The sequence below is a fragment of the Ochotona curzoniae genome, unplaced genomic scaffold, assembly GCF_017591425.1.
Source record: "Ochotona curzoniae isolate NIBS_2020 unplaced genomic scaffold, NIBS_Ocur_1.0 scaffold_3835, whole genome shotgun sequence".
Lineage (NCBI taxonomy): Eukaryota > Metazoa > Chordata > Mammalia > Lagomorpha > Ochotonidae > Ochotona > Ochotona curzoniae.
The window spans coordinates 29,240,594-29,311,973 of NW_024467114.1; the positions used below are offsets into that span (position 1 = coordinate 29,240,594).

The following is a 71,380-nucleotide window of genomic DNA, read 5'->3' on the forward strand; positions in this document are numbered from 1 at the left end:
AGGTGATTGTAAGAAAAAAGAGGCAGGGTGCAAACTCACAGCTAAAATGAACTTATTAAAGAGGAAGAAGTCCACAGGGGTGGCTAACTGCCAGTCTACACACAGAGTGAACACATGGCAGAGCACAAGAATGTAAACAGAGGCTGAGTTTGTATACCACAAGCCAGGTAACGGCTGTAATGGGCAGGCAGAGCTGAGCTAGCTTTGCAGGTAGCTGGAAAGTAATGCAGACAGCAGGGTAAGGAACAATACAGGGCATAGGATTGAGCTGCCTTGTTTTGGAAATATAGGTTCACAGGCAGGCAGGGAGCTAGAAATAAAAGGCTTATGTCCTTACTGCATCAATGATGGCTCAAGTACTTGGGTCCCTCCACCCACATGTGAGACCTGGATAGAACATCTGGGCTTCTGGCGTTAGCCTGGCCCAGTCCTGGCTGTGGTGGGTATTTGGGGAGTGAACCAGTGAATAGAAAAAACCTTGCCTCTTTTTTTTTTTTTAAGATTTTATTTTATTTTTATTGGAAAGGCAGATATGCAGAGAGGAGAGACAGAGAGGAAGATCTTCCATCCAATGATTCACTTCCCAGGCAGCCGCAACGGCTGGAGGTGAGCCAATCCGAAGCCAGGAGCCTCTTCCAGGTCTCCCACGCGGGTGCAGGGTCCCAGAGCTTTGGGCTGTCCTCGACTGCTTTCCGGGGCCACAGACAGGGAGCTGGATGGAAGCGGGGCTGCCGGGGATTAGAACCGGCGCCCATATGGGATCCTGGGCGTGCAAGGCAAGGACCTTAACCACTTGCGCCATCGCACCGGGCCCAAAACCTTTCCTCTTCCCCTCTCTCTTTCTTACTCCATCTCTCTCTTTCAGATAAAATGAAAATCAATGGAATTACAATTAAAAAAATTCTCATCCTTCTTTTTTCTTTAGCTTTAATTTTTACAAGTTGGGTTTATTGTTTTTCAGTCTTTTCTCCCCCTCAAATATCTGTAGTTGGTGGATTGGTGGATTTCCTTTTAGGCATCATTGCTTAATATGCCACTTTAATTATCATTCAACTCAGATTATTTTCTAATTTTATTTTTTTCTTTTGATCCTTGAATTAAACAGAATCATGTTGCATCATTTCCAAATATTTCAAGAATTTTCTAATGAGCACCATTTGATTGACTTATGCTTTAATTCCTTGGTAGCTACTTAATATATTCCATATGATTTGAATTCCCTGAGTTTGAGACTTCCTGTAAGACCCACATGAACTATATTTTGGTAATGTCTACTGTTAATATAATGATACCTGCTCTTTTTTTGTTAGTGTCTGTGATAAATCTTTTCTCATTCCTTCATTCTCATTTCTTGTGCCACTATGTATAGCAGTAATTGTTGACAACACAGTAGATTTTTAAAACTTACTCAATGTAATCTTTTTTTTTCATTGTTTGGCTCACTTAAATCCAATAGAATCATCAATGTAGTTTGGGATTAAGTTTATCATCTTGCTGTCTTTTAGGATTTATTCTTCTATTCTTTGTTCACATACTCTTCCATTCTAGAATTCTTTGTGACTTAATGGTTAGTGACAAATTATTGTTTTTGTTTCTTTAGGATGCTTCTGGTGGTTATAATATGCATTCCTTGACTTAACCTAGTCCATCTCAACCTTAGTGGTATTGTTGGCATTTTGCTTATGAATGTTATCATTCCCACAAGACACGTTAATCTGTTACATGAGATGATCAGTAGCATTTTATATAGACCCACACAGTTTCCTTTACCCTTCACTCCTCTTCTGCTTCCATGTTATTATAAGATCATTTTTCTTTTGGCTTTAAAGTTTTCCTCCAATTTTCTGGTAGCAATTTTGTTGGTGGAAAAATGTTCTAGTCTTCATGTTGCCTTCATTTTTAGTGATACTTTAAGTAAGTGTAGAACTCTGGGTCCACATCACGTAGCCCACCACCTGGCGATGTCACGCCATCGTTTCCTGGTTTCAGTGATTAATGTTGAAAAGTTAGTCACTGGTTTTGTTTTGTTGCGCTTTTGCAGCTAATGTCATGCTTCCTCTGGATGCTTTTGAAGGCTTTCTCTTAATCCTTGAATACTAGGAATCTGACAGAAATGGATTTAAGCGCTGTTTTCTTTTTATGTAGAAGTTTCTGAACTTGACTGTGGGAAAATTCTGGGCCATTGTTCCTTGAAGTATTACCTCTGCTCCAACTCATTTATCCTCCCCTTCTGTGATTCCTAATAAATATAGACTTTTGGATGTTGTTCCATGTATTGCTCAGATTCAACTGCAGTTTTAGGCATTCTTTCCATCCGTGTCTGGGTTTGTATATTTTTCTATTGTCCTATCTCATAGCCTGATCATGTTGTCTTCTCAATTCAGTCTACTGCTCTTAACTTTGGATATTGTATTTGTCAGAAAAAAATTTTTGAATATATTTTTTTAAAACAGAGATTTCAAGACTCTTTGATCTTCTCTAGGTTTTCATCTATTTTGTTCCTCTTCTATTTCATGTAATAATATTTTAGTTGCTTATTTTTAAAGATCTTGTCTGTGAGCTTCAAGAATCTGGCTCAACCGTGTACCTGTTTCTATTTTTACTCTTAGCAGGGTCAGACACATCCTCCTGCTTCCCTGCATGCCTGGTGATTTCTTTCTTTCTGTCTGCCAGGTGCTGCAAAGGCTCCTTCCACTGGGAAGGGTTGCCACAGTCTGCTTTGGAAAGGCAGGTGGGATAAGGAGTTCAGAGTCTCAACTGGGCAGGAGTTGCAGCTGACGCACCAGCTTCAGTCAGATTGAGTCCACTTTTTGTCTTTCTCTGTTCCTCAAAAGTAGCTCTTCTGGGGTTTTGACGAGAGCTTGCAGGCATTCTGTCTTCTCAATTCCGAGACTTGGAGCGGGAGAGAGGCAGGAATCTCACACCTTGCTTTGGAGGCTTTGAGTGCAGCACTGTAGCTTCTCCTACAGCCACACTGCAACTTCCCAGTCTGTGTGTGTGAGTGGCAGGACGTCTTTCTCTACTTAGCACCATGGACCTAGAAGAACTGTTGCGACTGTATCCCATCCTGTTCACATAGTCCATGGGCACGGAGCTGTCCCATGGGGAAAACCAGACAGCTCAGCATTTCTCAAGTATCTAGTTTCACTCCTCCTATGCCTGCAAAAACCCTCTCTGTTTCTTTTTCCCCTAGCAAAGTCCTTCACAAGCCAAGTCTAATTCTTAGTCCATGCCCAGAATTGTAAAATGTCCCCAAAGAAGAAAACGACTGGTAATTTATGCAGCCTTTATTGCTTCCTCATTTTCTGAGATCCATAGAAATGTGACTTTTGTGATTTATTTGGCTGCTTTCTAATTCTTACAATGGGAATTCCAGCCTGCTAAAACCTACTCCAATTTGTTAAGGATTTTATCCTGAAACTTGTATTTTAAGGGGTCAGGCCCACCAGCACGATTATGCCTTGAAAGGATTGCCAAGGCCTGGGCCTGCCCCCAGCACTTGTGTTCTAGAAGCAATGAAGTGGTGTTGGTAGTCTAGACGTGGACACTCAACTGCAGAACCCCTGAATAAGTAGCGTGGTCTTGGGAGCTACTTCCAGACTTGATGTAGGGGTAAGAAAGCTGTCCGGATGAATGGGGGCTTTGAAAGAACCACAGAGCCTGCCATCATTTGTGGCAGGTAAAACTGACAAAGTGAACATTTCTCCCTAACCTCTTTTTCCTAGTTATAAATTCCCACATGATCCAAAGTTAGGGGAAAAAATGTTGCCTTTCTATGGGTAGGATTTCAACAAGATTAAATTTGATTCTGAAGGGCTGGCATAGTGACACATCAGCCTAATCTTCTGCTATGTGGTGCCAGCATCCCATAGCTCCTCCACTTCAATCACTTCTTATGGTCTGGGAAGACAGCAGAAGATGGCCCAAGCGCTTGGAACCCTGCACCCCTGTGGAAGACCTGGAAGAAGCTCTTGGCTCCTCGCTTCAAATTGGCTCAGCTCTAGCTGTTGTAGCCATTTGGGGAATAAACTACAGACAAAAATCTCTCTCTCTCTGTAAAATCTGTCTTTCAAATTAAAAAATAATAATAAATTTTAAAAAAATTTGACTCCAAAAATGAAAAAAAAAATTGTACTGAATGTTTTAGAGAGAAACACATTTTTAATTTTTTTTTTCCTAAAAGGTCAAGTTAGAGAGAGGGAGAGAATGAATGAAAATCTTCCATTTGGTGATGAACTCCCCAAGTGTCAACAGTGGTTGGGGGCATTCATTTGCAAAGGCCAGAGCTAAGCTGATCCCAAGCCAGGAGTTTATTTCAGGTCTCCTACGTGGGTGCAGGGTCCCAAGGCTTTGGGCCATTCTCTACTGCTTTCCCAGGCCACAAGCAGGGAGCTGGATGGAAAATGGAGCCACCAGGACAAGAAATGGTATCCATATGCAATCCTGGTGCATGTGAGATGAGGATTTAGCTGCTAAGCCATCAGTGCTGAGCCCAATATTTGCATTTTAAACCAGAACCACACCTTGTGTTCCATGAGTTTACTAGTTTCTAGTTCTTTGTTTGGCTTCATGTTTTGGTCAGTTGAAAAATGTTTTCTTTTTTTTCTTTCTTTCTTTTTTTTTTTTTTGTAGAAGAAATGAGAAATGTTAGTATTTCCTAAATACTTGGATGCCTGACCAAGTTTCTCCTGGTTTCTTTCTTGCCTGAAAAATCACCGTGAAATTGATGGGCTACAAATCTGCCTCCCAAAACTCCAGAGCACTTCTCTGACCACGTACTGAACACTCTTGGGGGAACTTTAGAAACCCACAGATGCCTGGGTCCCACCTCAGTGACTTTGATTAAAGAGGTCTGCATGTGGTCTGGGTATCAGAATTAAAAGGAAAGCCACCAACACCACCAAGAAATCACTGGGCCATGGAGTCTAAATTCCTGGGTGTGAGGCTTGGGTGTCAACACACTGTTCTATGTGAAAAGTTGTGTCAACTTCCTGTAACTATCAATGTGGATTTGTGGATTAAAGTTTTACTTTTACATCTTTAGATTCCTTTTTTTTTTTTTGCCAATCCTTTTTACACTGTCGTCTCCCCTCTTGTCTTATCCTATAGTCTCCTCATGCCAGCTGCTCTTTTCTTAGAGCTTAACCCACTTTGATTTTGGGGTGGGTGGTGAGCCATTTAACATTTTATGAAATCATTTTCTGATTATTTTTTCACTTGTAGTTTGCTAACCACTCCAGGGGTGGTGTTGGGGTGAAGTTTACTTTTCTCTTGCATCTCCAGATCGGCACCCTCTTTTCCTGTTCTCCAAGTCACGTTGACCAGACCCTGGTTTTTGTTACTGCAGTGGTTTGGGTTGCCCGCGCTTTCTTTATCCTCCTCACCTCAAATAGGGCAACGCCGATCTCCTTGACCCCCACCTGCAGACAGCATTGCCAGCTCCTGTCCCCATTCCAGAGGCCTTAGGACACTTTTCTTCTTGTTGTACTTGTCTGGCTCTCCTCAGACCCACTGAGCTTCAAGATTTTTCCAGCAGCCACTCTCAGTATGACATGTTTCTCCATCATCCACATACCCACAGTGCATTTTCTTTCTTTGAAGGGTAGGGGCTCTCTCTTCATGAAAACAACTCACAAAAGGCAGGATACGCCTCTCGCCTTACTCCTGGCCCACTTGCCTTTGTGTCTGCTAGGTGGGGCATGGGCTGTATACAAGAGCCACCCCAGAGAGTGACACCAGTTGGCCAAGCGATGGCTGCGTTATCTCCTTATGGGCACCTGGCTGCTTCTGAGTTAGTTGTCTGCCGGGTGGCAAACGTGAAATGCCATCCTGCCTTTGGTCGGTATGTGAGACAAGTATGAATGACAACTGGATGGGAGCTTCCCTCAGTCCACCTGTGTCTGGCTTCTAATCAGGATAAATCTACAAAGCCCATCCTGATGTCAGAGCATAAATAGGAGGAAACTTCTGCAGCTGCAGAAAGATCTGTGGAGACATCATTTCCAATGGAAACCCAGAGTAGATGTAAGCAGGAAAACCCCACGTGAGATGGGCTCACAGGGGGAAGCCAAGAAAACAAGGGAACAGGTGTCTGACAGTATCCCTGTGCTGCTGCTGTTCCTTGAGGAGGAACAGCAGCACCTTCCCTGGGATGGGAGTAGTGGGGACAGATGCCAGAAGCTCTTCTGAGTCAGCAGTGACAGGACTTGGACCCTGAGTGAATGGAGGAGGACCAAGGGGCAGGGCTGGACCCCACCCTGGTGGGCACTCCCAGGCCGGGTGATGGAGGCATCTGCTAGTCCTTTCAGAATACGCATATTAAGGCTGAAGGACAGCAGGCATCTTCCCATTTTCTAATAAGAACTTACGGAACACCTGCCACATCTCTTTCTCATTCATATTTAGGACAACCCCCCCCCCCAGCTGCCCTCTCCCTAAGCTGGCCCCTCTTGCTTGCCCATCTCACTTCTCTCGCTCTGACTCATCACACCCCAGCTCAGCCTCTCACCTGGCTCTGACCCTTTTTCTTTCTTACACTTTCTCCCTGCCTCCCCACCTCCCCCTTTCACTCTTGCTCTCTCCCTCTCCTTGAGGCTCCCTCTCTCACTCTCTTTCTCACTCCTGTAATTTGTAAAAATGGCCTCCTCACCTTTGAAGGCAGTTTCATCTCACACCTGCCCCCAGGTGTGTTCTCTGTAAGCATGGGGTTCTTTGAGTTGCTAATAACAGAAGCTGGCTCTGATTGCAGACCCTAAGGGGGGGATTTACTGGAAGGCCACAGAGAGACAGCTTGTAGGATCAAACAGATTTGAATGATCACAATGTCTCTGGGGACCTTTGTGTAATGCCAGTTGATCGGAAACACTTTTCAGTGAGAAGCCTGGATCACCTGCTTGGATGGAGGGCTGTGTCAAATAGAGAATGAGCCTCTTGGTGTGCCCATGTCTACTGGGCTGTTGCCAATGTTCAGACACTAGACGGCATCTCAGAAGTGTGTGTTCAGGAGTGCCCAACTGGTTGTGCTTTTCGAGGTGTTCGTATAGTAGATCTATCAGGACAAATCACAGTGATGGCTGTGGCTTCCATCTCCCCCTCCAGCATGCAGCACTCTGAGATGCACATCACCCAAGACCACAAACCCTCTTGTCTGGCCGTCATCACCAATGCCCCGCCATGGTACCGCTCATGGCTTGTCCAACCAACAATCACACACAGCAGGGAGATGAGAAAAAAGGGAATCTGGCCATGAGACAAACCAGAAATCGCGGGATGTGGGAGATAATCCCTTGTAAGTGACAAAGCTTTTCCAAACGCAACTGGGCTTGGATCGCAGTTACTAGAGCAAGTCCCAAAAATGTGAACTGTGTAAGCACTTATGTGGTTCTCCATTTCAAACTCTTTTTGGAGGATTGATTCTATGTCAGTTTCTCCTGGGGGTCGTGGCCACAGGGAGTCACTGATCTTGAATCTTCTGATCTGGGGGTGACCATCAGACCCCAGGTAAGGCTTGTGATGGATGATATGTGACTGATAGATATCTTACGTGCTCCCCAGGGGAGGCGGGAAGGCACTGAGCACATCTGCTGGGAAGTCCAGGGAGTGTCCCTGAGGAACCGATGCCGGCTGACCCTGTGACCAGGAAGGCCTGGAACAGGGCGAGCAGGCAGGGGGACTGGGGAGGAGCCAGCCAGGCAAGGCAGCCGGAGCAGGCTGTATGTGGGGTCTGAGGCTCAAGGGAGCCCCATTATTTGAGGAACTGGGAATCCAGGATGCAATGAGAGGCCAGGGCTGGAGGGTCAGGGTAGGATGGAAGGTGGGGGTTTGGGAAGAGAAGTGACAGCAAGAAAGGCCAGTCCTTGTGAGCTGGGTGCAATTGTGGCTGAGAAGGCCCCAGAGGGGTTTTTAAGCAGTGGTGTCAGAGGCCCCAACTGGGGATTTAAAATACTCCTTCTGGCTGTGGTGTGGAGAAGGAACTGGAAGACATTAAGAGAGGATATGGGCAAAGCGGGGGACCCACAGAGCAGGCTCTGGAAACAACTCTTGCGAAACAACCGAAACGTCCGCTTCTCCCAGGAACTGGCACCGAGTCAAAGTCTTCTGATAATACTTTCATTTTGAACCTGCCAGTCATCACAGCTCAGAGGTCACATGAATAAAACAGAACAACAACGTCAAGACAGAAATGTTACATGACTAGGATTTGCCCCAGATGATGAAAGAATGATGCAAATAGGAATCAAAGATAACTCCTGGGCTTCCAGCTTGAGCAATGGGGTGAATGTTGGTGTGAGATCTTTGTTTCTCTGGGAGCGGGCTCTCCAGGCAGGAGTCTCATCCTTGCAGCTTGGTTGCTGGAGGATGAAAAGGAAAGCTGTGGATGATACAGGAGTTGGGAGGAAACAGCTGTGCATTCACACAGCAACTGCAGAGCTGCATCTGTTAGCGTAGAGTCGCACCTAGCACACAAGTACTTGAGTGGGAAAGATAAGGTTTGGCTATTTCGAACTCAGTCAAATTTCATTTCCGTCTGAGAATTTTGTCACTTTATTTTCCTTCCTTCTCTCCCTGCTCCCTTCTCTTCACTCTCAGAGGACTGAGTTTCTAGTTCCAGCGTCTGTGCTAGGCTTAGAGGATTCTGAATCACAAACTGCCGAGACATGGCTTCACCTGTCACGGAGTGGGAGGACACAGCAACAGCCAGCCGCAGAGGTGCACTTCTAGTGACACAACATGCTGCATTTCTTGAAGGAAATTACAGAGCAAACATGAGTAGGCCTTTTTAGCAAAATGACAATCTAGCTGAGAAGCCGGGAGAAGCACATTTCATTTGGCAACAAAAGCAGGTCCAGCAGACTCCAGGAGGAAAACAGCCTCATGTCCATGAGAGAGAAACTGAAAGCAGGCTGTTTTAAGAGTGCATGTGGGCCCGGCATGGTAGCCTAGTGGCTAAAGTCCTTCCTTTGCATGTGCCAGGATCCTGTATGGGTGCCAATTTATATCCCAGTTGCTCCACTTCCCATCCAACTCCCTGCTTGTGCTTTGGGAAAGCAGTCGAGGATAACTCAAAGCCTTGGGACCCTGCCCCCACTTGGGAGACCTGGAAGAAGCTCCTGGCTCCTGGTTTTGGAATGGCTCACCTCTGGCCATGGCAGCCACTTGGGAAGTGAACCAGAAGATCAAAGATCTGTCTCTCCTTCTCCCTGTAAATCTGCCTTTCCAGTGAAAATAGATACATTTAAAAAATAATAATAAAATAGAATGAGTGCATGTGAGGAAGGGCCTGGGAACAAGGTGGTGCTGGAAAACATGCCACGGCTTGGCTACTACTGGTCCTGTTACTGGTCCTTGAGGTCTGATCTTTGGCAATGTACTTTGTATATATTTGAAAGGCACAGAGTCAGAGAATGAGAGAGGAAGACCTTCCATCAACTGATCCAACTCTGCAAATGCCTGCAAAAACCAGGGCTGGGCCAGACCAAAGCCAAGAATAGCCAGTACCTCTCTCTGGGTCTCCTACAAGAGGGGCAGGGGTGGAACACCCAAGGTGCATGCTAGTGAAAAGCGAGGGTCATAAACAAATCTGAAATTCAAACCTGGGTGCTCAGATATGGGATTCAGGTATCCCGAGCAGCATCCTAATGACTGATCAGAACAAGCATCTCTACTACTACTTTTGGAAGTTAATTCCCAGAGGATTGGTATCTGTTGAAGGGTTTTGCAGCTAGATTTGATTGACATTCTCAGAACATGTGTGGCTCCAAGTAGAAAAGTTTCAATAGGAACAGAAATGAACGTGGCAAGAGCTGCTAGGAAGCATTTCAGAAGTTGAGGTGAGAAGCAGTTGAAACAAGGGGCACGATATTCAAGATGACGAGAAGTTGGATGGATGGAGAGATATCCCACCAGGAGGCAACTGAGAACTTGGTGTTGCATCAGATACAAAAAAAGTCATGGAGCCATAGATGACTCCCAGGTTTCTGACTTCAGAAGTTAGGCCAATGTCAATGCTGTTGACTGGACAGACTGACGAAAGCTCACATGTTCAAGAAAGGATCAGGGATTCCATTTGGGGCATGTTGAGTACCTTAGGCAGCTGTGTGTGGTCAGCTTCCTTGGCAGAAAAGAGAATCTGTAGTGGGCAGAGAAGAGGCCCCAGGGTGAAGGCCTTGAGCTCGGTTGCTAGGAAAGGAGGCTGAGACTGACAGCGCGAGAGATAACCCAGAGAGCGCGGGACTCTGTAGGTCAAGGGAAAGGAGTGACTGCTGCTGAGTGGTAAGGAGATGACGAGGAAGCTAATGCTGAGAAAGGTCCTCTGGACTTGACCATGCAGAAATCGTCAGTGACCTTGAAAAAGAGGCATGTAGGCACTATTGTGGTGGGGGAAGGGAGCAGGTTGGGGAACACAGACAGCTGACAGTCAAATGAATTGTAAATAGGAAGTGAGAACTGAAAGTGGCATATGGACTCCAGTGTCCCATCAAGTGTGGCTGTGCAGGAATATGGGAAGGACATCAGGGGACTGTACTCAGCAGCCCCACCACTGCCTCACTAAGCTCGGAGCTCTCTGTGGGGTCCATTGAGCAACACCTTCTGCCTCCTCCTGCTCTGGGGCTTCTGTGGTTGCAGCCGGGAACTCCTGAGCTTCTTTGCAGTATCCACACCCGGGCAGCCCACAAGCCAGGGGAACTTAACACCAAACAGATGACCCTTTTCCAGGGGGCAGAGGGAGCTGAGAGATCAGTGCTTCTCCCTGGCCTCCTGGGGGTGGACGGTTCTAGGCTACATGTCCTGTGACTACTCAGCAGGTTCGTGGGCTGGAGTGTCAGAGGGTTATAAATGTGGTAAACACATATATGCTAAATACAACCACACATACTATGTACATATGCACATCCATCTGCTGGCTTCACTCCTTCCCTGTCAGGCACCTATTTTCTCTGCCCTGGGACTCACACTGTCCACCTGTGTCCTGCATGGGACTGCAATAGAAAAGGAAAAGGCAATGCCTGAGGAGGAAAAGGGGTGACACACAGAACAAGGTCTTGAGAACAGGTGCCATTTGGGATTCTACAGATGGAAGAGCTCCTGTCTGTGCTAGTTAGGGTTCATCAAAGGAGCAATTGCATATGCATGTCACTCCCTGAGTATCTATATCTACACACAGAGAGGTTTGTTGCAAGGAGTAGGTTTTTATGATTATGAGGGCAGTTGCTGGCCTTGTACTGTCCAGGAGCACACTTTACAGTACATGAAGAGCAAGCAGGAACTTGTGGTCCCAGCTCAGCAGCCCACCCTGCCACAGCAGGTGTGGACACTGCATGGAGAAGGCACAGCTTGTTTCCCTGCCAGGCAGGGGCTCATCCAGCTGGCAAAGGCCTTACCCACACCTGCAGCCCCTGAACTATATCCCAGCCTCTGCTGGGTGGGCCGTGGCTCCTCTCTCATCAGCACTGTGCAAGCATGCGTGGCCAGAGCATTGGCCCTGCTCACGTAGAAACTCAGCAATTCCTTAAGAACAGAGGGCTTGGGAGCAATGTTTTTGAAATGCAACGCAAGAGGACTCCAGCTTAGCCATGACTGAACTCAAACTATCTATGCACTTGGAAATTTAGAAACATCATTTGGGAGCACTCTTGGATTGCAAGAACTGAAGTGAAGATTTACTTAGATAAGCTGAGACTATTGTATATTAATACAGAGATACAACCGAAGACATACTAAAATACTTTGGTAGATTAAAATGCGTCTTTAGAAAACATGAGAAAAATGAACATCACTACATATTCAGTTCTGGAAGGTAGAAGAACATTCACAATAACACAAGGAAGACATGACATAGTAATGCTGTGGTTTGGATATAATCTGAGTGTCCCCCAAGGCTTGATGTGTTGAAATTTAATTTTGATACTGCAGGGATGAACGTTTCCTCCCTCCCTGAGTGAGACTCAGGGAAGTGACTGCTTATATGAGATCATTGTTTAGGCTGGGGCCCCTGGGCTGAATCCTGGGGGCTTTGCTCCACAAAGGCTGGAGACCAGACACACAGAGCCCTGAGTGCTCCCTCTCCCACCTAGTGATGCTCTGGGCTGATTTTTGGCAGGGGAGTGAGGGAGGGGTTAGGCTGCAGGAGCAGAAACCTGAACTTTCAGTTTCCTTTTTTTTTTTTTTTAAAGATGTTTGGTTATTTCTTTTTTTTTTAAGATTTATTTTTATTATTTTTTTATTGGAAAGGCGGATATACAGAGAGGAGAGACAGAGAGGAAGATCTTCCGTCTAATGATTCCCTCCCCAAGTGAGCGCAACGGGCCGATACTATGCCGATCCGAAGCCAGGAGCCTCTTCAGGGTCTCCCACGCGGGTGCAGGGTCCCAAAGCTTTGGGCTGTCCTCGACTGCTTTCCGGGCCACAGGCAGGGAGCTGGAAGGGAAGAGGGGCTGCCGGGATAGAACCGGCGCCTATATGGGATCCCAGGCATGCAAGGCAAGGACCTTAACCACTTGCGCCACTGCGCCGGGCCCGGTTATTTCAAAGGTAGTTTTACAGAGAGAAGAAGAGAGAGAGAGAGAGAGATTTTCCACCCACTGGTTCATTCCCCAAGTGACTACAATGGCCAGAGCTGGGCTGATCTGAAGGCAGGCGCCTAGAGCTTCTTCTAGGTCTCCCAGATGGGTGCTGAAGCCCAGGGACCTGATGCATCCTCTACTGCTTTCCCAGGCCATAAGTAAGAAGCTGGGTCAGAAGTGGAACAGCCGGGACTCAAACCGGTGCTCATTTGGGATGCTGACACAACAAGAGGATTAGTCTGTTTCCCTGTGCCAGCTCTGCTTTTTCCGTTTCAAAACTGTTGTGCTATGATGCAGATTACAAAAGAGGACGGTTCCAGTCTTGCCTGCTTAACTTCTGATCCAGCTCCCTGTTGATGTACCTGGGAAGGCAGCAGAAGATGCCCCAAGTGCGTGGGTCTCTGTCATCCCAATGAGAGACTGGGGAGGGTTCTTGGCTCCTGACTTCCACCTTGCTGAGCCTCACAGACTCTGGCAGGCACTTGAGGAGTGAACAGGTAGATGGCAGAGCCACTGCCAAGTGCCCCAGCCATTCAGCCAGCCTGGACACCCCAGGCCTGTTGGAGGCTGTCACCTAGCTGGGGTCTCTCTTCCTCTGTGATGATTTCAGGTCTGTAGCCATTGTACTCACGATGCTTCCACTCAGATTGTTTAAGGACGTCTCGGTTGTGACTCATGATGCTTCCTGACTGGCAGTGGTGACTTCAGAAGTTTCTAGCAAACTTCCTCCTTGGTTGGAAGTAGGGGGATAATTAACTAGTCACGTGGCAGCATAGTGGGAGTATCTGGTGCTTCAGAAGAGCCATGGAAATGATGTCACTAAACACACTGAGCTCTCGCAGTGATCCTGATCTTGAGGCTTCTGGGCGCAGACCTTCCTCAGCGTTGAAGTTGACAGTCCCCGTGAGTCCGGATGGGCTGGAGGGCTTAGTAAAACACTCATGGAGCTGCTCATGGACCTGGTGATTCTGGGCTAGGCTTCTGGGCTTGCATTTCCTGTTCATTTTCAGACATTTATTTTTAAAGATTTATTTGTTTATTTAAAAGTCAGAGTTACAGAATCAGGAGGAGAGACAAAGAGATATCTTCCATCCACTGGTTCATTCCCTAAATGGCTGCAAGGTCCAGCTGGGCCAGGAGTTTCATCCGGGTCTCCAACGTGGGTCCATCTTCTTCTGCTTTTCTGGGTGCATTAGCAGGGAGCTGAATTGGAAGTGGAACTGCCAGTGCTCATGTGGGATGGCAGCATTGCAGATAGCTGTATAACACATTGTGCCACAGCCCCAGCCTGTTTTTTTTTTCTAATTCATATAACTATGTTCATGTACTCTTTTTCCCCCCCCAGATTCACTTATTTATTTGAAAGGCTGTGTGTCTAAGAAAAAGATAGAGGGATATTTTATCTCGGGTCTGCCAATTTACTCCTCAAATACCCACAGTAAGTAAAGCTGGGCCAGACTAAAGTAATGAACCTCGTAATTCATCCAGGTCTCCCACATGGGTGATAGGGGCCCCAGGATTACAGCCATCATCTACAACCTTTTGGGATGCATCCACTGGAAGCAGAGCAGCCAAGACTTGAACCAGGCATTCCAGAAAGGGATGCAGGCATCCCGAACAGTAGCTTAAGACACTGTGCTACAGTGCTGGCCTCTTAAGTATTTATTTTTGGTGAGCATGTTGTGAGGCACAGCATGTATCCATTGTATACTGATGCAGTGAAACAATGAGAATGTTCTTATTTTTCTGTGCTTGGAGCCTATAGGCTCCTGTCTTGTACTTCTTGTACAGTGTATAGTGCAGTCACCTCACTGTGCTGTACCACATGAAGACCTGTTGCTCCTGAATGACCTTGCCTGGTACCTGGTATCCACTCTGCCTCCTCCCTGCCCTCCCAGGATCTGCCTTTCTAACAAGTGCTCCAAGAACCTCTGCACTTGCACACATCCTGCACAGTGATGACGTCATGGCTTGAGACGCCCCCACCTCATTTGGGAGTGCCCCGGTGAGGTTGGGGCTGCTCTGCTTCCTCCCTGTGCATCCTGGAAGGCAGCAAATGATGGCCAAAGTGCTTGGGCCCCTGTCATCGTGGGAGACCAGGCAGAGTTCCAGGCCTGGCTCAGCCTCAGCTGTTGTGGGCATTTGGGGAATGAACTAGCAGATTCAAGATTCCCTTCCTTTCTCTCTCATACACACACATGCACACACACTTTTTTGGTTTCTCTGCTTCACATCCAGTTTCTTGCCAATGTGCACCCTAGAAAGCAACAGGTGATGGCTCAGGAACTTGGGTTCTTGCTACTCAAATGAGAGACTCAGGCAGAGTTCCAGGCTCCTGGCTTCAGCCTGGTTCACCCCCGGCTGTGAGCATTTGGGGAGTGAAGCAGCAGATGGGAGATCTTTCTCTCTGTTTCCCTCCCACCCTCTCTCTTACTTCTCCAACTCTCCCCCCCCCCCCACTATCTTTTAAGTTAAAAAAAAAAAAAAAGGAAGAAGAAGAAGAATCCTCCTCATGCGAATTCAGGCCAGTTCCCTGGACCCTGGGACTGCTGCTTTTTCGGACGAGCGCTCTGATGGGAAGGCTTGCAGTGGCCATTTTCCTGGTGGTTCCTGGGAGAATTGCAGGCAAGAGAACTTGCCCTTCAGGAGGCAACCCTCATAAAGGCAGGAAGACACCCCAGTTGCTTTGAGATGCTGTCTGCTAAGCGAGAGGTGATGGATTCCTAAGCAAGAGGTGGGTTAGTGTTCAGGGAAGCTTATACATTCAAAGCCAGAGAGAATGTACCCACAGTGTAGATCATCTTTGGAGAGACAGCGGTGCTCCCACTCCATCTGCAGGTCCCAGAAGGCCACATCTACCTGTCCATGCTGACAGGCCCCTGGGGTGGGGCTGCAGTCATGGGCACTGGCCACCGTCTCACAGCTCAGGACTCCTCTCACCATCCAACACTTGTAAAGACTGCCTTGAAGGAAGTAGTTCCAGCCCAGACTTCACACCTGGGGTGAGAGGAGGAAGGCTTGTGTGGGGTAAGATGGAGCAGCACTTTCCAGAGTGTTCTGTTGTGATTCTGGATCATGTCTTGACTGCTTCACAATTTACTTTTGGCTTGCTCTGGGGAATGCAGTCATTAAGGCATTAAAAACCCTGGCATTTGCTTGATCCGGAATTTACCATTTTCTTTCCCTGCTAAGAAATCTAACAGCTCTGGGCTGCTGGCAAACATTCCCTTTCAGTGTCCCAGCTCCTCTGAAACCAAAATAATATCATCAAAACTTTCTAGGCAATTGCATCATCTTTCCAATTTGCATATGATTTGCATAACAAGGGATACAGGGATTTTCTTCTTCAGTGGGAGAAACCCACAGGACCTCCTTTGGTTTCATTTCCTGCCTGAGCCACACAATGAGAACTTTCCCAAGCTTTAATCTGACCTTCCATCCTTCCACCCTCCAGTCTTCCTTAATAGTCGAATTAAATTACTCAAGCGCTCATCCTGTACAATAGCAGGAAATTCATCCACTTCTGGAATATTGCAGGAGACTCTAGAAAGTGATTTCTTGTTACTCACTAACAGCTTCTGAAAGCTTCTACCTATCTTCTGACTTTGCTTCAAGAACAAATACAGTTCTTCCTGTTAGTTATTTTCGCCCCAAACCCAACACCAGGCACCACAAGTCCTTTATTCAGGCCCGGGAGACAGTCGTGGGGCAGAGGGAAAGTGGGAGCAAAGAGAGTCAGACAGAGAGAAGAGCAGGGAGAAAACAAAGGGCAGGGGCATCTTCATAGCCTCGAGGTGGGTGTGGGGAGTGCAGGGTCAGGGATTGGCAGATGGGGCTGCAGGTAGACGCCAGGGGTAAATGCCTCAGGGGATTGGTGGAGCCAAGGCTTTAACCTGAAGGTCACTAAGCTTACTTAGGCAAGTGGATCTTAAGGAGGCCGAGACCTAGGGGGTTTACGGTAGTGCTGGGTAAACGGGTATTGAAGGTGTTCAAGGTGGTGCTGGGTCCAGGGGTCAGTCTTGGGCAGTTCACTGTTGGAGTTGCTCCTTACGTTCCTACCTTTTGTTATATATAAAGGAAAGGGGGCATTGTTCTCTTCCACAGCTGAAAAGGACTCTATACAGTGGTCTCAGGTGACAGGAGGAAGGGTAGGTTACTCAAGATAGACTACAGAGGAGGCTGGTTAAAGGTTTGATTCGATGTTTTCTGCATTTGAGTGTGGACACATTTTTGAAAGAAGGAGATAAAATTATTTGCATAGGTGAAGTTACAAAGGTCTAAGACAAGATTGGGAAGGCAGACTGGTGAAGCTGAATAGTGAAGAGTCTCCTGCAGAAGAATCTGGAGGAATCTGTGGAATTCGGGGATTGTCTGGGGCTTAGAAAAATGGAGGGAGGGGTTACGCATCAGGAACGTGGTGTGAATCCTTCCAGAGGCCCGCAGGAACATGTAGCCCCTGAGAGCTGGTTTGGTGAAGAGCTTCAGTCTCCAGGAGGTCTTCAGCGGTAGTGGGTAGATCAGTGGATGTATCTGTGACTTGTCATTATGGCAGGTGTTGACCTTCTGCACAGGCTCTGCCTTTAAAACATTTCTGGATGGGAGTGTCAGCTTGAATTTGGCAGGATGCTGGAGTTACTTCTGCTCATCCCCAGTACTTCCTATATTCTTTAAGGCCTTACACACACAACCGGGGTGCACCAGTTAGCAGGTGCCTAAGGTTGAGGTTAGGACGGTAAAACCTGGTAACTCTACCAGGGTCTCATCAGCAATTCCGCTCCACTGTGTTTCCATCCTTGTTTCTTGGGTCCCCGTTCACTGCTGGGCTTGCAACAAAGCTAGCATGGCTCTGATTCTCTACATTTCTGACTTCCAAATCCTGCAGAGAAAAATGAAAATTCATCAATTAAGGCAAACTGACAAAGATGAAGTTCATTTCCTCTTCTGACAACTTTCCCCATTTCAGCAAAACCCAGGCTTGGTCTCTGATTATCAGAGCATCTTTCTCAGACTTTCTAAGAGCTAACCAGACACCGTCACTGAACAGCAGATGCAATCTGTTCAGGAACCTGTGCATCTCTGCCACTTTGGGCCTTGCTCACAGTGAATGGTGTGGCGAGAAGCAGAGATGCACTGTTCCTAAAGGGAGAGTCAACAAGGAGAGGTCCCACAGCCATTTACCCTGCCCTGAGGATATTCAAAGTCTCAAATGACATGCAGGAACATGGTATAAGGGAAACCCCACACACTTGAGGTTCAGGCAGATGACACATCTGCTTTCAAGTTTAAGTGTAACCGCTGAGTTTGTGGCCTGGGGCAAGAGATATGGGAATATACACCCCTACCTCATAGGTTGGATCTGGTGTCAGTAAACATTCCGGAGTCTCCCGTTTCGGGTCATAGACTGGTGAGCCGCTAGTTAGCTCCTGTGACCAGTGGGTCAGCCACTGTGGAAGACAACACCCAGTGTATCTCACAACTCTCTTCTTGTTCCTATTAGTTTCTCTCTACCCCTCACCCACCTCTTCCCACCATCACCTACTCCCTGTTGTATTAATAGGAAACCAGTGTTGTAGAGAACCAATATATCATCAGTGTGTGTCCTAACATCTTCTGTTTCTTTCTCTTAATCCAAGTAAAGCTGAAATTGTCTTCTCAAGCAACAAAGAAAGTCAGTGGATGGTTTAAAGCATCTCAGGTGATGGAGTGCTCTTGGTTCTAGGTAAATAAGCCACTTACAGCTCATTTGGACATGTTCTTACTGACTTCGTATCCATGTGTCTGTAGACCTGGCTTCAGGTGCCTAGGTGTCACCTCAGCACTTTCTAGCTCATGGCCGTCCAGCTGCAAGGTCTTTGCTTCCACAGTGTGTCCTGTAACCACCCCTTGCCACTGATTCTAGACTCACCATTCTTATTTACTGAATTCCTCCCCACCCAACACCCCCACCCCTGCACAGCTGCACAACAGGGTTGCTACATTTAGTAAATAAAAACCTGGCATGGGCAGTAGCCTAGAGGCTAAAGAGCCTAGAGGCTAAAGTCCTTGCCTTGCACATACCAGGATCCCGTATGGGCACCGGTTCTAATCCCAGCAGCCCCATTTCCCTTCCAACTCCCTGCTTGTGGCCTGTGAAAGCAGGAAAGAATGGCTCAAGGCCTTCGGACCCTGCACCTGTGTGGGAGACCCAGAAGAAGCTCCTGGCCTTGAATGGGCTCAGCTTCAGCCATTGTGGCCACTTGGGGAGTAAATCATCAGAAAGAAGATCTTTCTCTCTGTCTCTCCTCCTCTCTGCATATCCCAGTAAAGATAAAATTAATAAAATAAATCTTTACCAAAACAAAAAAAGACTGGCACAGTTGAATCTCAGAAATCTCTAACAAGAAATGGTTATTTTTAGCATGCCAAATATTATTAAATTTAATTTTTACTCCTCTCCATTCCCACATTTATTCATGGAGTTAAGTGCATTTTATGGGAGGTCATTGTGTTGGGCTGAGCCATTGCACAAAGTCCCAACAGGTGAGATCAAAGCAGAATGGAGTCCCTCCCACTGGATGGCAGGTGAATCAAACTGAACTTTGCAAAGGGCTAGTTTTCAAGCAAACTGGAAGAATCCCAGCTGCCTGTGGGAAGGGCTCCAGTTTCCCTGAACCAGCACAGGCGGGCAGTTCTAACGCCCTAAAGAAGGTAGTTAAGAGACAGCCAACCCACTTTCTGATCATGTTCCCTGCTTCCCTCAGGCCGTCTCCACCTCTAAAACAAGTGTCCTTTACTCAGCTCATCAGAAGACCTAAGCTACATCATGAGCTGAGTGGCTACCCATGAGTGGATAGGAAAACGTCAATTGGGCTGGCCCATTAAATGTACTTAAGTTTTATCCTGAGCTTTTTTTTTTTTTTAATCTGAAGTCCAAATGTAACTAGACATACTGTGACTTCATGTGACACCTCTGAACTAGAATGCGCTTCAAAATGTCAATCACATCACATCACATCAATATATGCCAGTGGTGGTTCTCTAAGCAGGAGCTGGAGCCATCCTGGGCCCTGCTGTGACCAACCAGAATCAGCCGGTCTTCCTCCTGGGCCTGAGGCTAACCATGTTCTCTTCTCTGAACTCCCTCTGGTGACCCTCTTCCTGCTCCCAGACCCCACCCAGCTCACACAGAGGCCCTTGCGTCTGCCAGAGTTCTGGTGCCCAGGGCTTGAAGCATCCCTAGAGTCCCAGGTCACTCCTCTTCTCCCTGGCAGGCCTTTCTTTCTCCCTCGATGGGTCTTACACAGCTTGTCTCATGACTTCTCAGCATCCATCTCCAGCTGAGAAGTCTTGCCCAAGATCTGTCTCCATCTGCTTTCTTTCTCACGGTGTGGAGTCTGGCCCCCCCAGCAGGTCCTCAGTAGACAATTGCTGACTCGCTGCCTCCGCCTCTCTAGCGGTGGCCCAGCTGCTCTGTAGCAGGCTGTGTCCAGCTGACATCTCCATCTTAACAGTCTGACCCATGAGCCCAGAGTGCACCAGAAGCTGCAGCATTGCTTGCTGAGCTGCAGGGTGTACTGGGTTAGCAGTCTGAAGTGACAGGTTAAGAACAGTTTACCCTGATCCATTATTAAATGAAAAAAAAAAAAGCAAAAAACAAACAAACAAACAAAAAAAAACAGGTTACCAAATGGCATGTGACAATCAGCCTTACAGAGCACAGCAAATGTTTGTTGAATGAAAAGTGTGTGTGTGTGTGTGTGTGTGTGTGTGTGTGTGTGTGTCTGTGTTTTAAGGCATGTCTGTATGCAAATGCCTGGAAAATGAGAAAAATCATTCACCTAAAAGACAGAAGTAGAATTCCCATGGATGAGATTTTTTTTTTTGCATTTATTCTTTTTTTTTATTGTTGTTTACATTGTATTATGTGGTACAGTTTTATAGGCGCTGGGGATTCCCCCCACCCCTCCCATACCCCTCCCCCCATGGTGGATTCCTCCACCTTGTTGCATAACCATAGTTCAAGTTCAGTTGAGATTCATTCCTTGCAAACACATGCCTAGCATAAAGTTCAGCGTCTTATTGTCCAGATAAGTTCAGTGGCCTCTTGGGGAGACCTTCTCTGGTCTGAAGGTAGGGCTAACAGAGTAAAGATCCGGTCAGTTAAAAGCCCCAACAAAACCTCAGTATCAATATACAACATTATGGAATAAATTGACATAGTATTGGGTAAACAATATGTTAAAAATAATGCAAGTTCCATTCTTCGAAACATCTGAGTTGAGACAGTATCAATGACAGGTTCAAAAAATAACAAACAACCAAACAAAAAAATTACAGGTTAAATCAAGGCAAACATGTGGTATCTAACCTTTTGGGATTCGCTCATTTCCCTTAGCATTATAGTTTCCAGTTGGGCCCATTTAGCCACAAAGAACTGCATTTTGTTTTTTTTAATAGCTGAGTAGTATTCCCATGGATGAGATTTTAAGAATAAATCTTCTTTGTAATTTCTTTAAGTTTTGTCACATAGATAATCACGATCATTTTTATAACTGGAAAAAGATGATAAAGCCATTCCTGTCTGTAAAAGAATAAAAAGGATCTAGCACAAAAACCATATTTGAAATGAAATATATACAAAAGGATATATACAAAACTGATGATTGGCAGAAATGGACAAATTGCTTTAGAACACATGACTCGTTCATTCTAGAAATGAGAATTCGAACTGCTGTGAGATAGTGTTTCTATGGATTTCTGTTACAAAACTCAAACACTCTTGATGACAACACAGAGGGAGCAATAGCAACTTGTATTCGACTGCTAGAAGCATGAAGGTACTTAAAGATTAGTCAGCTTGGTCCTACTTAGCAACATCTGTACTGGGCAAGCCAGAGATTGGCAAACTACAGCCATCACTGTACAATCCATGAACTAAAACAGGTTTCTTATGTTTTTAAATGATGGAAACACAAATAGAAAGAGGCATATTGTTTTGTGACATATAAACATAACAAGAACGTCAAATTCAATATTCCATAAAGTTTTATTGTAACACAGCCACGGTCATTCGTGTATGCATTATCTCTGATTGCATTTGCACTATTATGGCAAAGTTGAAAGTTGAGGCACAGACTACCTGGCTCACAAAGCTAAAAACATTTACTGTCTGTATCAATCTATGGCAAGTAGAACTTTTGACCTTTAACTAACCTTTTAAAAACCATCAGTTTATTTGTTTGAGAGTCAGACACAGAGTTCCCACCTACTAGTTTGCTCCTCAGTATCTGTAATAGCCAGGACATGGGTAGGACCGAAGCTGGGAGCCAGACTCACAATGTAGGTATCCCATGTGAGTATCAGGAACCCAACCACATGACCCAAGCCAGGTACTGTGATGTGGGCTGCACGCATCTTGTCTGCAAAGCTAAATGCATTTTGAGGAATTCCCTTTGTGTACCTAAAATTGTGCAAAAATGAAAGCTCCTTATTGTTTATGTAGCATATATGTGGGAACAATCAAAATGTCCTTTGTAGATCATTTTATAAGTTAAGATAAATTCATACTTTGGCACAGTGGTAGCTATAAAAAAAAGGAGAAAGACACACTTAGGGCCCACTGAAGAAAGATAGGCAAGCTGGGTGGCCACATACATACATACATGCAAAAGCTGCACACATTGTTGGGTTCTTCCAGGGAGTTCTGAGGTCATTGTTCCATGTACTGTAGACAAACTGTGCCCTCTGGAGTTGTGCAACACCACCTCCCCTGGTCACATAACACCACCATGCAGATGGAAGGGAGAAGGTGCATTTGTGAAGCAGGTGACACAGCTGTAACTTCTTGGATGTTCCATGAGAGACTAATCTTGGGCTGCTCATTAGAGATATGGGCGTTGGACTGACAAGGACAGAAGTGGAAAGCGGGCTTTGATTTTGTCCTGAAATTCCTTAACCATGACACTTAAACCATGAAAGGTATGGCCTACCCCAAGACTCAATTTTTAAAATGATAGATAGGGGCCCGGCACAATAGTGTAGTGGTTGAGGCCCTCGCCTTGAGCGCGCCAGGATCCCATGTGGGCGCTGATTCTAATCCTGGCAGCTCCACTTCCCATCCAGTTCCCTGCCTGTGGCCTGGGAGAGCAGTTGAGGATGGCCCAGGACCTTAGGACCCTGCACCTATGTGGGAGACCCGGAAAGAGGTTCCTGGCTCCTGGCTTCAGGTCCATGCAGTACCGGCCGTTGTGGCTGCTTGAGGAGTGAGTCATCGAATGGGGGCTCTTCCTCTCTGTCTCTCATCTTCTCTGTACATCTGCCTTTCCAATAAAATGAGTAAATCTTTAAAAAAAAAACACATAAAGAGATAGGAGAGGAGGGGAGAGGTAGGAAGGGAAAAGGAGGGAAGAAGTGGGAGAGGAGCAGTGACCAGGGGAAGCGAGGAGATAGGAGGGGAGGGGAGGGGAGGAGAGGGAAGAGATGAGAAGGAAGGGGAGAGGAAAAGAGGGAAAGGAAGCGGTGAGGAGGGGAGTGGAGTGTAAGGAGGGGAGGGGGAAAAGGAAGGGAGGGAAGGGGAGGCTCCTGGGTGATGCTCCTTGTCTTATCCACTGCACTCCTGGCTGGAGTTGAGGACAGCCATCTACATGCCCACCCGTTTTCCTATCCCCTGCTCTCCGCATCCCCCTCCCCAGTGCTCCACACACCATTGTCCACCCAGGACATGCCTCGTGCTCTGTGGCCCCTCTGCTTTGCTGAGACAAGTGTCTGAATGCCAGCCTGTGACCAATCTCCTTCCTCTATGCACTGCATGGCTCTGAAGGCCTGGGTCCTCTTTGGCCCTTTCCCAGGCAAGTCCTCACCTCTTCCACTGGGCTGTGAGACGAGTTGGCTTATTTCTCAGCTAATGAGACGCAGGAGCCTTGATCTCTGTTTTATCTTTTGGACTCAGTCACTCATCCACACTTGTCTTCAAGTCGCTGATGGCATGGCCTCCTGTAGATTCATGGCCACCTCCACCTGTCTCTTTCAAGGTGTTCTCGCATCCTGCATCACTCCACATCTTGCTTTTCCTCTGGGAGACCTCGGACCTCCAACTTTGTGTTTCACAACAGCCACATGCTCATGTTCTGGGTCTTTCTAAAGCCCCTTCTTAGCCCAAGCCCTGGTCATGCTCCTCAGCTTCTTGCGCTGACCTATGGGAAAACCCTCTGCCTACATCAGTGAGTTTGCTCAGTACCTTAGTCCCTTCCTGTCTGACCTCCGATTGGTGACAACCCCCAACCGCAATCCTGGATCTTCCCACTGTGGCATTCTTATCACCTGCCCCTGCCCCTTCTACAGTGGAAGCTACAGGTCCATTCTGGGGCCCAGCTGTCTAATTTCAGTCCACAATAGGCTGTGTCTTATCCATCTTTTCATATACTCTCAAGACATCACTCACATGTAGAGTCCATTCCCTATCTTTCTGTTTAACTCTAGTGAAAATCCTGATGCCCAGGTTGTGTCCCATACAACCAAGACAGTACATCTGAAGAGTTGGGGAAGCAAACATCACTTTAGAAGATCTTTAGTTTTTAGAAGATCTCCAGAAGACATTTGAAGACTCCCAGTGTTGAGAAAGGAGACCACCTGCACCGGTGGATGGGCAGAGCTTATCATTCCAGGCTGTCAATACAACATCTGCTCTTTCCAGGAAAATGCTTTTCTACAAAGAAAGGCTGTAAACCCAATTAAAAGCTCCTCTCTGCTTTTCTTTGGGCAACTAGTAGACTAGACAATAGCTCTCTTCTCACCAGGACGAACAAATGGTTCACTTGTCAAGAAACTGCACCCCTCGAAAAATTTGACCTTCTCTCTTTGTTGGTACTAAAGTTGCACATCTTAAATTCTGCGCAATGCTAGTCAGATCCACACCCTCATCCCAACCCTTCAAAGACCTGCCTTCAAACACTTGAACCCAGCTCCACAAACCCTGTAGGCATCTTGCCCTTGGCAGCTGCTTGGTCTGCAGGGTTTTCTGCAGGCTGTTGAGAGATGACTTCTGACAATGGAACTGCACTGAGCCGCGTGTCACAACTTCAGGCTGATGATTTTGAGCCCACAAATCATTAAGGGCATGTGAGTTCTGCCCTTGCCTAAAAACCCTGGTCTCCCTCCCCAACCCTGATTCCCTCTTTTGACAACTTCCCCTCTCTTAAGACCAAGTCCGTGCAGGCCACACAGACAGGCTCCCAACCCTGACCCCTCTTCTCACCACAAGCGCCTGTCCTTTCCTGTGTGTTCCGTGAGTGTGCACAGCACCATCAGGGCCTACCTTCGCTGGGCAGCCACCTCCGTCCCCAATCTCTCGCCTTGTCTTGAGTCTGACTCTTTGCCTCTGCGACTTACCAGTGACTTCTTGGTTGCCACATCTTCAAGTCTTTCATCAGAGCTCCTTTCAATGGCACCACTCTTACTTCATCTCTTTGTTCCATGTCCTAGCACCCATGACGTGTCACTCGTCTAGTGTCACTACCTCTTGCCCCTCCCTCACTTTCTCCCTCTTTTTGCTGTTCCTCTTTGTCACCCCACTGACCAGTGGCCAAGTGGCCTTCAACCATGCAGTCTCCTCCACCTGCTCCTGGCTCCACCAGTTGTCAGAGCATACCTGTCACCTTGGCAATTCAAACGCAAGGTGGAGAGTTGTTTCATGGACATACACACACACACACACACACACACACACACACACAAGCACACCAATTCCAAGGAGTTCCTGTAGATTTTCAACAGAATTTGTCTCTGGATGTGAGCATTGCCCAGCTGTCCAGCAGCAGACCCAGAGCAGAATCGGTCTCAAGGGCTCTGCTGGCTCTTAGCCACCCAGCCCATTGCCCCATCATTGCTACCGTGTGTCCCAGCAGCACTGCCTACAGGTCAGCAGCCTCTCTCTGGTCAACCCTCTGCCTGATCACTGTGGACCTTACAAAAGGAAAAGTGGAAACACACTCTTGGCTGGGGAGAGTGGCAGGCCTACACTTTCTCCTGGCCAGTGCTAGCTGGAAGGACGCAGTGGGGACTGGGGCTTGTCTTTCCTCAGACTCAGGTCACAGGAACTGAGTCGGGGTGCAGGAGGGATTCCCCTGGGGATGTTCTAAGCTGCCACCCTTTCCTTTCATCCATCCACTTACCCAGTGGCTATTACCTAATAGGTCTTCTAAGCAACTCTGCAGCAGGCACCATCCTAGGTACTGGAGACACAAATGCCAACGAAAGCTGAACCTCCCATCTCCCCTGGAGTTCTCACCCTAGTACCCATGCGGCTGCAGGAGGAACCCATTAAGCCCCTGGGTTAGGCCTTAAGACAACTGGGTGCAAAGAGGAATCACATTGGCTGTAGCATTGATTGTCTCGTCAAGTGTTTCCACATCCATTTGAGTTTCACTTTGGCCCCATAAGGTGGGCAATGACAAGAGCAACTGATTCTGGTTTGCAAAAGAGGACAAATAGCCAGAGTGCATGCCTAAAATCACATGCAACCCTGCCTGGGAGCTGGGACAGGAGCCCAACTCTTTGCCTCTCCTATGACGTTCCTGTCTCAGTTTCAATAGCGGTATAGAAAATGGCAGGGCTGCTTGTCTTTGTCATTGCAGCTGTAAGAAGCTCTGAGTCAGATATGCCCAAACCCAGTTCCCTTGTTCTGCTGTCTCCCTCATGAGTCAGGGCAGTAGAGAGCTGTCCCAGAAGGCATTCACCCAGTAAGAGCATTTTGAGACTCAGTAACACTCGCGGCTGCCCTGGTACATTGCACAGCCCACTTCAAGAAAGAGATTATCTCCCAGGTCTCCTTACTGCTCCCTCAGGGGACCAGAGGGGGCTAGAGAGAGGGAGGGAGGGAGGAAGGTGTGAGTTCATGCCCACCATTGCCAACAATCATTGAAGAAACAAGGGAGAACATGAGGCAGATTGATCTCAGCCAGGGCGGCAGCTGGCACCCTGGGCTGTGTTCTTCCTACCTCGATGCACATTTTGCTTCTCCAAGTGCCTAGCTTAGTGCAAGGTGGAAATGCATGATGGATCAGTGAGTGTGTAGAACAGGGGAGTGAGGTGGGGGCAGGGGGATGAGGAGGAAGAAGAAAATACAAGTAGGAGATCAAAACTGGGACCAGCACTTCATTCACCCTTAGCCTCCCTAGATCTCCCCAGGAGTGCAGATCAGAGCAGAAGAGCCAAGCAAGCCCTGGGTCAAGGGCACCAAGGGACTCACATGACACCCTGGTGTTCCAGGAAATTTGTGCTTAGAGACACAGCAGTAGCAGTGGCCCAGGCAGCAGTAGCGGTTCCCCAGAAAGACAGAAATTTTGCTTTGAGCTGTTTTAGGTTTCCGGCCCCAGGAAGCACGGCTGCATGGAAACTCAGGCCCATCATCACCCCCACCTCCATTCCCCGCCCATTCCCAGCTCCCAATGCTGCCTGTGGTCAGTGAGGTGCAGGCAGCATGAGCCTCCTGAAAGATGTGGGACAAGAGTTCGCAGGGAAAAGCTGCCACGGTGGCAGTGGAAGTGCACTGCGGGCTTTGTGGCAGCAGCCCTGGCCCCAAGGAGTCACTTACAGTCACAGAGGCCTCTAGAATCTTCAGCCTTTGTCTGGTGATGGGAATCAGATTGCAGGCCAAGCTATAGGATAATGGTCCACTGGGTCTGGAGAAATGGTTTGGACAAGTCACACCTGGGTTTCTCTCTTGAAAGAACAACTACTGGAGTACAACAGCCTCAGGAGGAATGTGCTCATTGACTGCCTGACAGATTATTTGGCTTTTCAAGTATCTTAAAGACACCTGCCTTGCCCTGGCATGTGAACTTGCTCTTTCTGTTAGGACTCTTTTAAGACCGGAGTTCTTTGTTTTGAACAAACAGAAAGGAGCTAACTGTGAATCTCAAACAACAGGCAGTGTGAGGCCAATGGACTTACTTGGGAGATGGGTTTCAGAGAGAGAGAGAGAGTGTTCTTGTGTGGGAAGGGAGGCCCAAGGGACCAGATATGCAAGTGGGGTGCAGCTGGCAATCAGCTAACACAGAATCTTTGGCTCAATGGCAGACCATTCTCCACCCTGCCCCAACCATGAAATTAGACAATAGTGTACCTATAAACCAGCTCTTTCCATACAAAGAAAGAAATAAAGGAGGAGGGTAGAAGGGTGAAAGAAAGAAGGAAAGAAGGAAAGAAGGAAAGAAGGAAAGAAGGAAGGAAGGAAGGAAAGAAAGAAAGAAAGAAAGAAAGAAAGAAAGAAAGAAAGAAAGAAAGAAAGAAAGAAAGAAAGAAAAGAAAAGAAAGAGAAAAAGGAAGAGAAGATAAAAAAAAAAACGTGGTCCTGGTTATCAAGGTTGGCCTGCTTTGGAAATGTGCTGACCGTTTAACAGTCACTCCCCGGAGCTGGTACCAGCAGCTCCAGGCATGCTGGCCAGGACACAGGACACTTCCCGGCCGTGGCTTCATCACCGGGTGAAATGTCTGTGCCCCCTGGAAGCGCTTTTGATTCCTCTGAGTCATAATTCTCTCTTTCAGAAAATGAGGGCCCAGAGGACCCAGTTGGTGATGTCATCTGAAGTCTGCGCTGCAACCTGCAGTGTCAGAGCTGGGCCCACAGACTCTGTCTGTCCCTTTGGACCCAGACCCATTGCTTTACAGGTGTCAGGACCCTGAGGACAGTCAGGTCATGGGGGACGGTGTGGGGAGTGTCCAGTTAGATTTTCCTTTGATTGAGCAGAGCAACTCAGTTTGGGCTTGAGATCCATTTGGGGAAAAGAGAGAGACAGAGACAGAGAGAAGGATGATGAGAGAAGGGGGGTGTCCTCCCTCCCTCCCCTCAGCCTGCTGCTCTGCCCCCGACTCTTGCAACGTTGCAGATATCCCCAGCTGTTTCCAGTAACTACTTTCCTGCCTTCAGGCCAGCTTGATTAGGATTTGGTCAAGTGCAGCCAACAGAGCATGAAATCAGGCAGACCTGATCCTCAAGGCTTTGCTTTGCTCCCATGCCACCTCACTGGCTCTCAGGAGGTGGCTCCTGGCTTGACCTGCAGCATCAGCCCCCATCTCGCCCAAACTCCCTGCAATGGGGAGCTGGTGGTAAATGCCGGGGCTCAAGCTGCACCACAGACCCAGGCCAACAGAGCCGCAGGTGGGCACCTACTGGCAGGAGGGGTCTAGGGGTGTGAGAAGTCTTGCGGGACTGTTCTCCCAAGAGGTAACAATATCTTTTTATGTGAAAAGGCACATTGAGGCAGATACAGTTTCCTTTCTTTTAATAACTTGCTAGATGGAGGCTAGCAGATGAGTTTTCATAGGTTGGAAACCATTCCCCCCTCCAAAAAAAAAAAAAAAGGAAGAAAATGAAAGGAGTGACGCTTTGAAATTTTAGCCTCTGACGTGGTTCCAAAAGCTATCCGGCCTGGAAAGTGTGAAGCGCCGGGATGCTGCCAAGAAGCCAACAGCAGTGGGAGGCAAGCAGCAGACGATTGCAAAAGTGGCAAGGCCGGAAGGAAGGAAGAGCTGGGCCGCTGCCCCAGCTGCAGCATGGTTTGGCCCTGGAAGGTATTGCACAAAGACGGTCCCTGAAGCCCCGACAGTGACTAATAGTTTCTGGCATTAGGCAGGGCTCTGAGAATCCACCGCAGCTCCAGTTACAGCAGTACAGTAAGAAGCGAAACAGGAGAGCTGGCTTCACCTGAACCTGACCCCGATGACTTAGGGCAGTAGTGCTGGCCAGATAGAAATTTTCTCCACCAAATGGGACTCCAATGGAGGGGATTCTGGGATGGGGTGGTGAGCTGGTTGTTTCAAGCCAACCCACTTTGCTGCTCCGAAAAATCTCATAGCAATGGGACCCAGATGGCAGTTTGGACGGTGGAATCCCAGATGGGACTAAATGAAAAGGGTTGGTAACAGCAGCAGGTAGGCACAGCAGTCCAGGCCACAGGCCAGAGCGGTTTCCTCATTGGCCTCTAGAGGGCAGGCCCGGGCTGGGATGCCAGAGAGCAGGCCGAGGGAATCAAGGCAGCATAGGAAGTCACCCCCTGCAACAAATGGCAGCCAGGCAGGGTTTCCTTGGTGGAAATGTAAGGAACTCTGCAGGTCTCTGTAGCCACCCCCTAAAACCCCACACTTCCGTTCTGACCCTCATTAGGTATAGATCCCATAGGTTAATGGCCCAGTTTGCTCTGGGTGACACCTACTTCAGTCCCCTAACCACAGTCCTGGCAGCCAGCCCCACCTGGAGGTTGTATGGGGACAGCCCCCCCCCAACGCCCCCACCTCCATCTCCACAGCAGACCAGTAAATGCTTACACTGTCCAAGATTCCAGTGGTGTTAGCACTTCTGTCTCGGGACTTGGAGACAATGACTGAATATAAATATCTGTCTCGATGTCTTTCTGATTGCACATCACCATATCACAGGGATTAAATTTACATGCTGTAGGAAACTGGGTACTTGCCATCAGCGGTGGTCCCCATGCTCTGTTGTTACCTAGAGTTGAGGGGCAGGTTTGGACAGCACAGTGGTGACAGCCCATGGTTGGTGGCTCTGCTATTGATTGAACCCTGGGTGTGAATGCAAGTTCTCACAGTTGTAGCCTAGGCCTGATCTCATCTGTAAAAATGAAGATTGGGTGTGGGTCTGGGGCTGTAGCTGTGGGTCTGGGGCCGTAGCTGTGGGTCTGGGGCCGTAGCTGTGGGTCTGGGGCCGTAGCTGTGGGTCTGGGGTTGTAGCTGTGGCAGCCCTTGAGCAAGTCTGTTGTGCTTCAGTTCAGTCAGAAGTATGTAAGCCGACCAGCTGAGATACCCACATCATTGGCTGTTGTTTCTGCTCTGAATTAACAGTCCCTTTGAAGAGGATGGGAGCAACATGAAATCTTTCCCCACAAAATCAACATGGATGATATGGTGTTACAAGCTTCACCCTTAGTAATTTCTTGTCTCTTGAAATCCTTTAGTCATCTGTAAACGGCAGATTTCTTTGCGCTCTAATGCTTTCATTCGGCATCGGTGATGTCACTGCTCTTCCACCCCAGTCCTCAACATTAACTTAGCCTCACCGTTAACTGCTTGATTTTCAGCAGAATTCATGTTGTTTTGAAAGGGTTTCTTTCCGCACTGAGGTCTTACCCTTGTCGGCGCCTCAGCCTGGATCTGCTGCATACATGTTATAACAAGTTAGTATAAATCAGGCGGGAGGGAGGCATTGAGAGAAGAGTTTTGAAATCTACATAGCTTTCTCCTGATATCTCTGAATCTCTTAAAGACCCTCGTATATTCCATCCAATTGCTGTTATTTGTCCCCAGCCTCACCTTTGTTAAGGGATTCTCATTCTTTATGAAAGGGCTGGAGGTTCGAGGGATCGATGAGCTAAGATGGGCAAGAATCGTAAAGAGGGCTTCCGTGGTCGTTGGGAATCGCATCCACTGTCGTTTATGGACGGTGGTGCAGATACCAGCACCTTCACGGAACACCCTGCCGAGTGAGAGTCCCATGTTCTGTAGAGTTTCAGGAGTGCAAAACTCCCATAAATCATTTCCAATGTAGAAAAGAGTATTCATTGTTGCAGGGCTTATTTCTTTTAATATAATTGCCATCTGAAGGAAATGGGAGTTAGAAATAAAAACAAAAACAAACCCTACTTAAAGACATAGGGAACTGCCTGGTTTTCTGACAGTCCCACGTGTTGAAAATATTCATGAGTGTGGTTTTGGCATGCCGATAGCCCGCAGCCTTCCCAGGTCTTTGAAGTGCTTGGAAAGGCTGAGAAGGTTGCAGCTGTTAGACTCCCCGATGTGGGGTTTCCCAGAGGGCTCCGAGTCTGTGAGCAGCACAGTCTCGGTTCACGAGCAGCATAGGGTCAGTGCGCTGGCTACATGCGCTGCCATCCGCGCAGGCCTGCTGAGCACAGCATCCCCCAGCCACACCAGCACACATCTCAGGGCGGCACTTCCAGCTTCTGAAAGAGGTTTAAGTAGGTTCCCTGGGTACTTCCCATGCCATCTGCTTTCCAGTGCCAGGGACGCCACAGTCCCAGCAATGCAGCCTTCAAGTCTGCATATCGACAGAACCAAAGAACACAGATGCTTGTGTTAGATGGACTTGATTTCTGTTCACTCACTCCTCTCAGTCTGTCATGGTTACCTGCACAACCTCAAATGTTGCATAAGTCCCCCTCAGGCAGGTCCAAGATGAGAATTGGCTCAAGGCAGTAGAGGGGCCATATAGGGCCCAACGCTCCAGAGTCAGGAGGTTGGGCATTTGGGATCTTGCTGGCTCACCTGCTGTTGTAGTCAGGTGCCTAGCACTAGTCAAGGAACATCTGCAGTGAGAACCCCATCTGGGAGGGAGGTTCTCTGAAGGTGTGTGTGTGTGTGTGTGTGTGTGTGTGTGTGTGTGTGTGTGTGTGTGTGTACCCTGTACTTAGAAAGCAGTGAGCCTCCCTGGTAGCCCTTAGACCCTTGGCAAGGCAGCCCTGACACTCATCCTAGGGTATGAGCCCTCTTAAGAGCACGCCAATGTTGGTGAGAACTGACTGAGACCTCTGACCCGTCTAATCTCAGAAACTGCAAAAGCCACAGTGCCTGTTGGGATATCTGAGGAATTGTCATTCTGGGAGCACAGGTCCGTGTAACTCCAAATCAGTGTTCCACAAGGTGGGAACTTTGGTGGGCAAACTGGTTTCATTACAAAGGAGTCAACATTATTCTGCAGGGAAGCTTTCCTTGGCATTGAGAATGGAGGTTAAGTGATGAGGGCCATGTGCCCAATGATGGAAGTTACTTAGTAAAAATAAATACAAAACAACAGTCCAGTGGCCTCTTGATCTGCAGCTTGAGCTCTAGGATGCAATGTAGTCAGCTCTTCTAAATGACTGTAGCCGAAGGCTGAAGAGGCCCAGAGTTCCCATGCCTAGGCAGAAGCTGTAATCCTGTTGAAGTCCTTCTGCCCCAGTGGCCTCTTTTAATATCACTTGCATGGTGATTAGCCCTTTTACTTTACAGACGTGGGACATGTCATCAGTCTTTTATGGTAGAGTATTGAGCATAAAGCACAGCCGATAGGTGAAATATTTTGAATGCACAAGTCCTGCTTGGCTGTCCTAAATGATTTGCATTAGGCTGGTCTCATTGGATTGAATGTTCTCTTCTGCAAAATGGGAATTGCTTTGTTGATTCATAGCAAAAAGAGACAACAGTCATCGGTGGTTAGAAGTGTTGTCACCAGGCAACTTGCTATAATTTTTGATGGGCAATGCTGTATTCAGGAAACAGTGTAAATGTTGGAGCCAGGTAGATATGACTCTGTGTTCTGTATAATCTACAGGCCTAATGATGAAGTGTCTATGATCTTTTCACTTTTTCAACTGCAAAATAGTGACAAATGCCTTGAAGCTGGAGATAATGGGAGAGAATGACCATGCTGTGTGCCCTTCATGGCGCTGGGCAGTTGGCCCCAAGAAGTGGTGACTCCTAAATTTCTTGGAGTACCCTACAAATAGCAGGAAAGCCTGGTCTAAGGTGGATAGAAGGCTAAGGGGCAAGTCAGGGAGCAAGGGAGCTCTTGGTGGGAGAGTCCCCCCAGAAAATCCAGTCTCGACTCAGAGGGAAGAACCATGAGTTCCATTTCATCCCTGGGGAATGCTTTTTACACCTTTGTCTGTTTACTCCCTGGCTCTTCTCCCAGGTCAGGCATGCTCTAAAATTTCACTGGATGGAGCCTTGGATTTCTCTTACCTTTGGACAGTAGCTGGGGCACTGCAGGGAGACCTTCCAACATGAATCAAACAGATGAATGACCAGGGCCAGTCAATGACGTGGACCTGCACGGATTTCTGCAGGGAGCTTTGTTTGGATGAGGATGTACATAATCCCATGACTGGTCTGCGGTCAAACCTAAGCATGTTAATGCTCATTACAACACATCGAGTTGATGGGTCCCTCTTACTACTCTGGGAGAATTATGGGTCTTGATGTTCAGAGCTGATAGAAGAGCGGGAAATGTCAGCTTAGATGTGAGGAAAGTGGATGTATGTGATTCCTTACGACACTTTGGCAAGCAAATGCAGTGAGCATTAAATCAAGAGTTCCCTATTATGGGCCTTCTATGTGTCAGACACAGTGATATGCTGGTGAACAGACAGACAGAACGCCTGTACTCACAGAGCTACAGAAAGACAGTAGATAGCAAAGACGGTGATTTTAAAAATGAAATCAAGCAAAGTAGCATTAGGGCCTGGAGGAAGGCAGGGTGCTAAGGAGGGGTGGTAAGGGTCTTCCTGAGGGAAGAAATTTTCCTAGCGACCTGAAGGCAAGGTCATTCCTGACATCTGGGGAGGACTATTCCAGGGTCAGGACATGGTGAGTGTGAGGGCCCCAGGAGAGGCTGGTGGGCATAGCCTGGAGGCAGCCTGAGGGCCTGCTCAGCTGCAGATTGTGCAAGGAAGGGAGTGGAAGGAAATGGGCTTGGCAAGGAAGCCGGGGACAGGTCCTGGAGGTCATTGGAGGCCAAGGTCAGAACTTCCGGTGGATCCTAAGTTGGAGTCGGGGCATGACTTCTGTTGCCTAGGGATCACTCTGGGCACTCAGACAGGGATGCAAGAGGCAGAGGTTGCAACCCAGAGATGGAGACGACAGCACCCATCCGGGAACTGAACATGGCATTCAAGAGGAAAGAGAACTTCCGGATTACCCCAAGATCTTTGACCTGATCAAGGTGAAGTGTTTTCCTGAAACACCACAGGTTTAGGGAAGAACCAGTTTTGGTTTTTTGTTTGTTGTTTATTTTTTGTTTTGTTTTGAGAAGTGTCTTGTTTCTGCATAATAAACTTCCCAGAGGCTTAAGGGACTTAACCTGTAAATGACTGAAAGCTACAACTTACCATATTACTTTGTGTGTCTGTGCATTGATTGGACTCAGCTGGGGGCTCACACGCAGGCTGAGGTTAGTCCTTGGCCGACAACCAGGAGTTCAGCTGGAGCCAGCCGGGATAATGCCAATGCCAGTACCATTGCACGGCTGCCTTACAGTGGGAGTGTCCCAAGCAGTTGTACTTCAAGACAGTTGAAGAGCTCCATTCATATAACCTAGTCTTCTACATGTCCAAAGTGGCCTGGGCTGGATCTTATTGGCCAAGCAAGTCCTAAGGCCAGCCCCCATTCAAAGGAAGGGGCAAGCAGCTGACAAGGCTGCATTCCCCACTAGAGAAAAAGGGAGACAGCCATTGACAGCACCTGTCACTGATACTGCAAGCTTGAAGCACAGGTTGATGCTCAAGTCCAGAACTTAAGGAGACATTCAAGCTAGACACTAAGCAGGAAGCTTTTCTTCAGAGATTTTCCATTTTTGGTGGGTATGTCAGAGCGTTAGGCTTGATGTTAAAACAGATAGAAATTGCCTTCTTGCTTTTTGTTTCATAAAGACCTAGTTGGAGCTATGTCGTTCAGTTGACTATGTCTGTAGTAGCTATTGAATGAGCCACAGTTAAACATTGCAGCTAAGTTTTATTAATTATTCAACACAATATCTTGTGTAAGGCAGGTACCATAGATAAGTGTTGGCCCTTACATATTAGCTGCTTTATTTACTGATTTTTAAAAATTTCTTTTTCACATTCCTGCATGACCAGACAGATGTTTCCTGCTGGGTCTCTGTGGGCACTAGTCTGGTTGTATTCACATTGGGATGGTGCTTCTGGTGCTTAGATAGCCTTTCCAACAACCTGACGATGAATGTGTACATTGCTTCTCAGCTTATGGCCTTCTAACATAATGCCAGAGCCCACCAAATCTACAGGAATTAAACATGCGGGGGGTTTTCATGTTAATGCTGATATTAAAGTGATGACAGCACTTTCTAGAATCCTGAGACCACCTCCTTTTAGAGAAGTACCCCAGGCAGTGTTAGAAGGGCATTTGTGTGGAGCATGGGGTCGTGTCAATACCCAGGGAAGCCTAAGCACCTGGCTACTGGCCCTCTGAAGTTGTGTGGGCCTTCTCTCGAGCAACTCAGCTCAGTTCAGGAGAACCAGTGGCCTGTAGTGTCCCAGTCAAAACCACAAGGACTGCAGAGTCGGCTGTCAGAGAAATTCACTAACCCAGTGGCTCCATTATTAAATCCTCTTTCTTTAAAATCATGTTTATTTGAAAGGCAGAGGGACAGAGATCTTCTACCCACTGATTCATTCTACAAACATTCACAACAGCCAGGGTAGGGACGGGCCAAGGCCAAGAACCAAAAACTTCATCTGGGTCTTTCTTGTGGGTGGCAGGAACCCTGGGACTTGAGCCATCACCTGCTACTTCCCAGGTGTATGAATGAGCAGGAAGCTGAATCAGAAGTGGAGCTGGAACTCGACCCAAGGCTCCTTGATGTAGGATGCAGGGTCCTGGGTGGTGGGTATGTCAGTGTCACAGGGTCATTTGCATTGCAATAAATCCAAGTAGTAAAAAGAAAATCTTTTGATAAATAGGACCATTTATTTTTTAAAAAGATGTAATATTTATTTGAAAGGCAGAGAGAAAAAAACCATATTCCATCTGCTGGTTTTTGCTCCAAATGGCTCTAACAGCCAGAGCTGGACCAGGCTGAAGCCAGAATTCAGGAGCCAGGAGCTTCTTCTCTGTCTTCCACGGAAGTCTAAGAACTTGAACAGTCTTATACTGCTTTCACAGGCAAATTAGCAGGGAGCTGGATGGGAAGTGGAGCTGCCAGCACTTGAACCTGTGCCACGGAGGATGCCGGCACTGCAGATGGCCACCTGCCACAGCACCATTCCCACCACTTAATTTCTCTCCTGGCTCAACCAACTTAATCATCGGATCTCTGCTTTAGCATCCCTGCTTCAGAATGCTCTTCTAGAATTCTCTATAACATTCTTTTTCTGACTCCTCATCACTTTATTTCTGTGGCTCTGCCTTTCTCATTAAAGCACAAGACAGCAGAATCTGTATCTGTCTTCCTTTGCCATGCTGTCCCCAGCACCTCCTACCAACAGGGTCATCCCTGGTTAATTGTGAAACATTGCAATCCCTGCTTTTTTGACTTATTGTATGGCTGGGAACTCTTTGATCTTGGAGGCCATTGTGAAAGTACTCAGCACATATTCAGTAGTGAAAGTCATTTGGTGAGTGGTTAAAGGAACCAGTTAGAAGGTGAAGGTGTTATCAGTTGAGTTGAGCAGTGCAGACAACCGGAAGTACGGACCAGCTCCCCAACTTAGCACACCTTTTGTTACTTGAGCTACAGATAACCCGGTTGTTTTCCTTATTCCCATGGGTTACTTTTCCCTGTGTCTTGATGTAAGGAAGAGGAAAGAAATGGTCTTGTAAGACCATTATCAGGAGGCAGCAAGAGAGGCATTTGGAGGAGAAGCAAGCTCCTACGGCTGTCAGCCAGGCTCCCCTGAACGCATGAGTGAGGCTATCTTGGATCTTCTAGTTTCAGTTGATCTGTCCCAGACAGAACCACGTGTCACACAGGGGGAACCCAGACCACTGAGCCCTGAGCTCCTGACCCACACATTTAGTATTAAGAGTGGTTCATTACACAGTAACAAATAGTTGCGAGATACCCACAGAGATAGGGTTTAAGTCCTTACAAACTTCTCTCACCACCTGCTCCCCAATTTGGAACGAACTCCTTCACATATTGGAAATAACCTTCACTGAGGTTAACCTTGGGAAAACGGTTGCAAACCACCACCAAATCCCATGTAAAGCTGTCCACTGCTTCCAAGTAGGAAAGTCGGAGACGACCATCTGCCCACAGCACCCTGGTACCAGAGCGTCCCATGGATTATGATGGGGGCTGGTGTTTGCCCTAGAGGGATCTGTGGTTTGATGTCTGGCTCCACTTCCTGACTCCAGCTTCCTGCTAATGCAGGCTTGCAGAGGCAGCAAGTGATAGCTCAAACAGTTAGATTCCTCCCACTCTTGTGGCAGACCAAAACTCACAGCTTCAGCCTGGTTGCATCGTGGCTTTTGTACGCACTGGGGAATGAACTAGCACCGTGGGCATGCATGCTCTCTCTCTACCTCTCAAATAGATTAAAAGATCATGGTGTGTAGAATGATCTGGATCTGACTAGCCTCAGAACTAGCAGGGCACAAGTATCAACGCTGCACCTAAGGTAATATTGAACACTTCTCTTCTAAGAGTTGCTGCTCGCCCCCCCCCCAAAAAAAAACACACACACACACACTGGAACAGTAGATCTGCTGACCAGGCAGGGTGGCTCAGTGCAGCTCTTTCTCAACAGGAAGTATGAAAATCAGGAACATTGCAAAAGGGAAAGGACTCTGCAAGATAAATATCCGGTGAGAAATGCGAGGGAAATTCAAGCTACTTACTTTGCAGTAACAACTGCTGAATGAAATGTCATCTGGCTAACCCAATGTGGCAAGTTAATAGTAATTCAATCAAGCCGTAGGGTTATGAAGCCAGGAATGTGCAGGAATTCCTGAGTCTGACTTTCCTAATTGTATTTATTCTTTCAGAAGAAACTTTCCTCTCTTGCTCCATGAAATGTGAGTGTGTGTTACGCATATGTTTGCATTGGAAACAAACTACATCACATCATTAGTTTCTATTCCTGTTTCACAGCTCAATCCACATTAGGCTATAATAATAATAATCACTTTAACCTTTCTTTAAAAGGAAACACTGTCCACTCCTTGGCTCCTCTGTCTAAACTCTGCAATGGGGCACTAAAATTGAGAATGAAATATCTTCCCTGGTCTTTGATTGGTACGTGAGGAGGCTCATCTAGGTTGTTGTTATGACCCATTCATTCCTTGAGTGAGAGCCCAAGTCCACCCGGCATCCAGGAAAGCTCAGCCAAGTTGTACACCACATGGGACCTGTCTAGGCGTCCTTTGGTGAACGGATGCCAAAAGACAAGGGTGGAAGCTATTCTCATGCAGTTCCAAGGAATCCCACTCAGCCTTGCTTTGCTCCAAGAGGGACATCAGCCCAATCAGGAAGCTCTGGAATGAAATCATTACCAAGCAAAAGCCACAGAGGGGAAGGGAGAGGAAGGCAATCTTGGAAATTGCTTGGCTGACGGACACCGGCGCAGCTTCTGCAATACATCACGAGACAGAAAGAAAAACAGTGTCTCCCAGGCAGCATCAGGGTGCACTGTCTCTTCATCATGGCTGCTGGGCCGAGGGTGGTCAGCAGGCAAACCCCTCCTGAGGCCTCCTAGCCTTGGTTCTGGTCCCCAGCAGCAGAACCTGAGGGAAACAGCGCCATTTCTGACATGATAGGCCATGCATTGCAAATCCTCTTGTGAAGATTTATTGAAATAAATCTTGAAAAAACAAAATAGCACATGTTCACTTCTAGCCAAGAGGTCAGGGAAATTCACAGCAACTTGGTGCCCCTTCTGTCTTGGCAGGAGTAACTTCAGGGAGCTTTGGGGGTGGGAGTCCAAGGCATCCTCGTGAATTTCCCACTTCTTTTGCACTTCTTTTGTCCCCTGCCCCCCCCCCATTTTCCCCTCGTACCACCTGAGTGCTCTCACTTCTCTTTTGGGACCCTGTTGTGAAGGGCCACCCAGTCAATGTACTACAGATGCAAATGGACTTGGCAAAGAGGTAGGTGTTGGGAGTCCTAAAGTCTACAGCAGAACTGGGCATGGAGGACGGGGGAAAGCAGGACCTGGTGGGACAGGAATCTTGCTGAGATACCTGGGGGGCAGGTGGTCAGGATTTGGAAAATGAGGCTGAGGAGAAGGGTGCCTTGAGATGGGAGAGGGGGGTGGCTGGAGTGATGGAGTGGGAGAATCTTAGACCTGGATGAGAGAGATGAAGGGCAGTGAAAAGCACTGAGCCTCCAGTGGGCAAGTTCCCCCAGAGGAGGCTAAGTATACAACAGGTTGGTGGTAGGGGGACTTCCAAAGGTGACAAAGTCAGCGTCAGCCCTTCCTGGTGGACTTAGTCCAGGGAGGTACACCCTGTGTTCCCTGAGTGCGAGCCTAGGCGGGAACCCCTGCCCAGGGACTTGGCGCTCACGGCTGGCTGCCTGCTGTGGCAGCTGCAGATCGGTGTCACAAAACTGTGCTGTGCCGCTGCAAACCACTGGCTTAGGAATGTGAGTCCTGGGCTGCTGTGTAAGGTGAGACTCTGATTACAGTTCAGCAAAGATCTACCAGAGTCAGTCCCTCCAAAGACCATCCAGAGCCTCCATCAGGGTCAAGAACCCCTTGGTCAGAGGAGGATGGAGCAGATTTCTAGTTAGGGTTAGGTTGGAAACAGTTGGGCAATGGGGCCATTCTCTTTATGTTCTTCCTGTGTATTTTCAGCAGCTGTCATGACATTAGACATAGTTCCTCGAAAGACAAAGCAGAAGGATGACATGACAAAATCCACAGAACATGCCCGATCACATACAGCTCCTGCGTGCCTATTTTGATATTATCTAGAAAAGCATACTTAACAGGTCTAGGTCTTTGAGGTCAGAAGCAGAGAGAATTATTCCAAGTTCTTAAAACACCATGATTGTTTCCATTGCATCTTTTAAAAACTGTTTTACTGAGTGCAACCAGTTGAGAAGGTACACTCACTCATGTGCAAGAGTAATGTAAGTATCTAGTGGGCAGCATGGCTCAGTGACCCACCCATCCACCTGCTTGCACAACAGTCAGCGATTCAGGCTGAAAGGAATGGACATACTGAACTTCCAGCCCTCCCCACTTGTGCATCCAGCCAGGAGCTGAGTATGCTCACAGGTGCTTACCCTTGGCTATGCTCCTCAAACCAGTTCAGAACACAGGAGATGGTTTCACTGCGATGATGAGCAGGGTTAAGGTCAACAACTACTTTTGGCAGCCACCTAACCTGCCCAAGGATATGGACCACATCCCGCACACCTGGGTCTGCTTGCATTAGGTCCAGCTGGGTGTGTTGAATTGTCTCAAGGTTGCTGTTCTCACTGAGTCACTGAAACTTCTCCAGTGAAAATCTAAGTTAGGTTGCATAGAAATCAGTAAAACAAATTTGTCATCAACAATGCATGGAATGTAATTAGAAGTCTTTTGAAGAAAAATTTTCTTTGGGAGGCAGAAAACTATGGGAACCAGGGAATGGTATTCAGGGGCTTTCCAAACTGTGGAAGTGGGGAGAATGCCTTCCAGCTGCGCACACGCTGGCCAAATCTTCTGGGACACACACTTGCTCTTCCCTGCCTGCTTAGTACTGTGGACTGAATCGTGTGTGCCCCACCACAAACTCAGCCTTTGGCATCCTGCCCTCCAATGCCTCAGAAAGTGTTGATATTTGAAATTGGGGTCTTTACAGAGATCATCAACTTACAATGTAATGAATCACAAACATCTTCGCCAAAAGGGGGACATGTGGACACAGAGACAGGGACAGAGGTGGCTGGAAAGCAACACAAAGATGCAGGGGGAACACTGGAAGAACATAAAGACAGGGTCTTTAAACTCAGCAGAGAGACCTGGAGCACACCCTCCTGGGGCCCCCTCAGAGCTTCCCAAGTGGTCATAAATGACGTTCTGTTGTTTAAGCCACCAACCTCGGGGACATGGTGGCCAAAGCCTGCAAGAAGGCATCCAAATGTAGCCACAAGGCAGTAACACCATTCAAAGTTCCTTGCTCAGAGAGGAGAGGCATAGAGGAGGGATGTGCGTCACCCTTCATCACAGCTCTGACCACTGACCAGGCACATGCCGCCCATGGGGTTGCCTCTCGCTTCCTCAAGGAGTTTTTCCCAGTGAGTGAGTAGAAGTGAGTCTTCCCCACTGCTGAGAGTTAGGGAAGCCGTGGTGGCATGCATGGGAATAAGGCACCATCAGCCTTCTAGGCCTGGCCTGCATGGCAGGAAGTGCTCTTCAGGTCTCCAAGAGCCCAATTCGAAACTTTACCTGTCCCTGTGCATCTAGTGTCACTTGTGCAATCGCTAAACTGTGACTATATGAGGCCACTCTGGATTTGGATGCTGCTGCTGACCTTGGCCTGCCTCAGTCCAGACCCAACCCTTTCTTCCCATCCCATACCCTCTTCTATTCCCCACGTCCCTGGTGTCTTGTTCTTCTTCTTATATGCTGGCCAGAGGGTCATCAGAAGCCAGTCTTTGTCCCACATGCTAGCATTCCTCTGTTAACTAAATCTTGCAGGTTCCTCCTCTTCATGTCCTTGCTTTATATACCCTCTGCTGGCACCCTTGGTCAGGCTACATATGCCCCATGTCTGGACACCAGGGATGTCTCAATATTGGAACACATGGAAGGATGGGGTACCTGGGATACAGGGTCAGCTCAGGAGTGGTAGCTGTATCCATTAGCTTTCTGTCACTTTCACTAAAATACCTAAGTGAAGCCACTTGGGAAGCAATCTTTCTTTTGGCATGTGGTTTTGGAGATTCTCCTTCTGGCACCCAGCAGCCACATTGGATTGAAGTCTGATGAGGATGTGAGTGGAGGAAGGATCGCACAGCAAGACAGGGGGCTCTCTCTTCCACAGCCAGCTCTCTCACAAGGACCACCTTCCCAGGGCCAGCCCCAGCACCTCTAAGCCCCTCCTCCTAGACACTATAATTGGATGAGCCATTGGCAGCCGTTAATGTTAACCTGTTCATCATTGATGCCAAGCTCTGGGCTTCAGTGTCTGTGTGAGCTTGGAAGCTGACTCCTGTTCAGACACAGCAGATGGAGTGAACGACAGAGCTGGGCTGCAGACAAGGGAGCAATGCAAGCTGACTGAGAAGTGTGGGATGGTGTGAGGGCGGGCAGTGCACATATTGCATAGCAATAGCAAGAAGCTGAGCACTTAATGGTTTGGAGCATTACAAATTGTCCTGATTATCAGATATGTCAACAACTACCACAGATTGTTAGGGGTCAGTAGCAGAAGCCTCTTCCACATGGCTTGAGTTTCCTTTTTGTATTATCAAAAGCACTACTGTGCTTAAACACATACACTCAGTTAAAGTGTACCACTTTACTCATTCAGTCAGCAAATCTCTAACAAGTACACCTCTTGCTGGTGAAATTCAGCAAGAAGCAAAACTGAGTGAATGCATTATGTTTTTGTCATTGTCTAACCACTTCTGCTCCAAATGATATTTTTGGTTTGAATCTTAAAGAGTTAGTCATTGTGTATGTGTGTGTGTGTGTTTACTCACACATGGCAGATTTATCATGCAAGTCCCTTAAATTTTTTTTAAAAAGAAATTTCTATTTTAGTTGAAAGAGATACAGAGAAACAGGAAGAGAGAAGGGAAGGAAAGGGAAGGGAAAGGAAGGGAAGGGAAAAGAATTGGCCATCCACTGGTTAGTCTTCAAATGACTGCAACAGCCAGAGATAGACTAGTCTGAAGCTGGAAGCTAGGAGCTTCTTCCGGGTCTCCTATATGGGTCTAGGGACCCAAGGACTTGGGTCATTCTCTGGTGCTTTTTTACGCCATAAGCAGAGACCTGGATTGGAAGTGGAGCACCTAGGTCTCGAACTGCAGCCCCTATGGGGGCTACAGGTAGAGGAATAGCTTGTTGGCCCCAGTGCCTTAGATTTTCTTTCTTTCCTCTTCTCCTCCTCTTCCTCCTCCTCCTCCTCCTTATAAGATTTATTTATTTATATTGGAGAGGGAGAGACAGAAAAAGATCCTCCATCCACTGACTCACTCGCCAAGTGACTGCAATGGCTGGAGCTGAGCTGATCCAAACCTAGGAGCCAGTAGCTTCTTTCAGGTCTCCCAAACAGATGCAGGATCCCAAGGCTTTGCGCATCCTCCACTACTTTCCCAGCACACAAGCAAAGAGCTGAAAAGGAAGTGAAGCACCCAGAATACAACTGGCTCCCATATGGGATACTGGGTCATGCAGGGCAAGGACTTTAGTCACTAGGCTACTTCGCTAGACTCAGTCCCTTAGATTTTTTAACTCCTCCATTATCATTAAAATGAAGATGACACTAGAGGCGAAAGAAAGTCAATGACTACTGGGGTAAACAGCTCTACCAAGTAGTGCCAGTTCCCCTATGATCTTTTAATTTCTGGGACACAATGTTTAAAAAAGCGAGAGAGAACATTTCTAAAAATGCAGAAGTGGTCACCTCTGTCACATCAGACTTTCACATTTGCCATTTTTCTCTTTTAAATACCCCAAGCTGGAGAACTTGAAAGCTGGCTTTTTAAGGTTCACACAAAAACCAACTTGCTCAGCTGATTTGGGACACTCATAATTCTTAGTATAAAGCAGCTTCCTATTTTCTGTTCTGAAAAACAAAGCTCTGAGCTGACTCCTCCATCCCATCCCCAGTTCCATGCAGATTCCCCAGATCCACAAAGATGCTGACAGGCTCCCCCTCGTCTCACCCAAGTGCAGGGAGACTCTCCATCGCTCCCCATGCACGTTCGGGAAGTCAGTCAGTCCCAGACAGTGTTTTAAAATCAACCAATTGGTCACAAAGTCGCACAGAGCACCAAGGGATTATCACCTAAGGAGTGCTGGGTTTGAGCCAGTGCAAGCACGCGTCTGGTCGTCTGGTCGCTGTTGGGCAATGGCACAGACGATCGTGCTGTGTGACTCAGGGCTCACTTCGTCACACTCTACGTCTCCTTCTCTCATCCGCTTGCTGGCCTAGACCTGGAGCGGGTCCAGGGGCGGAAGTCGGGAGGGGAAGCCACTGGGAAATGCTCAGTTTTCACTCTCGAGTTTCATGAAAGGATAAGGCATGCCTGGCTTTGTTTGAAAGCTTTTCGAGAAATCCCTCCTACGGGACAAAGGAAGTTCTAAAAGAGACATCCTGCATCATGGGCAAGAGAAGCCATGAGTTAAGGGTTCCACTGTACCATGCGAGAAAAACACGCACATGCACAGGGAGAGACCTGGGCAGAGAAACGGATCCCCGGTTACAGAAAGCTGGGCACCAGGTCACTTCTTGGAGCCCCGAAACACAGGTGTCTACCATAACTCATGGCTGCTTTCCTGAAGAGTGCTCCGCAGGTGTGCACATGGAAGGCATTCTCGGATTGCATCCTCAGAGGACACATGTACCAACTGCTCTCCGCTCCAACTCACAGACGGAAATGCTGACACCAGCCCCACGTCCTAAACACAGTCTATCAGGCTGCCAGAATCCCCTCATTACTGTCATTAGTTTGGCTCTTCCAGAATTTTCTGCCTTCCTTTGAATAAAGCAGAACCCTTCCTCACATGCCATTGCTACTGGCCCATTCCTGAGGATTATTAATGCTAGAATTTTGCTCAAAAGCGATGAACATAGGGCCCATTGTGACTAAATCCTCCCCATACATGTGCCATGATCTCATAGTGACACCAGTTTGTGTCCTGGCTGCTCTAATTCCCATCCAGCTCCCTGCTCGTGACCTGGGAAAGCAGCTGAGGATGGCCCAAAGCCTTGGGACCCTGCACCCATGTGAGAGACCTGGAAGAAGCTCTTGGCTCCTGGCTTCAGATTGGCTCAGCTCCGGCCATTACAGCCACTTGAGAAGTGAACCAGTGGATAGATCTGTCTCTCCCCTCGTAAATCTACTTTTCCAATGAAAATAAATAAATAAACACGAGAGAGAGAGAGAGAGAGAGAGAGAGAGAGAGAGAGAGAGAGAGAGAGATGAATACTGATGGGCTCTGCACTGGGTAAGTCACCTTGATTCGTTCACTCATTCACTTGTCAAGCAAATGTGCTCTGAGCCTTCCCAGTGTCCCAGGCACTGTGAGTGGAGCTAGTGACAATCCCAGTGACGACCCACACTCCACCCTTCCAGACACTTCTCTGTGTCGGTCTTCACTGTAACAGTTCTTATCCTCATTTTACGGACGGAGGCATGAAGGCATGGAGAGATTATGGCACTTGGAGTGGGGTCAGAATCCAAACCCAGTCCATCTGAATGCCGTGTGACAACATGGGAAGTAAATGCAACAGCTAAAGAAACAAAGCTACAATGCAGAGCAATCAGCAAGGCTTAGGTCACTCAGAGCAGGAGGACAGAGGCTGGCTCAGACAGTGAGCAGGTGCCTGTCTCCAGGTTTGGGAAGGTAGGTTGTCCTCCGGTAGTGTGTGGCTCTTGGCAGACAAGCTTGGCAGAGTTGCCAGAGAGTGGTGAGCCAGGTATGCAGAAGACAAAAATGCAATTCCGACCCCTCCTTTCAGCTCTATTTCAGACTCTGCAACAATGGAATGCAGGGGCACATGGCTGTTTGGAAACAGGCCAGCAAAGTGAGAAAAGGTGTTAAATTCTCTTGTTGAGGTTTGCTCTCTCTCTCTCCTTGCCCCCTCCACTTGGTGAACCTGAGGAAAGAGGACAGCAAGGTCTGAGTTCCTGGAAGACTTGGACAGGAGACAGGAAGCCACCTCCTGGTGCTGGTGGCTTGGGTGTCACAGGACCAGGCCACTCATGCCTGAAACTAGAGCCACACTGGAGGCGACTCAAGCTGCTGTCCACTCTGGCTTCCATCATCCAGTTTCTGAATAACCATCCCCACCCCTTGCCTGTCCTGGTCACATACACGTGTTGTCTCCACCAAGTAATGATGGGACAAACTGAGGCAGAGCTGCAGAGGCAGCAGGCAGGGGACCAGGGCCAGCAGCAGCTGCCGAGTCAAGCTGACCTGGGCTCCAGGTGTAGCCTGGCCAATCCTCCTCTGGAAAGAGCAGGGAGAGTCTTGGGCTTCCTTTCTGGAAAATTCTCTGTAGATTTTCTCCACTAAATGTGTCCAGGAGAGGGCAGAGGCAGTGAAAACAGCCCAGGGAGAGGGTTCCCCTCCTGGAACTTTTCCCAGGAACCTCTGTGGCCTGCAGCCCTGTCCCTCCGCCCTGACTCAGGGCCAGGATGGCAGCCAGTACCACCCCCATCTTCCCCCTGTCTTCTCCAGCCTGGCTGGAGGCAGACAGAAAATGCATTTTCTGCCCTTGGGAAGGTCAAGTACTCAATTTGGGTGCTCAATACAGACTCCCACAGGCTAAAAGGCATTAGTGGGCAGGGAACAGTTGCAGGAAATGGAGCAAAGATCAATTACCCACTGGCTCCCATCCTGGGAGGCAACCACCCTCGCTTGGAGCAGCAAGGAGTATGCACAGACCCTCACCTTGGCACAAACCCCTACCAGCAGTAGGGAGTCCTCTGTTTGCCCAAAGCCATTTCGGTATGTCTAGCATCATTTGTGGGCTGTGTAAAACGATCAAGTTAAAAATCAGCCCGCTGTGCATGTAGGTTGATGGAATTTCAAGTCTCACCTGTGGATGGTTGCCTTGGCAGGGTGAGGCCAGGCAACTTTGCCAGCTTCATATAACCCAGGGGTCAGAGGTTCGCCACTGCTGCTCTAAGAGGGACAACACAGTGAGGATTTATGCAGCTTTTCCTTTGCATTAGGCTTTGTGAGTCATCTGGAAGTGATTTAAATAGGTGCACTATGGGTTTGTGTGTGGAGTCCTATGCAAATACCCTGCCATCTTACGTAATGAGGTTGCAGCATTTGCATTCATGGTATACCAGAGCCAGCCCCGTGGGCACATCAAGGAACCCTGAACTCCCTCCAGAAAAGCAGCAAACTCAGGAAGAAGCCTGGGGAGCCACTACATAAATGCTGGGGGAAAAGGTTTCACAGGACCAAGGAGATAAGAGCATTCAGGTGTCCAGAAGCAAGACTGGGATGGGGTAATGTCACCCACTGGTGCTGGGGAATGAGCTGCTTTCCCTGTAAAAGCAGCAGGCACAGGGCAGATACACTGAGAGCCTAGGAGAGCGTGTGGCCGGGGCAGACTCAGGGCTGTTCCCCAAGCTGGATGCATGTCGTGCAGGTACCAGACCATGGCAGCCATTCCCCACTGCAGCTCACTCACTCCAGGAGGAAGCTTGCACAGTGTGTGCCTGGTGACAGTGGGCTCCAAGAGACTTAGGAATCGCCCAGGCCCCCCAGGAGAGAAGCAGCCCCTCAAGAACCCTAGCAGTCCCATTCAAGATGCTGTTATTGTTAGTGTTATTAAGATTTACTTACTTGAAAAGCAGAATAGCGAAAGAGAAAGGGAGAGAGAGCAAGATCTTCCAAATGGTGGCTCACTCGCCCAAGTGGCTGCAATGATTGAGGCTGGGCAGCCAGAAGCTGGGACCTGGGATTCCATTTGGATCTCCCAGAGGAGTGGCAGGGACTCAAGCATGTGGGCGTCCTCTGCTGCTGGCCCAGGTGCATTAGCAGGGAGCTGGATCACAAGCCAGGACTCAAAGTGATGCTCCCATGCAGAATGCTGGACTCACAGCAGGTACCTCAACCTGCTACAACACAGGCTGGCCCCCAGGGTCTGGTCATGGCTGACTCCACAGCTTCCTAGTGGCAGCAGATGCTGAGGAGCTGCCTCTGTAGACACTGGCGCCCTTGGAACTCCTCGTTCTTTGCACTGGGTTCACGATCATCCCCTGGACTACTCCAAGTCCAAACCACAGCAGAGGGGCCCTCCCTTGCAGAGCTTGCTATTTACTCACTTCTGGGCTGGGGCCTGAGAATGTGCATTTCCAGCCCGTGCCCTGCTGGTCTTGGGACTCTACCAAGGATGACAGCTAGCAGGTGAACCCTGCTTTGTTGGAGGTACAGGACTGGTGCCAAAGGAAGGCTGTCTGTCACCAGACTCTGTCTCGTTCTGATCAATGAACATCAAGCCAGCACAGTTAGGGTTCAGAAGCAGCGGTAATATTTCTTCCCATTACGAACAAAGAATCGTCAGCTTTTGTGCAGGTTCAGTGCGGGGGCAGGTATCCGCCGTCATTTGCAGAAACCACATGTTTTTCCTATGTGACATCATCCTGGCAGTGCTGGGCAGCTAGGGGCTGACCCCCTGCTGTCTTGCAGCGTGGGTGTCTCCTGGGTGTGAGTTGGCCAAGCATGTGAAGTTGTGGTGCTTGAACAACCTGCTCCTGAAGCCCAGCAGATGCTGCAACCTGGAGGGTAAATCTCACAGGCCCAGCTAGCCGTGAGGCTCTGCAGCCTTAGTCAAGGAACACTGGTAAGGGCCAGTTAAGCTACGACCTGAGACACCGCCAGCCCCTGTGGCTGCTGGTTCCAGTCCTATCTGCTCCACTTGTGACCCAACTTCCTGCTTACAATGCACCTGGAAAGGCACAGCAGATGGTCTATGGACTTGGGTCCCTGCCACCCATCCACATGGGAGACACAAATGGATCCTGGCTTCAGCCTGGCCTAGCCCCAGACATTGGGGGCCATTTTGGGGGAGCGAATCAGTGGATGGAAGACCCCTCTGAGTGTTTCCACTTCTCTATGTAATTCTGCCTTTCAAAGAAATAAACAGACCTTTAAAAATAATGATAATTGTAAATAATAAATAAATATTTTAAAAGCAAACAAATAAATCTCTTATTTATTTTTATTGGAAGGCAGATTTAAAGAGGGAGAGACAGAAAGATCTTCCATCCACTGGTTCACTCCCCAAATGACTGCAATGGCCAGAGCTGGGCCAATCCGAAGCTGGGAGCTAGGAACTTCTTCAGAGTCTCCCATGTGACTGCAGGGTTCCAAGGTCTTGAGGCAGCCTCTGCTGCTTGCCCAGGCCATAAGCAAGGAGCTGGATTGGAAGTGGACCAGCCAGGACTCAACCAGCACCCATATGAGATGTTGGTACTTCATGGTGGAGGATTAGTCCAATTGAACCATTGCACCAGCTCCATACATATTTTTTAAAGAAAGAAGAAAGATTGGGAGAATGGCGGGCCAGAAGGTTTCTGCTTCTCCAGTTTCTACTTCTCTCCTTAAAAAAACAAGGGGGGGGGGGACTTCTGATGCTTCAATGGAAACACAAAATTAAATGTAAGGCTTATTTTCATGCCACAAAGTCCCATTTCTTAAAAAAATATGCAAGCTTTTCTACGATGCACATTTTTCATGAATTATTAAAAGTACCCTCATAACTTTGTTAAAGCCATTTACATTCTCCAGTTGGTTTTGCGCTGTAAACAAATGCTGTGGACCACATATATAACTTAATTTTTAGGAGCTGCATAAAAAGCATGAGAAAGGTGAAAGTGATTTTATGAATGTGTTTTTATTTAATGCAACAAATAAAGCATTTGATCATTTCAACTAACTATCATGTAACTAACACAGGAAGTTACCACTGCATAGTTGGCATTCTTTTTTCTACTACTAGTGTTCTTAAGCACTGACAGCAAGTCTTAATTCAAAGCTGCCTGTGTTTTTCTTCTTTTCTTCCCCCCCAAGACGTGCTTGCTTTCTTGCTTGCTTTATCTGAAAGGCAGCCAGAAATCTTCCATCTTCTGGCTTACTTCCCAAATAATACCAACAGCTGGATCTACACTAGGTCACATCCAGGAGCCAGAAACTCGATCCTGGTCTGCCAGGACATTAACAGGGAGCTGGATCAGAAGTAGAGTGGCCAGGAATTGAACCAGCACTCAGATACGAGATGCTAGCCCTACAGCAGCCCTATTTCAAGGGCTACCTCTGGCTGGTGCCTATATAGTGGACAGGACTGCTCTTCTGAGAGGTCCAGACCTGGACATAACCACATGGAGAGAACCAAGAGCATCCAAACCGTGCAGAGCTGAGCACTGGTTCTAGCATTGGTTGCACAGAAGCAGGCGCGGAGGCCGAACTGTGCCCCACGTTGAATAGCTCACTGCCCGCGCGTACACCGGGCTGCTTCACTGGGATGGGGTGGGTGATTCGGTATCTTTCCCAAGCTCATCCAGCCTAGGACATATCCGAATCACTGGGATTGGGGATGGGGAGCCGGGGGCAGGCAGAGATATGTAAACCCCCATCCAAGAACAGCGACAGATAGGTCAGACCCTTTTACGGGCTCATGATCTATTTACAACAGTACTTGAAGCCTAATTTAAATGGGTTTGTTGTACTTTCAATAAGCAAGCACTGGAATCACCTGTAACGTTTAGGCTTTCCTTCAATTTGTAAAAGAAATACCCTTCAGGAGGTTTTCTAGTCTGGCGTTTGTACCTTAGGATTTGTATGCAGGTGCTGCCCCCTAGGGGTGAGATAGACTATTGACGCCCCCTCCCCCTGCAGGAAACCCGGTTCACTGTCTTGCTGCTGCTGCACCATTGCCAACAACCCCCGCTGACACTGTCAGGCTGGGGTGCTCCCGAGGGTGGTCCTGGACCAGCAGCCACAGCATCCCATGGAAATTTTTTAGAAACGCACATTCTTGGACCCTGCTCCAGGTCTGGTTCCCAAGGCTAGGTTCAGTCACCTGGGAGGAGGGGGCGGAATTAACAAGCCTTGCAGGTGATTCCAATGCATTACGAAGCTGCCAGGGCCAATAACGACCCTTGTTGTTCTCAGAGACCCGCGGACGAACGCACCAACATCGTCGTGGACAGTCGCCTACAGCAAAGCTAGGAGCGCCTTTCGTGGACTCTGTGGGTCACGGCACCCTGTCATCGGCAGTGGAGGAGGGGTGAGTGAAGGGGGCTCCCGGGTCCCTGGGAATGATCCTGCTAGAATGTGTTGTCAAGACGGCTTCGGTGTAAGCATTTAGATTTGATAGATTTGACTCTCGGTTTTAGAGCCAGGAGTAGCCTCTACAGTGGCTTTGTCAGGATTAGGGGGGAAGTAAGTGCCTTTATTGAAGTAATGTCACATTTTGTTTTGTTTTGTTTTAAAGCTGTAAATAAATTTATGGGAGACAGTGGATTTGAACTGGTACTACCAAAAGATCAGACCAACATAGAAGTTTTTCTTTTTAAGATGTGTTCATTTGAAAGGCAGCGTGACACACAGAGAAGGGAGATATCCCGTCAGCTGGTTCATTTCTTGGGAAATGCAGCTGCTGGGGCTGGGCCAGGCCAAAGCCAGGGATCCAGAACTCCTTCCGAGTCTCCCACATGAATGCTAGGGGCCCAAGTACTCTAGCCTGCATCTGGGCCTTGCCAGGTGCCTTAGCAAGGAGCTGGAAGGAAGCAGAGCAGCCCCCACTCAAACTGACACTGCCATATGTGACTTGAACTCTGCCCAATGGTGTCTTAACCCAGTGAGAACCTCAACATGAATTTGATAGCAGGAGGCCCCACAACCAATTCGCTAACCAAGCTGCAGCCAACTGGCTGATTGGACTGAGCAGAAGCCAGTCACATTGTTTCCTGGGGTCTCACCTGTGTTCCAGTGGTGCTGTCTGATCAGCTGCTACCTGGGAAACTCGCAAGCCGCGCCGATTCCGGGCACTGCCTGACTCGCAAGCTACTTGTTTCATTTGGCTTGGCTCAGGTCATCTCTCCCAAATGGATTGGTTTCAGAAATTTTGCCATTTAACAAAATCTAGCTTATTTTAAATGAAACTTTCAGCAATTCTATAATAAACAAACTTTATATTAGTTTTTTTTTCTTTTTTGGCAAATTAAGGTTATCCAATTTTGGGTAATAAAATAATAGCAAATTGGGGTCAGCATACAGGCTAATTTTCCACCTGTGGTGCTGGCATCCCATATGGGCACCAGTTCATGTCTCAGCTGCTCCGTTTCTAATCCAGCTCCCTGTTTGTGGACTAGGAAAACAGCAGAAGATGGTCCAACCCCTTGGGCCCCTGGACCCATGTGGGAGACCCAGAGGAAGCGCCTGGCTTCTAGCTTCGGATTGGCTCGGTTCTGGTTATTGTGGCCATTTGGGGAGTGAACCAGCAGATGGAGGAGTTCTCTCTGTGTCTCTCTGTCTCTCCCTCAAATAAGAATAAATAAATCTTTAAAAGTAATGCCAAACCTAAAATTTTCAAATGAATGATAAGGAATTTTTATTTTCTGTATAGATCATTGCTGTGTTTGCCAACCTCTAGAGTATTAAAAATCCCCAGCTCTAGCACATGCTTACGCGGTTCTTTGTAAGGCACGATTTTAGGGGCTGGTTTTTTCTAGCCGATTACACTCCCCGCTGGCCAAGTTGATCAAATCCCCAAAGCAACCAAAGTACATGGACGTTTCTGGTGAGTGATGGAATACACTGCCGTGACTAAAGGACGCTCAGACCAGATGTCTGGTCTGCCTTCAGCTTCCTAAGCTGTTTCGTAAAGCAGTGGCCATGCTTCGGTTAGAGGAGGAGTTGACTCCAGGTTCCGGGCGGGTCTGTGGCACAGCTGGCTGATCATGAGGCCTTTCGGCTCAAGCCCTTCCTCTCCATGTGGTTTTGTGGTTTTTGTTTCTATGGTGCAGAGGCTGGTGTTAAAGACAATAGAGTATTACATACTTAGCGTCAGTTACAGACGTCTGATAAAACCCCGGTACCTGGTGAAGAACTGAGCTTCTGTGATGCGCTCGCAAGCATTCACATGTTTGATTCTTGCATCATTTGACTTCTGCCTCCTGTTTTATTTATCACCTAAAATTAGTACGGAGGAAATAAAATGGAAGTGCTTCTTTCTCTTTTTTTTTTTTTTTTTTTTAAAGATTTACTTCTTTTTATTGAAAAGGCAGATTTACAGAGAGAAGGAGATAGAGAAAGATCTTCTGCCGGCTGGTTACTCCCCAAGTGGCTGCAATGGCTGGAGCTGAGCTGATCCCAAGCCAGGAGTTTCTTTCAGGTCTTGCACGTGGATGCAGGGTCCCAAGGCATTGGACAATCCTTCATTGTTTTCCCAGACCATAAGCAGGGAGTTGGATGGGAAGTGGAGCCGCCAGGACACGAACCAGCGCCCTTATGGGATGTTGGTGCTTGGAGGTGGGGGATTAGCCAATTGAGCCACCACGCCAGGCCTGGAAACTTTTATTCCTCAAAAATGTGTTGTAAAATCAGAACCATCAGTGTCTGTCTGAGCTCTTCCTTTGTGCTTTTGAAAATGATCTCAAACTCAGGTTGGGTAATTGCAGTTCGTGATGCGACTCTGTATTCATGTGGCTGGAAATGTCACAGGCGACGTTTTCAGGAAGCTGCAGGTGTCACAGGAGACCCATGCTGCATTGCTTGCCACTAAGTTTAATAACAAAAAAGAACTACAGAATTTCCTACAACTGTTTTATAGAGCTTTTTTCCCTACTAGTACTCACGATGTTTTCTACATGTACTTGCAGCATTGTGGTATCCTTGGCCTTCAAACTGTCTTGTTTGGATGTAATTTTGTAAGTTGTCCACTGAGAGCATTCGATTTCCTTTTGTCTGTCAGGCAGCCCCCTCACCCCGGATATGCACATATGGGAAGAGTTACGTTTGAAAACGTCACAGCCTAGTGGGCGTTATTGTCTGACCTGCGAAGTTTGCATCAGGAACGGTATCCAAGATAGCTAACTGTGTGGGTTTGCGTTAAAGCAAAAGGATTTGTAGTAGTCTCTATTTATTTGTATGTTCAGTTATTCAGGGCCAAGCACAGTCTGCACAATCAAATGGAGGATCGCAGGAACGAACAATTCACACGTTTTCAATCACTGGCCATCCTGGGTAGCATGATGAAATCTGAAGCCATGACGTTCAGTCTCACCAGGACAGAACTCTTCCTCTTGCCGGGCGTCCGTGCTGTGTACACACCCAGCCAGGCTCTGTATATCTCTCTTGCTTGGGGCAGCATGCTGTGCTTCTGTCCACCTTACCTTAGCTTCCTTGATAATAGCCCTATGCACAAGAGCAGCCTTATGTAAAGTGCCTCCTTATGTAAAGAGCAAAAGTTCTTGACTTAATATAGAAAGAAGGGAAAAAAAGATCAAGTTTTGAGAGAAGGGTCACAATCACGTAACTTTTATTATCATAAATTGGTAACATCTGTCCTGTTTTATTATTGATCCTTAATTCATAAGTTAAACCTTATCATTGGTGCTTATGTATAGGAGGGGGAAAAACCAGCATCTGTGATGTGTGTTACTGTCTGTGGTTCCAGGCAGCCCCTGGGAGACTTGGTGCACCTCTCCTGTAGATGGGGCGGGGTGGGGGCACAGGGGTGATCCCCTGGAGCACCATATGTCATCCCTAAGCAAAGTCAGCTGTCAGTTGCAGTTGGTGTTTGTCTTGCCGTCGGCCACTCCACTGGGATGCAGATGCTGTTTGCTTTAGATTCTGCCAAATGGAGCCATGGATGCGTGATCACGACCCTGCAGACTTAGGTGCAACTTCCTGAGTTAATAGATTGCTTACCTAAAAAGGCAAATCACACCCATTTGTGCGTTCAGTGTATCTGCTGAAGAACCGATGTCTGACATTCTGTAGCCATGAGGGCCGTGTGCTGGCAAGCACCAGGCCCCTGGTGACCACCGGGTTCCTCCTGACTTGCAGGTGCTAGCACCCATGTGCCCTTTTTCACCACCTCCACTGGGTCCCTGAAGACCTCTGCCCCTGTCTCACACATCCTCATGCTTTACTTGGTAACTCACAAGGAGTTTCTAAGTCAGACAAAACAGACTATTTTGAGGCAGAATAAAAATAGCAAGAATCTAGTGTTTTTTCCCCTCCTCTGTCATTTGAACACATTCAAGTGAAACACGCTTCTCAGAATTTCTGACCCAGGCTGTCTTTGGGAAGGGGCGGTGGTTTGAAGTCACTAACCTCAGCGGAAGGGTCCCACCAGGCAGCTAGCTCCCCAGGGACAAAGGCAGGTGCCTGGAGGGCAGGGAAGTGGGCTCTGGGAGTTTTTTCTCTCGGCTTTTCCTCCTCACAGCCTGAATTCCCCACCCTAGCTCCCCTGCTTTTCTGGCTGTCGCGTGGGCATGCACTGTGGGAATTCCTGGTTCCCATAGTGGGTGAGCACCTTCCCTTAGCTGCCCCCCACATCTCTGCATCTCTGTGCAGCTTCTCAATTGTGTTTCTCCAGGAGAACTGTGGTGTGCTGGACACACAGGTGACTGAAAGTCATTATTTTGCAACTCATAATGTTTTCATAACAATTGTCATCATGTAACCCATCAATTATTTTGTAATAATCTTTGGAAAATACCTTTGGTGTGCTTCATGGTTTATAAAGGAAATGATTCATTGTTATTCCGTGATTCACCATGTGAGGGAAGTACTAGGGGTTTATGCTCCAAGCTTACAAATACCACCTGGATGTAGGAAGAAATGTCTGGGGGTGAGACCGCTAAGACAGAGTAATTCCAGCAAGGCGCTAATATTAAAGTAGTTTTAAAAAAGAAAGTCCCCCCTTTTTAAAAATTGAATTACTTAGCACTCACTTCAGCAGCACATATACTAACATTGGAACGACACAGAGAAGACTAGCATGGCCCCTGCGCGAGGATGAAACGCAAATTCATGAAGCGTTCCGTATTTTTCTAGCATCACGTTGATACATTTGTTATATGTTCATTAACTTCATATGGATGAAGGCTCACTGTTTTTTTCTCCACGTGGTGGACTGAACTAAAGGGGATGCATTATGGAAATGTGGTAAAAATGAATGTTTAAAGGTGGAATCAGAAGTATGTTCTCATGCATGCACTACAAGGATGGACTCAACAAAATGACCGACTGTCTCCTACATTGTTGGGCGACCCCTCAGTGGCAGCATGATGGACTGTGAAAATTCATGAAAGACACCCATTGTGAGACTGGAGGGGAGAACAGAGAGCGGGGAGGGGACTAGGGGAGGGAAAGGGAGACCTCAGTGCCAGTCAAACTATGCCATAAAACAATAAAAAAGTAGAACTATTTATTTGAAAATCAGTTATATAGAGAGAGGTAGAGAAAGAGAGATATCTTCCAACCATTGGATCACTCTCCAAATAGCGATGATGACAGTCCAAAGCCAGGAGCCAGGGGCTTCTTCCAGGTCTCCCACATGGGGGCCCAAGGACTTGAGCCATTCTCTACTGCTTTCCCAGGCCTTTAGCAGGGAGTTGAATCAGAAATGGAGCCACTAGGGCTTGAACTGACATCTATATTGGATGCCAGTGCTACAGACAGCAGCTTTACTCACTACACTACTCACTACAAGGCTGCCCCGAACTTGCTTGCCTGCTTGTTTGTTCCCTTCCTTCCTCACTCTCTCCCTGCCTCCTTCCCTCCCTCCTTCCCTCTCTCCTCCCCTCCTTCCCTCCCTTCCTTCCTTTCTTACTTTATTTTTTTTAAGATTATTTTTTATGGGACCAGCACGGTAGGCTAGTGGCTAAAGGCCTCACCTTGCATGCAGCAGGATCCCATATGGGCATCGGTTCATGTCCCAGCTGCTCCACTTCCCATCCAACTCTCTGCCTGTGGCCTGGGAAAGCAGTAGAGGATGGCCCAAAGCCTTGGGTTTCTACACCCACGTGGGAGACCCTAAAGAAGCTCCTGGCATGGGCTCAGCTCAGCTGTTGCCTTTGAAGACCACTTGGGAAATAAATCAACAGATGGAAGATCTTTCTGTCTCTCCTCTCTCTGTACATTTGCCTTTCCAATAAAAAATAAATACATCTTTTAAAAAGATTTATTTTAATTGGAAAGGCAGATCTATATAGAGAAAAATCTTCCATCTGCTGGTTCACTCCCCAGCTGGCCAGTCCCCAGCTAGAACTGAGCCTGTCTGAAGCCAATAGCCAAGAGCCTCCTCCAGTCTCCCACATGGGTGCAGGGTCCCAGGGCTCTGGGCCGTCCTCGACTGCTTTCCAAGGCCACAAGCAGGGAGCTGGATGGGAAGTAGAGAAGCCGGGACGTAAGAACCAGAGCCTGTATGGGATCACAGCACATACAAGGTGAGGATTTACCCACTGAGTCATCATGCCAGGCCCGCCTCCCACCCCTGCCCTGGCTCTTTTCTATAAACTGATCTTGATGGAAACAATTTCAACTGCATAAAATGGGTGATAAGCCCGGGTTCACTTGAACATGGCATCAGTTAGGTGGGAAGTGGTCTCCGAGTTTTCTTCCTCATCTTAAGCAATGATTCATGGCTAAGCATGGCGTGGGTTTGGTTTGTCTGAAATGTATTTATGTGAAAGGCAGACAGACAAGAAGGTCCCATCCACTGGTTGGGGCCAAAGCTGGCAGATGGGAGCTCAACCCAGAACTCCCGCATGCCAGGCAGGAGCCCAGTGCCTTGAGCCAGCACTGCTGCCTCCGGGGTGTGTCAGCAGGAAGCTGTAGGCACAAGCTGGAGATGGGGGTCAAGCCCTCACTCTGATATGGGATGCAGGCCCAACACCTACCCATAACCACAGGGTGCCCTTACCAGAAGCATTCCTATCAACAACTTCTTGCTGAAAAGCATTCTGACGCCAATGTAGCATGCAGTCCAGTTTCAAGCTGGAATCAAAGTACCCGAGTTTCCCGTCTCCTTGTCTTCTCTAATGGGCCTGAACCCTGTATCTGGTTTTCTGCTTGAGTGGCAGCTTCCTACTTGTGTCTAGTGAGCGTAGAGGAAAGATCCACGCAACTGTTAAAAGGGGGTTGCGTGCGGTGGGCACTGACGGGCACTACCAAATGAGCTTTCAAGAACTTGCTGCGACTCGCATGATATCTTAATATATGAATTTCCCACATCATTGATAATGCCTTGAATTTTAAAAAAAAAGATTTATTTATTTTGTTGGAAAGGCAGAGTATACAGTGAGAAAGGGAAAGACAGCAAAAACTGTCTTTCATCCTCTGGTTCACTCCCCAAATGGCTGCAACACCCAGAGCTGAGCTGATCTGAAGCCAGGAGCCGGGAGCTTCTTCCAGGTCTCTCACGTGGATGCAAGGGCCTGAAGACTGGAGCCATTCTCCTCTGCCTTCCCCGGGCATAGGTAGAGAGCTGGAATGGAAGTAGAGAAGCCAGGAAACAAATGGGTATCCACATCTTCCCTGCGAGTTCAGCAGAAAACCATGGCCAACTGTTGGCTCGGCCCACTGTTTGCTCTCCGCCGTGTGGTTTGGGATGAGGGGCCCACACCTGTCCCCGTGGAGCATTAAGTCTTTCCTTCTCGGTGGCCCCAGGAGAAGTCCCCGGTTTCTGAGACACTGAAATGCATCTCGTTTAAAGACAGAGAATGTTCACCTCCAGAGCTCACAACATTCCTGCCTGTCTATCCACACTGTTCCCTTTCCGTAAGAAAGATCAGTCTGGTTGAACTGGGGCTACCCTAGCAGCTTCACTGTCACCTGATCCTGTCTGAATGATTCCATTTCACATTGAGCTCACATTCCTAATTCCTGGGGCTTAGGCCATCAGCATTTTTTTTTTTTTTTTGAGGATGGAATTCAACCCTTAAGGTCACCCTTACTCTCAAACAGGCTAACCGTGTTTGCTGAGGGTCCAGTGCATGTGAAGTTCTGAAAAAAAAAAATCAAGGTGCAAGCATTCTATAGTGACTCCTAATTGAAGCAGGTTATTAGCTAGGATGGTGTCTCCCCCACTTGTTTCGGTAAAACAGAAGTTCCCAAGCAGGAAGTAGAAAGATGGGGACCCATTCCCTGTGCTTCCTTGCCATCAGCACGGAGCTGATCCGAACCCTAGCTGGTCGGAATCCACTCTGAACAGCAGGTGGCGCTGTTGGCCTGTTCCACGATCGCTCATTTTCTGATCCAGGCCATGCATTTATTTTAAACCTGTCGCTGCATCTATTTTTTTTTATTTATTTAAATTTATTTAGTTTAAAATGTTTGTTACATAGGTGAAGGGATTGCAGACCCATGTAGGTAGGGTGGGAAAGGATGTGTAATGGGGGCGGGGGGCAAGCCACCCTCCATCCTGTGACAGAAGGTGCAAATGGAGAGGGTGGGAGGGAGATGTTGCACTGCCCCTTGGCTCCTTGCTGCCAGGAGACAGAGGTGATTTCATCCAGGGACCCTGACAGGGGGAAGAGTGTCCTAAGGTGTTACTTGTGTAGTCTCACTTGTTCTGAAATGGTGTTGGCTTTGTTGTGCCATGTGTGAGATAGCACTTCGCGTATCATGTCTGTTTTGGCACATTCACAGCCTTAGATGCTTGGTGGAGATTTTGGATTGTAGATTGTTCAACCTGCTGTTATTTTCATTTTGTTTTGTTTGGCCAGGCTGTCAAGATTCTGTGTTGAATCAGAGAGGCCAACTGTCCTGTCTTTCATGTGCTTCCTGGCATGTTGCCTTTCCTTACACAGTCAGCCATGGGGGCAGCCCAGTCCCACATCAAGTGCTCCAAGGCCAGACCAGACGTCAGTGTGGTGTTGCTTGAGGTTGGAGATCGGGTGGAGTGCACCCGTTGGGCCATCTCCTGAGAGCCCAGGCTCTCACATGTTCTGATGGGCCCTGGAGCCCAGCCTAACCTGGTCTGCGCCCAGACCCAGCTTCACATGCATTAATAGGTGCTGCAACCTAGCCTGGCCTGGTGCACCCCAGCCCCAGCTTTTGTGCACATAGGCAGGTGCTTTGGGCTGAGCTTGGGATGCTATCTGATCCTCCCTTATAATCCACCCCATCTCAGCCCCCATAATTACCTGCGGGTGCTGTGGCTAGATCTGTGTGAGCCCCCAGGGATCACTTTGTACATGTCAAACAAGCCCTCAGCGGCCCCATTCTGACCTACCCCTGTCCTCCAGCCCCTAGAAATGCATGCCCTTCCCCCCAGCCCCTGCCAGGTGCTCATGGCAGTGGCAGTAATAACAGTGCGGATGGCCCAGGCTGGTGTGTGCTCAGTGTCATGGTGAGTGCTCCAACCCCTTTTCTCCAGATCTTAAAAAAAAAAAAAAGGAACAGGCAGCTATGCTGGCAGATTGGTGTACTTAACAGTTAGTATTAACCAGACCCAGAATGCCCACATCTTGAAGTTGGATTTCGGACTTTGAAAGAAGAGAAGTGTGAAGCACAGAGAACAAGGGCCCCTTATTCAAGTGCTGCTGGCCTCCTGCCTGCCCACCAGCTCATCCTGGGGCTGCAGCTCAGGAGATGACCAGGGCAGGTGCATCCGGCTCCCCTTTCCCTGGCTGGTAGACTGACAGATGGAGCCTGCGACTCAAATCATGAAATCCTTTCCCTCTTTATCTTCCCCCCACCTCAAACAAGACAGGGGAAAACCATCACCCACCCCCTCCCCGGCAGGGCTCTGCAGGAAGTCTGGGAAGGTCTCCTCACTGGGGAAAGGACAGGTGGGCTGGAAAGAACAGGAAACCGTCCGCTCTGCAGGGTCATGGGGCAGCGGCAGCTGCACCTGGGACGGTGGGCAGAGGAAGGGCCCAGAGAGAAGAGGGAAGCAGAGGTCAAGGCTGCAGCCGGCCACCTGCTTCAAAAGGCCGGAAGAAGTGCAGCCACAGCACTCGCTGTGCTGGCCCCAGGAGGGTGGACTGGTCTCTTTTTTTCCCCTAGATCCTCAGCCTGGTGAACCGGTTGGGAGGACAATAGCCATTTGTCCTAGGAAAGTGTGAGTGGGAAGGGTGGGGTTCCAGAGAGCCCTGCTCTCCGTTCCTCAAACAGGCAACAGACAGTAGGCAGTAGGATTTGTTCAGTTGACTATTTCCTTGCCTGCACTTTGAGAAAAAGGCTGGAGGGTAAGGATGTGGCGAAACCTTGGCACGTTTCCTAACCTAAGTTCACGTGACCCCCCGACGATGAGTCCAGCCTCCTGATTTCCAGTTAGGACCATACCTGCTGTGCTGTGGCAGTGGGAAGCGCTCCAGCTGGAATTCAGATGTAAATCATGGGAATTTGGGGGAGAAGGGAGGCACAAATCCTGTCCTCATTTCTGTGGCTACAGGGCTGAGTGGCAGCTTTTGGGCACCTGGTAATGATCAGAGCGGTGGCTGAAGGCTTCTCACTCCCCTTCTTCCCTTCCTTCCTCTGCCTGTCAGGAAGGACACATAAACCACCTGCAGGGTATCTCAGGCAGGCCTCCCTACTGTTCCCCAGAACGCCCCTGTGTGGAACCCCCTTGAGGAAGACCCGGTTACTCCCACTCCCCAGACCTCACCAGCAGGAGCAGGCACTTGTCACACAGCTGGGACATTGCTGTGAGGGCTGCAAGCCCATTTCACAGTTGGAGCCCTGGCTGCTCCACTTCCAATCCAGCTCCCTGCTCACATGCATCCTGGGAAAAAGCTGGCGATGGCTCAAGTATTTGGGTCCCTGCCACCCACACTGGGGCCACCTACATGGAATCCTGGCTTAAGCCTGGCATGGCTTCTTGCGGACATCTAAATGGAAGATCTCTCTGTTCTCTATCTTCTCCTCCCAGTCAATCCTTGAACCGCTTTTCACATCTGGTAGAGAAGAAACAGAGTAGGTTGCTGGGTGTCACTGTTATGGGGGTGTCCCTGTGCCAACACCCCATCCTGGTGTGAAGCCCACACCCATTTGCCAAGATCTGGGTTCCTTCACTGCAGGACTTCTCAGAGACTTGACAACAGCTGCAAGGCAACCTCCCAAAGCCATCAGACCTGAAGAATCTTCCCAGTTCTACCCCTTAGAGACCTCAGGACAGCCTGGTGTCTATGGCCCACACCTGGGGTGGGGCTGGAGGGTGGGGGCACCAGCCATGGTGACTGGAGAGGTGCCTCCCTCCTGGAGGTTGTGGACTGGTCCTTCTGGCCTCGCTGCTGAGCAAATGGGTATAATCTCCACCCCAGCTCCAGGTTTGAAGGATTTGGTCTCCAACGCCTGTGTTCTGTCTGGTTTCCCAGACACCTTTGACACACCCATGGGGTCACCTATGGCTGCTTCTGTGCGGTTCATGCAACAGCTGCAGAAACAACACAGCGAGGAATCAGCCACATGTGACTGGGCTCCTGGAAACTGCCTTAGTCTTCCCTGAGGGTACATCAGCAACCAAGCCCTGCCCACTTCTTTTTTTTTAAGATTCAATTATTTGCAAGGCAGGATTCCAAAAAGAAGAGGGAGAGAGATAAAAAGAGAGAGTGTGTGTGAGAGAATGATCTGTCTGCTAGTTCACTCCCCAGATGGCTGCAATAGCTAGGACTGGGTCAGGCTGAAGCTGGGAGCCTGGAGCTTCTTCTGGGTCTCCCGTGTGGGTGTGGGGGCCCCAAAACTTGGGCCATTCTCCACTGCTTTCCTAGGCCATTAGCAGGGAGCTGCATGAGAAGGAAAGTGGGGTGGCCAAGACTGGAACTGGTGCCTGTATAGGATGCTGGTGCTGCAGATAGCTTAACCTGGCATATGCCATAGTGTCAGCCCCTAGCCTCCACCCCTTTGTGGGTTACCACTTTCCACACAGGAGACCAAACCTTGGGACAAGCCATACCCAACTCATAGCACGCATCTAGTGAATGTTCAAATAACTGGAGAATGGCTTTGTGCAGTCAGAATGTCCTGTGAGACACCCGGCCCCCACACAAAAAGGATCCCAAGGTCATCTCATGTTCAAGTTCACCCAGGCATCCTGTGTTTTGTCTGCCATGTCCGAGTGTGCTCTGTCTGCTAATCACCTGCCCTGCAAATCACTTGAGCCAGAGATCCTGTCTCGAGTCCCACTCTGGGGACCCCCGACCCTTGAGGAGGTGGGAAGGGGCAGACACAGTGTGAACCAAAGCAGCAGGAATGTGTGGAGCAGGTGTGGCCTTGCTTAGCTCCTGGGAGGAGGGCCAGCTCCCAGAGAGGACACAGTGGCCACCTAGGCTCCCTAGAGCAGGATTCTGGTTTCCTTGGATTTTTTTTCCTAATTAGGCATGAACTGCATCAGGGACACCTGCGGCAGACCTCGTGTGACTTCAGCAGGACTTCCTTCCTTGGCTTGTGGCCGGCAGGAACCATGCCTTCATCTCATGCATTGGCCTGAGTCCCAACAGCCAGGGCTTTGCTTCCTTGCCATTCAACACAGGTCCCCAGTTGCTCATGGCCATGCTCATCCAAAGAGCACCAGGGATGGAGGCTTTGGGAACCAGTAGATTCCTGCAAAGGAATGCATCACGTTATGGAATTTTCCAGAACAGGACAGTGCTTCTCAAACTCTAATGTGCAAACAACTCACTCCCCTCCCCACCCCGGGATACTTGTGAAAGTCCACTCTCCGACTCGGTGGGTCAGCTCTGGGGTCCACAGCTCTGCATTCCCTGCAGTGGTCACGTGTGACCACGGGTCAGTGTGACCCACTTCACAGAGTGAGAAAGCAGCCCAAGTAGGCAGGGCAGGTCATGCAGGTACAAACAGCAGAGCCAGGAATGGGTGGCCCCCATGAGATGGCCCCGCACTGGTGCTTTTTCCTGCTGAACCAGGTAAACACTAAGATGAAAAGGCTAGGAGTGCTGAGTTGGGGGGTGTCACCTAGCTTGTTCATGTGACTATGAAATGAAATCTCCTGGACTGTGGGGTTGTGCATGGCTAGTGCTTAACACCAAGCCTGTTAGTAGCATCAGGAGCCATCACAGCTAGTGTGGCCTCAGGGACAATATCCTGGGGTGAGCACAGCCATGCCCTGAGATGGACTTGTCGAGGTCAGTGAGTCTAGCAGCTGCCCTAAGCCAGGCCAGTGCTGGCACACCCAGCAGTCTTCTTTCCTACCTCTGTCTCTTTAGGAATTCGAGTGATTCTCTTCCAGTCCAGCTGCATCTAAGAGTCTGGCAGGTGCATGAAAGGGATGTTGGCATCTCATAGGAGGTGGCACTGAATTTGAAGCTCTGACATGGCAGCAGCCACCCCTGTGCTATGCAAAAGTGTGAGGCTATTGGGATGAAAAAGGAGGGTGGTGAGCTGTTAGGGCACTCAGCAGTGAGACACCACCCACCTGCCACTCAGCCCCATGCCTCTATGATGGAATCCCAGCCCCAGGCTTCAAACCTGACTCCTCTAAGACAGCACCCCCACCCACCCTTTGCTCACCCACAGCTTCTCCCCACACACATGTCACAGGTCTCTGCAGGCCAGGGCTTCCTGGGGCCAGCTATCAATGGGAATAAATTCAGTCTACCCCCTCTCCTCCACATAGAGGTGGGATCAGTAACCCATGTTCTTGTCACCTCATGGATCTGGGCCCCTAGAAGACACTGTGGCTCACAGGCTGCCTCCCAAGCCCCAGAACTGCATCCAGGACACAAACCCTGCCAGCTTGCAGAAAGAAAGCAAGATTGCATGGACACAGGAAGGCGTGGTGTTTACCTTCAGCTGGACATGGCACAGAAAGTGATGGCTCTGGATCAGAATTCCTTGGGACATGTTTATGTTTCTGTTATTTTACACATAAAGCAAATAATTCCCATCCCAACCTGAGTTGGCTTGCCTAGAGCCCACTCTTGTATTCACTGCATCATCCATTCAGAGCAGCCCCTAGGTGGCGGAGGGCCATGTCCCATGACTGTTCTGTCCCAGGAGGTCAGCGCTAGCTGTGTGGACCCCGGGTAGAGTTTTTGATTTGGATTCATCCTAATTATTTTGTAATTTGAATTTAGATAGCCACCCTCAGCTAGTGACTACTGTGTTACCCAGCACTGAGGAGAGAGTGAGAGAGAGAGAGAGAGAGAGAGAGAGAGAGAGAAAGGATGACTTACTCATCCAACCCTCAAGAGGCATATCATTGGCATATGGACTGTTAGCAAAATCTGAAGTCAGCAAGTTAAATATAAAATATGGGCCAGCCAGCAAGTTGCTTGCCTGCTGTGTGGAGGCTCCTCTAGGCGGGTAACAATGTAATGAATGACATTTATCTTCTTTTCTACTCAGCTGGCATAAACAACTGGTTCCTAGGGCTCAGAGGCTAACAACGCTGCGGCAAAGGCATACGAAGGGTTCGTGGGGTGAACCAGGGGCTGCCCTGCCCTCCTCCTGCCCCTCTTCTGACCCCCATCCCCACCCAAGGAAGTCCTGGGGGTCTCTGACTTCCTGGTGGCTATGACTGTGACATGGTAGTGTGGATGACTTCTCAGGATACAGAAACATTGTTCAGTTTCCAAATAAATCAAGTTGCCCTGCTGCCCAGGAGTTCCATCTTGGGGTTTTGGTGGAAGGCACAGGAGGTAGGTTCCTGTGGGGCGGGGGGTGCTTAGCCCCTCCCTGGGGTCTTGCCTCCTCCATGGGGTGCAGAAAGGAGCTGCAGGGTCATCACCCACCTCCGACTCCCATTTGGCTGCCCCTGCCCTCCACAGGGTAACTGGTTCACTCTGGCAGCGTCCATCTCCTGCAACCACAGACCCAGGAAACGAGCAGGTCCTTGTGAGCCACTTAGAATCGGGGAGGGACAAGATTTGGGAGAGTAGGGTCCCAAAGAGCCACATTGTGAGTGCTCTGTGGACTCAGGTGGCTGGTGCTGCTGCTGCCCTAGACAGTACAGACCTAGGGAGCTGTCCCCGCCACCATGAGCTCTCTGGGTCCATGCTGGTCTGATCTGGACCTTTGCTGAGATTTTACCCACACTTACAGTAACTCACTTAAGGTTTCCAACAAACCCATGAACAGGAGCTGTTGTGCTCACTGCAGAGAGGAGGGAGACAGCCCCAGAAAGACTTTGGGTTCCCTGGGTACCAAGTGGTCAAGGGGGTCTCCAGCCTGTGTCTCCCTGAGCTTGGATCCTGTGTTCCTGAGAGCTTGAGAGGCAAGGCATTCATGTGACTGTCATAGATCCCATTAAAGAACCGTGCAGAAGAGGCAGACTTTTGGCAAAGCAGCGAAGATGTCGCTTGGGACACCTGCCTCCCATATCCGAGAACATGGTTCAAGTCCCAGCCCCACTCTCAACTGTGGCTTCCTGCCAGCGCACATCCTGGGAGGCAGCTGTGCACAGGCTGCCTGCGTCATGTGCGTGGACACCTGCCACCCACATGGGAGCCCAGACGGCATTCGAAGCTCCTGGCTTCAGCTCTGGCTGTAGGAGGGCGTTGGAAAGTGAACCAGCACAAGGAAGACTGCTCTCTCACTCTCTTTTGTAACTAAAATGAAGATACATGAATAAAAGTATTTTTTTTTAAAGGAAGAGAAGTGTAGGAGCTCCTATGACACCACAGGGAACTTCCGGGGCCCAGAGACAGGTGCCCTGCCTGCCACTGCAACTGTGACTTGTGACTGAATGTGACAGTAGCAACCTGTGCTTTGTTAGCAACAAGACTCAGAGCCAGGGTGCCAGTGAGACGTGTGAGGCTCTGGAGCCTGTCCCCATTGCCTTAAGTAACCAGAGATAAAGCCCAGACAGTGGTGACAGTGGCATCAGTGACTGTGAGCACGTGTCAGCCAGGGACCCATCAGGTACAGTCTCAGCGTCTGCTCCCCACCCCGTGGGCCCCCTTTCCTCCCCATCCTGTAAGAGCTACAAGCTGGAGACAGCACTGGCTGATCCCGGACGGGCAGCTTGAGGCCCCTATTGGGGGTAGACTGTGGAGAACAACTCCGTGCTCTTTCTTGGGTCTTTAAATACTTAGGAGGTCTGAACCCACAGCCTGGGGATCCACGGCTGGGTGCCGGTAGTCGGAGATCTCCACAGGAAGTGTGCTGGGGCAAATCGGGAGAACAAAGAAAGGCACAGGAAAGGAGATGAGAGATGGTTTCCTTCAATTAATCTGCCCTCACCCTCGCCCCGCCCCTCCTGCTCCTGGTCCCCTCCTTACTCAATTATACCAGAAGGCTTAAGAAGATTTCTTTCTTGCTAAGGCACCCTGAAGCTGTGTGAACAGATTTTCGCCTTTAATGTGAGTTCCCACAGGGTAAAGACAAGGGCTAAACAGCCAAAACTAGGCAATCTTAGTGCTTGGCATTCCCGTGTGACAGTGGCACAGCGCTTTCCAACACACACAGTGCTTCCAGTGCGAGTGGTGGGACAGGCGTGGCTGTGCCGCAGGCCAGGCAGATTTCAAATGTGGGAGGTCTTGGCCCAGACACTTGGCTTCTCCCAGAACCGTTTTCCTGAGTTTGGATATTGGCATCCGTTTTTCAAGGCCAGGGGCCACCAGAAGGTTAGATGACATCATCCATGACCATCTGCAGGGGAAGGGGTGGCAGCCTTGCAGGAGCCACTGCCAGGCCTGGCATAAAGAGCCAAGGGGGATATCCTGTGGTCCCTGACCTAGCATGGCATGTCAGGTGAGCTCCAACAGATCACATCCAGCTGCAGTCTCATCCCCGTAAGTGCAGGCAGAAGCTTTTGTTTGCTTGTTTGAAAGATGTAACTGAGAGACATGGAGACAGAGACCTTCCATCCACAGGTTCACACCTGTCTTATGCCCAGTGCCTGGAAGAGCCAGGGCTGGACCAGGATGAAGCCACGAGCCAGGAACTTCATGCAGGGATCCCACATGGGTAGCAGAGGCCCAAGATATTGGGCCGTCTTCCGCTGCTTTCCCAGGCGCATTAAGCAGGAAGCTGGATTGGAAGAAGAGTAGCTACCACCTAAAAACCAGTACTCCTATGGGGTGCTGGTCTTTCCAGCAGTACCTGAACCTGCTGTACATTTACAGTGCCAGGCCCTGTGTCTTGCTTCTAACAAACAGAAGATGGTCAGACCTCAGGGTTGGCACTGCACAATGGAAAGCACAGAAGCGTGGGAGATACTCATCCTGTGGCTTTCTGCAGGTACCGCGTGGAAGGCAGTGGAGGAGCCCAGGATGGGACCTGTAGCAGGGGCATGGGGCTGGGAGGTCTCTCCATGTCTAGGAGGCAAGGTCAGCTGGTATCCTGGAGGAAATGGAGCTAGCCCAGAGCCCATGAGGAGCAGGTACACACAGAGTGGTCGCCCCATCCCACGGGGCAGTGTGTGGAGTCCTGTCTTTGAGCCTGGTGGGGCTCAGGGGAATGTTACCCTCCACTTTCTCTGAGAGGTGAGGGTGAGCAGACTTACAGACATAGGGACTGGGCCATCAGGAGATGCTTCTAATCAGATCCAGGGATTTGAACTTGAACTTTGCTCCCAGATGGACAAGGAAGTGGGTAGAGACTTGGAGCTCTCCTGTCAGGCTGCTGAATGCCTGGAGGTGGGGGAACTGTAAGCAGCACCAAGTTCACAGCCCCCCACACCGAGTGCTCCGCCTTGTCTGAGTTCAGGTCTGTGTGATCATGAGTCCTGCTCCAGCTTCTCACCCAAACAGAAGCCTGTAAACAGCCACACCCAACCCACATCCAAGTGACCTGTACCAGGGTCATGTAGTATCAGCTGTGTGGACACCCATTCCAAGAGCCAACGATAGGCCAGTTGGTCCCAGGGCTGCCCTTCTAGAAAGCTGGTTCTGTTTTCTTGCACAGATTCACAGGACTGCCATCAAGGCCTTTGGATTCTTGAGTCTTAGAAGGACCTGGCCATAACCTGAGATGGGCAGTATCACAGCCCCTTGGAGTGGGATGCCAGGCACCAGCACGTGGTTCTAAAGTGAGAGGGACACCCATGGAGGAGATGGCATTCTCTACTGTATACCCCTGGGCAGATATCCCCCAAATGAACCAATCCCCAGACATCCATTTTGCTCCTGTTTGGTGCTGCACCTTTCCAGAAAATAAGCAGGGGTGGAGCAGAAGGTCAAGGTGCTACTACTGAAGCCTAGGATCTCGTAGCCAGTCTGACCCACTTCTATCTCCTTGCAGTCCCCTGGGGGACAGCCCCTAGAGTTGTGCCAATGGGGAACAGAGGCCAGGGTGTACATGTATGCAGGCAAGGGTGTCTGGACAGGAGAGGGGATTCATTGTGGAAGTAAAAGGCAAGCTCCCTTCTCCACCCCGTGGACTTGGGCAAACTCACAGGTGTGCCACCACCAGCACATGCTGATTTAGGGTAGTGGGGAAATGGTCTGTTTTTTTTTTTTAAACATTAGATTCATCATTCTTTTTATCAAATTTCTTTTTTGGTTAAGATTTATTTATTTTTTTATTGGAAAGGTGGATATACAGAGAGGAGGAGAGACAGAGAGGAAGATCTTCCATCCAATGGTTCATTCCCCAAGTGACCGCAACGGCTGGAGCTGAGCCAATCCGAAGCCAGGAGCCAGGAGCTCTTCTGGGTCTCCCACATGGGTGCAGGATCCCAAGGCTTTGGGCCATCCTCGACTGCTTTCCCAGGCCACAGGCAGGGAGCTGAATGGGAAGCAGGGCTGCCGGGATTAGAACCAGCGCCCATATGGGATCCCGGGCGTGCAAGGTGAGGACCTTAACCACTGCGCCATCGCGCCGAGCCCCATTCTGTTATAGGGCTAACACAGGGACTGGCATTGTGGCACATAAAGCTGCCTTCTGCGATGCTGGCATCCCACATGAGTGCCAGCTCAACCCCTGGCTGCTCTGTTTTCATTTGAGATTCCTGCGAATGCACCTAGGAAAGCTACAGCAGATGGCCCAAGTGCTTGGGCCTCTGCCACCTGTGTGGGAGACCTGGATGGAGTTCCTGGCCCCTTGCTGTGGCCTGGACCAGCCTTGGCTCTTGTGGGCATTTGGGGAGTGAACCAGCTGATGGATCAGTCTCTCTCTCTCTCAATCCCTATAAATCTGCCTTTCAGAAACCTAAATAAATCTTTTTAAAAATGAGGCGAATCATCTGGCATCCGGCTAAGAAAATCCTCTGTCTTGTGGGGCAGGGGAAGCTGACATCCTGAACATGCTGACTTCTCAGATGACAGCAGGTGGATTTCGCCATGTCGACTCCTGAGGATCCTTATCTAAACCTAGGAAAGGGAGTTGTCCTCAAAGAACATGTCAGGGGTGGCAAGTGAGGGTCGGTTGGGGAGGCTGTGAGACCCTCTGCAGTGTCTTCCTCAGAATCCTAGAAGGGTTTGCAGGGCACGCCCAGGGGAGCCTCAACCTCAGTTGGGAGGGCACAGGGCTAAGGGGTGAGGGGCCCTGGGTCCCCATCCAGGCTCTGTGCAGTGTGGGGGCAGGGTGTGCACTGCAAGCAATAGAAAGTCCTGACTTGGACATTCCAGGGAGGGAAGAAATGAGCTTCTTTAGTGTCCTTGACCCTGTGTTAAGGTGAGGGGAGGGCCAGGGAAATTGCCTGCTAAGCTCTGATGTGCAAACCTGATCCCGTTCTCACAGGCCTCGAATCCAGCCTCTAATTCAGCTACATTAAGGGATGCCAAGAGTGAAAAAGAGGGTTCCGTGTATTATGGCGAATACTTAATTTTTAGATAATTTTAGATTCAGAGGAATTCTAAAAATAGCGTGAGCATGTGTCCCTCACCCAGCCCCTGCTCGTGCCACTTCCTCCCGTAACCATTCAAAGTTAGCTGAGATGTGGCACTGCTCTCGCCACATACACTTTATATAGATTTCATGGGTTTTTTCACTAATGCCCTTAAAAATTGTTTTTTCAGTTTTTAAAAGAATGGAGCAAAAATAATCAAAAATTGCAGCTTCTGAGGACTCACTTGTTCGTGCTGGTCTTGTGCCTGCTTAGAGCTTGACCTTGGCCCTTAGCAGGCTTTCTGTCTGGGAGCAGGGCTCTGAGGGCATGTTTATGATCACAGCCTTGTCCGTGGGAATGTCTGCACAGTACCTGGTGGGCAGGAGGTAGCAGCAGTTACAAGCTTTCACAAAAAAGGGCTGGCATTGTGGCATGGCAGCCACGTGTGACTGCAGCATCCTGTATGGTACTGATTCAAGTCCTAGTTGCTCCACTTCTGATCCAGCTCCCAGGTAACAGTGTTTGGGCCCCTGCAGCCTGTAGGAGACCTAGAAGAGGCTCCTGGCTTTAGCTTGATCCGGCATAGACCATTGTAACCATCTGGGCAGTGAACTGGCAGATGAACTGGCAGGGATCAAAGCATTTGGACCATCCGCTGCTTTTGTAGGCACAATAGCAGGGTTAAAAGTGGAGTAGCTAGGATTTGAACCCACACCCACATGGGATGCAGGCAGGGACTTAACCCACTGCATCGCAGGCCCCAAACTTACCCATTTTGACAGCAAGAAGGAAATAAGGGGACTTTTACTGACCTTTCCCCCTCTCACCAACACTCTCTGCTCTGGGTTTCATTTGGCATCAAATCTAACTGCCTTGCTTTGGAGACCATTGCTCTTCCTGTCCTTGTCACTGGTGGCCAGGGCAGTTTGCAGGGCACTGGACTTTCCTCTGTCTGGGTGCAGCTGGTAATCTCTCATGACCAGGTCAGGGAGGAAGGCATA

General features: G+C 48.8%; 1 long non-coding RNA gene and 1 other non-coding gene across 3 annotated transcripts; one reads left to right on the top strand and one right to left on the bottom strand.

Moving 5' to 3' along the window:
• Positions 1-17,222: 17,222 nt before the first annotated feature.
• Positions 17,223-24,928, bottom strand: LOC121145825. Of its 2 annotated transcripts, none has more exons than XR_005882085.1 (2): positions 24,856-24,928; positions 17,223-17,439 (listed from the first exon to the last, which is right to left on the bottom strand). It is a non-coding gene; the product is annotated as an uncharacterized LOC121145825 (long non-coding RNA). The 2 variants fall into 2 exon arrangements; XR_005882086.1 differs by lacking the exon at positions 24,856-24,928 and adding an exon at positions 24,796-24,849.
• A 30,717-nt stretch (positions 24,929-55,645) lies between these two features.
• LOC121145953 lies at positions 55,646-55,752 on the top strand. The gene has a single exon (XR_005882114.1). It is a non-coding gene; the product is annotated as a U6 spliceosomal RNA (small nuclear RNA).
• The last annotated feature ends 15,628 nt before the right edge of the window (positions 55,753-71,380 follow it).